This window comes from Ursus arctos, unplaced genomic scaffold (assembly GCF_023065955.2).
Source record: "Ursus arctos isolate Adak ecotype North America unplaced genomic scaffold, UrsArc2.0 scaffold_32, whole genome shotgun sequence".
NCBI lineage: Eukaryota > Metazoa > Chordata > Mammalia > Carnivora > Ursidae > Ursus > Ursus arctos.
The window spans coordinates 23,070,640-23,139,233 of NW_026623008.1; the positions used below are offsets into that span (position 1 = coordinate 23,070,640).

A 68,594-nucleotide genomic window follows, 5' to 3' on the forward strand; every position below is an offset into this window, starting at 1 on the left:
GATCAGCTCTATCTGTACAGATGTGCCTGAAGCCAACAAGTTGGGGTCAGGCGGATGGCCCTGTAGCCCCTACCCCTCGGCGTAGGACAAGGTGTCAGCGGTTCCTGCCCCAGGCTGGCGATGTCACTATACATCAGGCAGGTGACTCACCCGGGCTTGTGGCCCATCTTAATCCAGGTACTGAGCTTGTCCTGGGATTAAGGTTGCAGTCCTTGAGGGATTGCCCGCCTGGCGCAGATTTCTGTTGTCCCATGTCCCACAAGTATATAGCTGGGGAGAAGCCGCCTCGTGAGTTGCTCTGAAGATTCAATGATTCACCCACAGAAAGTGCTTCACATAATGCCTGAGACTTACTTAGGGCTTAGTACTCTTGGCCATTGCTGAGCTGTCCTCAGGATTCCTAGAATGTGCTGGCCCTTGCTGAACTCCTTGCAGTGTCCTCTCATTTCATCTTGCAGGGACGCTGTGATGCAGAGGGGGCTGTCACCCCCATCTTGCAGATGATGACCGGGACGTTCTAGAAAGGAGGCCAGCTGCCCAGAGTCGTAGAGCATGTGAGAAGCTGAGCTGGAAGTGGCTTCTACCCGAATCGGTCTGGGGCGGGAGTGGGCTGGAGTCTCTGTAAAAGCCACGGACTTTACCATCTTGTGTGGAATCACAGATCTCCTGTCCACCATTTTACAGATGGAGTTCATGAGGCCTCTAAAGGTTCCCTTGACCCCTCCCAACCTCCTCAAATCCAGGCTCTTCCTGTTGTCCCTTCCTAGATTTTTAAGCCCCCAGAGCCTGGGGGAGATGGGGTAGGGGTGGGGGCATGGGCTCCTGCTGGGAGGTGTGCAAGGCGGAAGGTCTCAAGCAACAAGAATGTGGGGCAGGGCTGGCAGAGAGGTCGGGCACTAGCGGGCTCCGCACTGGTCTTCCTTCTCGGAGCAGGCAGGGGAGGCTCTGGGTCACAGCATGGAGGTGGGGTGGAAGCAGGAGGTGACAGCTGACATCCCAGAGGTGGGGCCGCTCCAAGGTGGTGGCTTCAGCCTGGGAGGGTCCGCAGGTGACCTGGTGAGACCTCAGAAGGCCACATCAAGAGGGAGTGGGGAGAGGGTAAGGGACAGGATATGCCTGGATACCAAGTGACATAGACGGCTTCACCTTTGAAACTTCCAGTGAGACGTTAAAACCTGTGGTGGAGAGCGGAGACGCAGCGCCAGCGCCGGGGGAGACGAGCTCAGGGTCTGAGGTGGTTGGAACCGGCTCCTGATTGAAGTCTGAGGTCCTGGTTTGCTTCCCCTCCTGGTCTGCTGAGTCATCGGAGGACCTTTGGGCCTCACGGTTTTCCATCCGTGAAGTGGGAACAGTGGATGGCAGGGCTTCCAGGGTCCCTCTACTCTGGGCCTTGCTGGTGTTTGCTTATTAACAGGAGTTAATAACTTAATAACTTGCTTAATAACAGGAGCCCTGCGGGCTGCCACGTGGGTGACCTAGGAAGGCTTGTTCTCCAGGCCTGGGAGGCTGAGGCTGAGAGTGCCGGGGGCGGGGGGCGCTAAGGTTGGGTGGGACAGCCCCTGAGCTCTGGGCTGAGCTGCGCTCTTCCTGCAGGAATTCACCCGAAGCCCAGGACACCATAGATCCCAGTCCCCTGCACTGTGCCTGAAGAAACAGGTCATGACGGACGCCAAGTGAGTCCGGGTGTGGAGTGGGGACCAGGGGTGCTGTCCTAACTGCTGAAACAGACAGACAGACTTCGACTGCGGGCTGCCCTCACTTCCGTCTTGGGGGTGTGTGGCCAACAGTGGCTCCCGTGTCTGCTCTAGGGAGCTCAAGTGCCAGTCCTAGCCCAGCCACTGACCAGCTAGTGACCTTGGGCCAGTCTCCTCCCTTCTCCTCCTGTCCCTGTGTGTAAAGTGGGGGTGTCGGACTGGATCATGTCCTAGGCCCTAACTCTAAATCTCGTAATCTGAAGATCTTGAACTCCTCGCTTACCCTTTCTGTGCCTCTGCTTTCTCACTTGTGGGTGGGGACATGTGTGTGAAGGAGCCTAGAAAAGGACGCCAATCTTCTACTCCATATGCACGGTGTGTCCATCTGCTCCGTCTCCCACCATGTCTCTGAAGCAGGCTGGACCAGGCCAGTGGCCCATCCTACAGATGGGAAAATTCACTAGGGCTCCATGGAGCTCTCTGGGTGAATGGGAGGGCCGAGGACTGACTGGCCCGGGGAACTCTGGCCCCTGGGGCTTGCAGGGAGCTGGGAGAAGGGAGCAGGCTAGATCCTGAGAGCAAAACCTTTCCAGGACACCAGGACCGTGCCTGCTGGAGGGATCTGTTGGAGTGTCGGGGATGAACGTCCCCCTTGGGAACCCGAAGGGGAGTCAAGGACCCCCTGGAAGCACATGGCCAGAGGAGCTCATCGCGCTGGGGCCTGGGGAATCCGCCTGGCAGGTGGTCCTGAAGAAGATCCAGGAGCTCTCTGATTCAGTATGGAGGGAGAAGGAGGGAGGGGTGAGGGTGGAAGGGAGTAGGGAGCAGAGAGGGCGAGTCTCAGTCCCTACTTTGGTGGACGAGAAATAAGACTGTTTCGTGGTTCTATAGCTCCATTTACTAGGTCTTATTCCAAAGCTGGATTCTGCTGGGGGTCATGGAGTAGTTCCTCTGTCCCCTTCTCGTACCTCCCATCCCCACGTGGAATTGTAATTGCCCAGCGCCGGTTTGTGTAGTTGAGGGTTGGAGCTGTCTTGCCCCTGCTTTGATCCACAAAGATCATTGTGGCCCTCACGTCTCGCTGCTCGAAGAGTTAGAAGATCTGGGGTCATAGCCTGTCTTTGCCACGTTCTCACTGTACGTCCTTGAGCCAGTGACTTCCCATGTCTGAGCCCTCGTTGCCCCGTCTGTAAGATGGCAGTAGCTCTAGTACTGAACACATAGAGTCATTGTGAAGGCTAAGTGAGGCACCCACCACGCAGCCTCCCCTCCCTCTTCCCCGGCCCTGGCAGGACCACCGAGACCCCTTCATGGTCGCCGACCTGGGCGTGCTGGCCAGCCGCCATCAGGCCTTCCGCCGCGCCCTGCCACGGGTCTCACCCTTCTACGCGGTGAAGTGCAACAGCAGCAACTGGGTGCTGCGCGTCCTGGCCACCCTGGGCACCGGCTTCGACTGCGCCAGCCAGGTGAGCCCGTGCCCGCTGCCGGGGGCCTCACTCGCGGGCCTGACACGTCCTGGGGGTAGCGGCCAGCCGCCGGGGATCTGGGAGTGGGGCCTGCGGCACCTGGGACAGTGGCCAACACAGGAAATACTCACTTGATTTTGAAGGAAGAAATGAATGAACTATGGGGAGGGGGGTCGACCTGCTGCTGGGCCGCGTGACGGGGGCAGGTGACGGGAGCCAGTGAGCCGAGGGGCACAGGCTTTGAGCACAGGCCCCGTTCCTGTCCCGGCACAGACATTTCACGCACACCCTAGGTTCTTCCTCTTTAGAATGGGGCCAACTCTGCTTTCCTGACGGTCGTCTAGAAGCCTAAGCGGCACAGACATGCCCAACGCCGTGCCAGGTGCAGAGGATGGGTTCGGTCAAGGGCGGCCCCTCACTTGTTTGTTGCTCGTGCCCCGGCTTTCTGGGCCCAGAGGGAGGCAGCCCCTGACTGTCCCCCGTGCCAGGTGGAGCTGGAACAGGTGCTGGGCCTGGGCGTGGCCCCCTCACGCATCATCTACGCCAACCCCTGCAAGCCTGTCTCCCACATCCAGTACGCTGCCCGCCGGGGGGTGCGGCTCCTGACCTTCGACAGCGAGGAGGAGCTGACCAAGGTGGCCAAGCACCACCCCGAGGCCAGGTGAGATCGGCAGGGTGGTGCAGGCAGGTGGGGAGACAGGTGGGGCGAGGGACGGCAAGCCTGGGGCCTCTGCCGGAGGAGTTGGGCCTCTGCAACCATCTGCGCACCAGATGAGGTGACCCGGGAGAGGTTCAAGCACAGGAGGTCTAGGCCGATGCACTCACGCTGGAGTCAGGGAGGCCGATTCATGGGCACATGCTGTGTGGTCTTGGGAAGGTTATTTAACATCTCTGATCCTGTAACACAGAGGCCTACAGAAGGTGTATTTATAATTTTATCACTTTCCTGTTTTTTCTTGCTTGGTCAGAAGTCTCTAAGTGGTGAGTGTTTCCATTCCTTGGGACTCAGTCCAGAGGAACGAGGCAGGGGGCCTCTGGGAAGGTGGGAGAGATTGGGGGGTAGGCGGGGTGAAGTTTCCAGGCCTCGGAGCTCGCACGGCTAAGAACCGCTGGCATCTTTCGCACCCTTTCCCAGGCTGGTCCTCCGGCTGTGGACCCAGGACAGCGAGAGCTCATTCCCCCTGAGCGCCAAGTTCGGGGCCACCCTGGAGGTGTGTGAACACCTGCTCCAGTCTGCCAGGGCCCTGGGGTTGGCGGTGGTCGGAGCCAGGTGAGGGCGCTGGTTTTCCCTGCCCGGGAAGCAGGGGTCCTGGTGTGCACTGCCAATTCCCAGTCTTTGCCCTCTGGTCAGCCGTGGCCCCTCTGGGCCTTAAGATGCTCCGTTTGTCCTCAGCAAAGAAGCTGGGTGTTACCTGGGACTCGGGCAGGGCCAGAAGGCACCCGCCTTGGGTGAAAAATGTAAGGGGGTGCCAAAAAAACCTTAGTACTCTAGATAAATAACATCTTGATGCAATATCTAAAAAATCAACATCAATGTAAAAAATCCATGATGAGGAAAATATAAAAATTTTAAAGAAAAAGGATTGGAATTCCTGACTTTTCCTTTTGCCTTGGGGTCCAATCACTGTTACCAGTTTTGCCTTTATTTAAAATTTCTGTGTTTTACCCGTTGGGGAAAACATGCATCAATTTTGCTTCTTAAAAATATCACACTACTAAATGCTATTTACCTTGATGGCTCAGTATTTTGGCACCCCTTAAACTCTGCACCTGAGCTGAGGGCCTCCCTCGCCTCCCGCTACCTGGCCCTGATTGGTTCCTCAGCCCGCCTGCTTGCGGGGGGTGGGGGAGGGAATTTGGGGTTCTCATCACACGGCCTCTAAGGAGGGGAAGGGGAGCCCTGCAATGGGGGCACTGGGAGGCGGCAGCTGAGAGAAGTGACTGCCCTATGACCGTGAGCACCCCAACTCAAGGCCGGTCACAGGCAGCGTGTGCGTCTCCCAGGACACCCACACATAAATCCAGGGCTGCGTATTTGTGCGGCCGCCTTCCTCACGTGTGTCCCGGTGTGTGTATCCACGCTGGTCCCCGCGTTTTACCCGCGTTGGCATTTCGGAGTGTCCCCCTTACTTTCCCGTGTGTGTTTCTCCACGTTGCACTTGACCTGCGTCCAGCTTCCACGTGGGCTCGAACTGCCAGACGGCGCACTCTTTCACCCAGGCCCTCGCTGACTGCCGGCGCGTGTTCGAGATGGGCCGGGCCTCCGGGCACGACATGAGCCTCCTGGACATCGGAGGGGGCTTCCCGGGAGAGGAGGGCTTAAAGCCTAAGTTTGAGGAGGTCAGAGAGGAGGACGAGAGGGAGCCTGGGCTGGGGTCGGGGACAATGTGTGCGTGCGCTCCTATGTAGGGGGAGCTCTTGTCACCGAGTCGTGTGCATGCGTGTAGCTGGGATTTGTCTTTGTTGAGAGGTCTTTGTCTGACTCTATGCACGTGGCCCGTGTGCCCATGTGAGCCTGTGTGAGCGCAGACATGTTACTTGCTGTCCGTGCGTGACCTGCCGTCAGGTGGAAGTTCACTATGCCCCCGACCCAGGGAACAGCCCATCTTGGCTGACCATGTATTGATTTCCGGGGGTCCGAACTCAGACCCCTCCCGGTCCACAGCCTATACACTTGCTGTGTGTCCTTGGACAAGTGACTTCTCCTCTCTGGGCCGCAGTTTCTGTTTCCTCCCTAGCAAAGTGGGGATGGTAACACCTCCCCACGGTGCTATTATAGGAACGAAGGGGGATGGCGCAGGCAATGCCCCCCACGTAGGTCCTATTAGGGTCTGGGTCTGTCTCTGCAGATGGCGAGAGTGATCAATGCTGTGCTGGCCCAGGACTTCCCCGTGGGAAGCGGTGTGGAGATCATCGCGGAGCCGGGGCGCTTCTACGCCGCGTCCGCCTGCATGGCCGCTGTCAACATCATTGCCAAGAAGGCTGTGCTGCAGCCTGGTGGGTGGGCCAGCACTGGGCGGGGGGGGGGGGGGGGGGGGGCACCCTGCAGCCGTCTTCAGGCCCTGGGGAAGAGGACGGACAGAAGTTCTGGGCTCCACCCCCAGTGCCTAATTAGTGAGAGACAAGCTGTGAATCGGGTATGAGAATGAACCTGTCAGTATCACCATTCAGTCGTTCTCAAGCCGACTGGGAGGCAGAGAACCCAGACCAAGTCCTTACCCTTGCTGAGCAGCCCAGGCATTTATATGGCATTTATGGAGGCAAAGTCACAGAACACCGCTCATGAGGCCACAGACACCACTGTGCTGCCAACGGGCGTTTGAAATTCTTCCAGCAAGTGCTTTCTAGCAGGTGCAGATTATTATAACGAAAAATACACCGAGTCGATACAAATTCTTAGAACAAATACAGGAAGGCAAGAGTGTCATTGCGGGGGCCTGCAGGTTAAGGGTGACATCTAGAGGGTGACAGGAAACCTTCTGACAATTGAGGTCGACCATCATGGGAGAGTTTTTTGATTGCTATTTCTGCATCAGGGATGGGCTGGGGTGGCTGTTCTCACACAGTGAACTAACCAGAAACTCAATTTCATGACGAGATAGAGAGTACGAAAAGATCTCACCACTCTATTCTGTGGCTCCGTGATAACTGACGTATAAATATTTATAAATCCCGTTAATCTCCTCCCTTACCCTTGTGACACATGCTGGCCCACAGCTTTTAATCCCAAAGGCGCTTGTGTCAACGGATTTCATTTCCCCACAAAGTGTGTTGTTAGAGACTATTGTGATATGCAGCACAGGACGGTAGCCAGCGTTAACAGAAGTCCAGGTTAGAAGGATTTGGGGCTTATTATTTTTATTTCCAAATAATAAGAGCTGCTAATAATTAAGTCTCTATTCTGGGTGAAATACCTATTTTTGTCTCACTTCTCCTCAACAATCCTGGGGGGGTAGTTTTGGGTCGCTCCCACGTTACAGGTGGAAATACTGAAGCTCGGGGAGAGGAAGGGCTTTGTCCACACGGCACGGCTGGTTAGGGGTACGGCAGGGCCCCCGTCTGCCTGGCCTGAAATGCTGGTGTGCTCGCTGAGCTCTCAGCCTCTAGGATGTCATGGCGAAGTGGCTTAGGACACCTGGGGCTGGGGTCGCTGGAGACAGGATCAGTAATGGCAGCTGCGGGAGTGGGGAGGAGAAGGGGTGACTGACACCAGGGAGAAGATGGTGGGAAGAAGACCCGGGGCGGGGGGGAATACAATATTCAGAAAGATGCGAGCATCTAAGCAGTAGCTGGAATGCCTGTGTATAATCCCAAGTTTAGATTATGTGGATTAAGTGGTTGTGAAGAAACTGGCTCGGTAGTAGGTCACGTCTGAAGGATCTCGGGATCATAGGTGACCTCAGCTTCATAGGCACCAGGAGTGCGGTGGGGCAATGAGAAGGTCTCCGCACGCTTACTTCAGCAACGCGATTCGAGGCGGAGTATTTCGGTGGAGGGAGGGATTTCCTACTCCACTCCGCGCACGTCAGAGTCTGGCGCTCGTTTTAAATGTGTCGAGGTCCGTTTGCACCAGGTAACATGCGGACATGGAAAGCACTGTCCCAAAGGGAGAAGTTTTTACTCACAATTCCCTAGAAACAGGGGGCCTGGAGTGCCTCGCGGGGCCGGTGGGGAAGCACCCAGCTGGGGCAGGAGCAGAAGGAGCGAGCAAAAAGCCAGGGTGGGAGACTCCAGTGTGGTTTTCGAGGGCAGGAAGGGGTGAGGCAGGTAAGCCTGCTGTCCAGAGGGGACAGCGGGAGCCCAGAGGACAGGCCCCAACCTGGCATGGGGTCAGGAAAGCTCCTGGAGCAGAGAGCAGGAGTTCTCCGGCGCTGGGCTGCGGATCGGGACCCCTCCCGAGGGTTCCACACTTGGGCGTGGAGGGTCAGTGCTGAGACTGGCCACGTGCACCTCACTGCCGCCCTCCCCCCGCTCCCAGGAGGCCACCGCAAGCTGCTGTACTACCTCAATGAGGGTCACTACGGCATCTTCCGCATCTTCTCCAGGGAGCCTGTCCCCAAGATGCCCATTGTGGTGAAGGTAAGGGGGCCCCAGTGTGGCTCAGGGGTTCCTAGTCTCCGGGCCACGGCCTGCAGCCTCCAGTCCCGAGAGGCAGGGATCACCGTGGCAGGTGGGGAGGTGAAGGAGCTCAGACTGTCGATGGCTTTGCAGATTGCCATGCCGCGTGCGTGTTCAGGGACAGGCACACGGGTGTCCGTGTGCACCTGCATAGGCACTTCTGGGGGGGGCTGCCGACGTACACCGGCGCAGGTAGGGGGGCGTGTAGGTACGTGAGTCTGTGCAGGTGTGCATGCACATCTGCTCGGCTCTGTGTGTTTCCACGTGCATCTCTGCACGTACAGGTTGTTTCCAGAATCCGTACATGCTGGCGGTGCAGGGGACTTAGGAAGGAGAGATTCTCAAACTTGGCTCCACAGTGGGTCACCTGGGGAGCTTTAAGAGACCCTAATGCCCAGGCGATGCCCCAGACGGCTGAAACCAGAATCCCAAGTGGGCTGAAAGCCTGGCGTCAGTCCTGTGTGAAAACTCCCCAGGTGACTCCAGCGGCTGCCAACCATGAGGCCAGTATGTTGAGTGGCTATGGAATAAAATCTTCCCATTGTACAGGGACAACTGAGGTCCCATCTGGGCCCGCACTTGTGCATGGGCAGGGCGGGGCTGTGTCACTAGACTATAAACCCCGTGAGGACAGGGTTGAGAACAGTGCCTGGCACAGCGGACCACGCCTTCATGGGTCACGGTGGGTGGCTGATAAGTGTCCGAGTGGGTGCCTTCCCGCTGGGACCCTGTGGGCGTGCCCGGCTGGCCCGGGGAGGGGGCTGGGGGGACCCGCTGGGGCTCTTCCCTTTCTGAGTCTCTGCTCTTTGCTCCCTGTAGGAGCTCGGCTCAGAGCCGCCCCTCTTCCCCTGTACCCTCTATGGTCCCACATGTGATGCCTTTGACAAGCTCTTGCCAGGGGAGGTGACGATGCCCGAGCTGGATGTGGGTGACTGGCTTGTCTTCCCCTCCATGGGCGCTTACACCACCACCATGAGCTCCACCTTCAACGGCTTCCTGCCCGCCTCCGTCTGCTATGCCATGGACCCCAAGCTCAGGTGTCCGGAGGGGGAGAGGAGGGGCAGGGCACTGAGGGGATCTCATCAGGATCTGAGTTTGGCACGGAGAATGTGGCTAAGCTCTGCAGTCCCAGGCCCAAAAAACACCCGGCTTCCCCCACCAGCCCCAGCAAAACCCAAAGTGTCTGACTGACCTTTGACACTGGCTTCTGCCTTTGGTGTTGACCCTGTTATAGCTGCTTCCCGGGTAAGCCCAAGGTAGCCCCTTGGGTGGCTCTGCCAGCTCTGAGGTGTGCACACCTTCGGGGGCAGAATCAGGCAGCCTTGTGGCCCCAGCTGACCCTCAGTCCCTTGGCCAGGCCCCCACTCTGCTCTGTCTGCAACCACTCCCCAGTTTCCTTCTCAGATGTCCCTTCCCTACCAGCTTCAGGGTCCCTCACAGGCTCGGCCCCAGGGTCCCCTCTCTGCTCCACCTAGGGCTCAGCCCCCCCCCGCCCCCGGTGGGGAGGGAGTTCTAGAACCTTCCTTTACTGGCACATCCCTTCCACAGGAGCCTGCTGGGGGCAGCACCTTAGGTTGGGAGGTGGCCGTGGAGGTGCTCCCGACGTCTTGGTATGCCACGTGGGGAAAAGCGGGGTGGGGGGGACAAGGGGGAGGCCAAGGTTTGGGCATTGAGTGTTTGATGAGGCAACTTTCAATGTTCAAAACTGGTTTTCTCCCAGAGCGGGCCTGACTGAAGTCTAGGTTAGCCCCTCAGGCTGCCGCCCCCATCCTCCTTGCTCCTTATGCCCCAGACCCTGGTCGGGGAGGGCTGAGAACCTTGTACCCCGACAGCAAGTGCCCCTCGAAGGCTATGTCCTGGATGTGAGGCGGCCTGCCCTGACCAGTACCTTCCTTCCGTTCAGTTAGTGACCCCTGTGCTGATGCAGGAAAGTCTGTGTGAGCTATGCCCCCCCCCCCCACTCGTGGTGAGAACACTGGCTCAGACCGGCCTGGAGTGACTCCAGGCTTCCCCACACACCGGCAGGGGTGTCAGTGCCTCAGTTTCCCCTCGGATATTAGTATCCCCCTCACAGGGTTGTGGAGAGGAGTAAGTCCAATAATGCAAATCCCTAGGCAGGGATTCCCCCTCAGTTCATGTCCAGGGCCCTGCCTCTGGCTGCTCCCGGTCCCAGGCCTGGCCCACTCAGAGACCCCCCCCCACTGCCCCAGAGTCTGGGGTTTCTCAGGAAGCAGGCGTAGCCTCTGACCACACAGCTAATGGGCCAGCCCTGTGGGTGTGCAGACCTGGCCTCGGTCTTGGAAGCCCCCAGACTGGGAGGTTGGATGGATAGGGTGTGAAAACAGCCAACTCCAAAATAGGGTGGGTGCTACTGTGTGTCTTCTAGACCTGCTGAAACTACAAAACAGTATGTGGGGAGCTCTGAGCTCAAAAAGAAAGCGAGTCCTACAGGGAAGGAGGTCGGCAGAGGCGAGGGCAGGGAGACGTCAGGATGACTACCGCGTTCCTTTGGCATGTGCGGGCCCAGAGGCCGAAGCCGCCCACCTCCTGTGTCCTGTGTCCTTGTTAAGCGTCTTCTGAGGAGACGTTTGCTGACCCCCCACCTCCGTGATTGTCCTGTCTGTCCCCCAGATTCAGCCCCACCCATCTTGCTGCTGTCTCCTCAGCTCCGCTAACACCGGAGGAATCTCCCAGCATCCCCCGACTAAGGCGAATTATCCCCCAGATACGTGAGAAGGGACGGACTCCAGAGGCCACGCCAGGAAGCCAGAGGTCTCAGACAGCCTGCAGCCTGTTCCCAGTTCATCTCCTCCCACTGCCTGAACTCTGCCCTCCGAAGAGTCTGGAAGCACAAACCTAAGTGGGCTTTAGGGAAAGTAGAAAGTTTAATCAGATGCAAGACATGAGGGTGTGTGTTGTGTTTGTGTTTCGTCCTCTGATGCTGTAATTGTGGTTATCCCTCCCTTCTTCGATCCACCCACGGATCCATTGATCCCTCCATCCCTCCATCCATCCACCCATCCCCCCATCCATCCACCCATCCACCATCTATCCGTTCCCTCAGCAGGAATCTGAGGGCTAGTGTGTGTCTGGAATGTTCTAGGCACAGTAACACACAACGAAAACCCAGGCTCTCGGAGCTTACCTTCCAGTTGGGAAAAGAGACAGCGTGAGCAAGCACATAGCACGTATACAACAAAGTACCTGCTATGAGGAATGATAAAGCAGAGGCAGAGGGTAGTGAATAAAGGAAGATACGCTATTTTAGGCAGAAGGAGGCGGTAGCCAGTCCGAGGGGGAGCACGGGAGCAGAGACCTGAGGGCAGAGAGAGGCTGTGTGGTCACTGGGTCAGAGTCCCAGGCATAGCAAACCGCAAGTCCAATGCCAGGGATGGAGACTGTTAACAACAACAACAAAGGCGGCCGGGTGAGCAGAGTGAGTGAGGGGCAGTGTCGGGAGAGGAGGCAGGGGGAGGGCTGGGGGGTGATTTGTCAGGCCTCATGGGAAGGCAGGGCTTCGACTTTCCTGGGCGCTGGAGGGAAAAGCCTGGAGGGTTTGAGCAGGTCCAGGCATTGGGAATCTGAGGGCCTCCTGCCAGTTTGGGGAAACGATGGGCGGTCAGGGTGTTGGTGGTGACAAGTGGCCAGTTCGGGACACGGTGGACAGGTTGTGTCAGGAGGATCGGCTGAGGGGCGCGCTGGGGTACCTGGGGCAAGGAGAGGAGTCAAGGACAACCCCAGGGCTTTTGGCCAGAGCGGCTGGTACATGAACTGGGACGCTGGGGAGGAGAAGCAGGTTAGGAGGGCTGAAAATCCAGAACTCAGTGTTGACAAGTCAGGCTGGAGCGGTCTCTGCCACCGCCAGATGGAGTCACACAGCAGCCCTGGGTTCGGGGCCAGGGCTCAGTATGGGGGAAACGAACATGGTTGGCGTCGGCACCCCGAGGACTTTACATCCCTGGGGCCTCCCAGCCAGAGAAGACACAAGGCACAGAAAACAAGAGAAGAAGCCTTTCAAAGAGGCAACGCCCGACTGTCCAATACGGCCCACAGGTGGGTGAGGTGAGGGCCGAGGGTGGGATTGGGAAGAGGAGGTCACTGGTGATCTGCACCAGAGACCTGGTGCAAGGGAAGGGGGCGGTTGGTGGAAGTGGGGTCCAGAGAGGGTGGCTGTGGGCCCCTCCTCCAGGGAGTTGTGCCCGAACCGGCAGCAGCGAGAAATGGGAAGGTGGCTGGAAGAAGGGCAGGTTGGGTCAGGAGGTTTATTTTTATTTTTATTTTTTTTCAATTTCTATCTCTTTATTAGGAGGTTTATTCTAAGATGAGAGCTATTACAGTTTGTGGGCTCCTGGGCCTGCTCGCTAGCTAGCAGGGAAGATAATTAAGATGCAGAAGAGAGGAGACAGTCGCAAGAGCTGAACCTGGGAGGGGGGAAGCTCAGACTGCACATCCCAGGGGACCGTGGGAGGCTGGGAACACCGCGGGGGTCACAGGTCCTTGGGAGAAAGTGGAGTTCTCTTCTGATTAGTGAAAAAAAGAAATAAGGTCAGGGCTGTGAGGGAGGGGGCAGGAGGGGGTCTTGGTGTTTGGAGGAGAGGGCAGAGGTGGGGAAGTCACAAGAGCGGGAGAGTGAATGGGCCAGTGAAATGGGGTCAGATGGCCAGCACGGGGCCCACCCAAGGTTTGCGGGGGTCGGTCTAGAGCGAGACCGGCCATCTGGTGTGCTGGTCTTCAGCCACGTTCCACTGCGTGGGTGCAGGTGTACCATGGTGGCCATGGCCATAGATGGGCTGGAGAATGGGGTGCTCCTGGGGGTCTCTGCAGGTCCAGGCTCCAGCTGGCTACCCCGAAGTCCCTGCAGTCCTCAAAGCCCTTTCGTGGCCCCACATACTGTCCTTCCAGAGCCGTATCTGCTGGCGACTCAGAACGACCCTGTGAGCTCACGATGACGCCCACATTAGAGAAGCAAACAAAGCTGGGGCACCAGGGGTAAGCTGCAGAGCTGGTATTTGAATTCACACGCCGGTCGGTGTTCTCCCTTCAGGGCAGCAGGGCGTGCACGCTGTGTTTAAGAAGGTCTTGCACCCCAGAGGGTGAAAATAAGCAAGGTTGGCAGTTGGGGGATTAAACCTCAGGTGTTCTGGGTCTTGGGAGCCCCAGGTGTGGTCACGTTCAACTGTAGTGACTTGCTGCCCCCTACTGGCCATTGGCGGTGTTGCACCCAGACGGACTGCGCAGGATTTGCTTAGCCCACCACGGATTCACTGTCTGGGTCCAACTACACCCTGTTGAAAGCATGAGATAGGAGTTCTCACCCCGCGCCTCCCCACCGTCGCCCCCTGCTCCCCACCAACCGGCTTTGACAAATGAGAAAACGGAAGTCAAGAGAGGTGACCTTAAAATTCCTCTGCTCTTGGTGTACCCTATCCGCTCAGGTGTTCACTCAGTAAGTATTCACGGAAGACAGTGTTTAGGCACCGGGATTCGGCAGGAAATAAGGCAGGAGAGAGTATTGCTCTTGCGGAGCTGCCGTTGGGGGGCTGGGGTGGGGGAGGCAGATACTAAACAAGTAAACAAACCAGATGAGGAATGGTGCTGGGTGCTGGGAAGAGATTAAAAGAGAGAGTGGCTGGAGAGGGTGGTTGGGAGATGACATTGGAGGAGAGACCTGATGGCTGAGAGGGTCGGGAAAGATCCTGCAGGAAGAGGGAACAGGACGGCAAAGGCCCTGAGGCTCTGCAAGATTTAGGCAGGTTCCAGATCCCATGGAGCCCTTGACGCCCAGCCCGTGAGAAGTGCAGCGGTCAGAGCCAAACGTTGTCGGGAGGGTCATGCCATTGACCCGCTCTCAGGGAGTCCGCAGCCTCTCTCAGCCCCCACCTGACTCACACAGCTGACCACTCGGTCCTTGGAGCTCCTCCTGTCTTGGCTTGTGTGACACCAACCTCCAGGGGCAGGAAAAGCTAGGATTATTCTCCTGTGACAATTAAAGCTTAACCTTCAACATCGAGAGGTTTCAGATTTGAAGGAACTCACTGACCTGTCCAAAGCGAGAGCAGGAAATACTGGCGCGTGGACTCAAAGGTCAAAATTGGTGTTTCTGGGACCGGGGACAGGAGTATGCGGGAGAGAATTGGTGGAGGTGTATTCAGGCTTGTTTGTAGCTGCTGCCGAGGGATAAGTGTGTTTGTGACCCTGTCTGTGGCTAATGGTGAGTCACTCTTGCGCATGTGTTAAGTGATTAAGTTTTTAAACGTGTTTAAAATGAATATTTACAGGTACCCGGGTGGCTCAGTGGTTTAAACATCTGCCTTCAGCTCAGGTCATGATCTCAGGGTCCTGGGATCGAGCCCCACATCGGGCTCCCTGCTCAGGGGGGAGTCTGCTTCACCCTCTCACTCTCCCTCTCTGCTCTCCCTCGCTCGCTCTCAAATACATAAATAAGTCAATAAAATATTTTAATAGAAAAACAAATAAATAAAATGAATATTTACAAGTTTGTAGACACAGTTACGAGCATGCCTTCTGCAGATCCTATGAGTGGTGTTCCAAAAAATAATACACTTTTGGAAGCAAAAGAAGTCCCTAAAGTGGCAGTTTCAACATGTTACTTAAACACTAACCCAATCGTGTTAGCTGGCGCTCTCCAGGGTTTGATTATTTGCTATAGGCTATAGTTCTTTGTCAAGCAAAATATTCCACCATTGAAAGAAAGGAAAGTTGTAGGAAGCGATGTGTACCCTAATACCCAACTTGAATCTGTGTTTGGACACACACTGAATTCAACCAGCATCAATGCAAAATGAGATACGTGTCTCTACTTCTGAAATATTTATCATAAAAACAAAGCTCAAGGGCAACTAATACTTGATGTGTTTAAATTTTCATTTTAAGAGGCGCTTTTAAAGAGTAAACATTCATGATTTATCATTCCATTTAAAAAATAATTATTATTCGACATTGCTTTGAGCTAACATTCCCCTTTTTAATGTGTTTTGTGGTCAAATGTCTATATAAGGTAGAGATCATTTTTACATGTTATTAAAATATAGTATCTTCTCATTTTGGCTCATTATAATAATAAACACATATTAAAATGTAGTTTAAAAATGTAGTGTTTTTTTTAAAGACTTTATTTATTTATTTATTTATTTATTTATTTGACAGAGAGAGAGAGAGATCCAGCGAGAGAGGGAACACAAGCAGGGGGAGTGGGAGAGGAAGAAGCAGGCTCCCAGCAGAGGAGCCCGATATGGGGCTCGATCCCAGGACTCCGGGATCACGCCCCAAGCCGAAAGCAGACACTTAACGACTGAGCCACCCAGGCACCTCAAAAATGTAGTTTTTAAATAGCAAACCTCTGAAATGTTTGGTATAGCCCTCTTACAGAAAAATGTTCACCAATTATTATTATGGTCAATCATTATTTTTCAAAACACAAAAAGTGTTAGGAAAAATATGACATAATGTATGATATAAGGAACTTCTGAAGTTTTCCTGGGATTCTGGTATCTCATACTGAAATCCCAAAGATTCATATGTGTTGGGCATTTGGAAAGGCTTTGTGAAGTTTGAACATCTCTCATCTCTGCGCCCCACCCCATCCCAAGGCCACTGCCCCGATGGCCAGACCTGAGTCATCTCTCTGCCTTTATGAGTCAGTCCCCAGGCTCCTCTAACTCACCCTCCACGGTCCTCAGAAGGATCTTTCTAGAGTGAAAAAGTCCTGTCATTTCTCTGTAAAATCCTTCCCTGGCTCCCCAGCACCTTCACAGTGTTTCTTAAAATGCATCCGGGGGGATGGCTATATAAAAATATCTGGGAGTTTCTTTAAATGTGGCGGTTTGGGGAGCCTCGTTTAGGCACCTGAATCAGGATCTCTGGGAGTTGAAGCCTAGGGATCTCTGTGCATGTGACACATCAAGTTCAACGCTATTTATAGCCTCTACCCGGTGTGCTATTATTGTGTATTCATTCTACGTATGTTGTTAACCCAATAGGACATTTCTATTATTGTTTGATAACCAATTATTTTAGATTTACCCACCTATTTTTTTTTAAAGATTTTATTTATTTGACAGAGAGAGAGACAGCCAGCGAGAGAGGGAACACAAGCAGGGGGAGTGGGAGAGGGAGAAGCAGGCTCCCAGTGGAGCAGGGAGCCCGATGTGGGACTCGATCCCAGAAAGCAGGGATCACGCCCTGAGCCAAAGGCAGGCGCTCAACAGCTGAGCCACCCAGGCGCCCCTACCCACCTATTTTTAAAAAAAGATTTATTTATTTGACAGGGAGAGAGACAGTCAGCGAGAGAGGGAACACAAGCAGGAGGAGTGGGAGAGGAAGAAGCAGGCTCCCAGTGGAGGAGCCTGATGCGGGGCTTGATCCCAGAACGCCGGGATCACGCCCTGAGCCGAAGGCAGACGCTTAATGACTGAGCCACCCAGGCGCCCCTACGCACCTATTTTTTTCCCAATGCCCTTTATTACTCCTAAAGATCTGTGGTTCCATCTGAGATCAGTCTGAAGAATTTCCTTTAATATTTCTTATAGTACAGGTCTGCCAGCAATGTATTTTCCCAGGCTTTTCTGCGTATAAAAATGTCTTCATTTCATCTTAATTCTTTATTTTTTTAAGTTTGTGTTTTATTTTGTTTTTTTAAGATTTTATTTATTTATTTGACAGAGATAGAGACAGCCAGCGAGAGAGGGAACACAAGCAGGGGGAGTGGGAGAGGAAGAAGCAGGCTCATGCGGAAGAGCCTGATGTGGGGCTCGATCCCGTAACGCCGGAATCACGCCCTGAGCCGAAGGCAGACGCTTAACCGCTGTGCCACCCAGGTGCCCCAATTTCATCTTAATTCTTAAAAGATTTCCCCCTACCCCTGGAATAGAATTGTAGATTAGCAGGGTTGGTTTTTTTTTTCCTCCTGAACTTTAAAAATGTCATGACATTTTCTTCTGGATTCATAGTTTCTGTTGAAATGTGTACCTCAATCTTATTGTTGTGTCTTCTTTCACCTAGCTTTTAAGATTTTCTCTTTGCCTCCGTTTTCAGCTGTTGACAATGGTATGTCTAGGTGTGGTTTTCTTTGTCTTTATCCTGCTCGGGTTTCACTAGGTTTCTTGAATTTGCGGATTGATATCTTCCAACATTTTTGGAAAATTGTAAGTTACATCACTTCATATATTGCTTCTGTCCCAGTTCTCTTTTCTCCCCTTCTAAGATTCCAGTTACACAAATGTTAGACCTTCGGACTATGCATATCTCTTACATTCTGTTCTTGCCCTTTCTCCCCGCTGCGTTTCAGCATGGGTGTTTTCTGTTGAACTGTCTTCAAGTTTGCTAATACCATCTTTTGTCTTGCTGTACTCTGTCTTCTGTTAAGCATATCCAATAAATTCTTAATTTCAGGTGTATTTCTCAGTTTTAGAATATTTGATTATTTTTAAAAATACCTTCCACTTCTTTGTCGACAATCTCTATTTTTTATCCACTTTGTCAGTCTTTCCTTTATGTTCTTTAACATATTATCAAAGATATTTTAAAGCTCTTGTCTACTAACCGCAATTTGTGGATCACTACGGTTCTGACACTATTGTCTATTTTTTCTCTTTATTACCAGTCATGTTTTCTTGCCTGTGCGTATGTCTAGTATAATCTCCAGTACATGACATTGTTCAAACTGGAAGTTATCCCAATATGATGAATGTGTAGTGACATCTTATTGTGGTCTTAATTTGCATTTCTCTGATTACTAGTGAGGTTGAGCACTTTTTCATATGTTTATTGGTCATTTGGTTTTCCTCTTTTGTAAAGTGCCTGTTCCAATATTTTTAACCATCACTTGATTAGATTGTATTTTTCTTATTGATTTGTAGGTGTATATAAGTTGGTGTATGTTCCTGATGACTTGATACATTTATCATTATACAGGTGTCCTCTCTACTCCTGACAGTTCTTGTCTTAAATCCACTTTGTATGCTATCAATAAATATGTGTATTTCATAGTAGACCTCACCCAGAAGAGACTTCTGCTACCCTTACCTAATTTGTGAGGTAACTGTTTTTATTGTTTTACTGGTTATCTTAGAGGTTATAAGCTGCACACTTTGCCTATTCAAGTCTAGAGTTAATCAACACATTTACTCCAAGACAATACAAAAACCTTAAAAAATTTTAATTACATTTACTCACCTCCTGACTTAGTTATCATTTTTGTCATGTATTTTATTTCTTTTTTTTTTTAAGATTTTATTTATTTGAGAGAGAGCGCACGTGTGCGCATGAGCAGGGTGGGGGGGTGGACAGATGGAGAGAATGAGGCAGACTCCTGCTGGGCAGGGAACTGATGGGGGTGGGGCTCAATCCCAGGACCCCGGGATCACGACCTGAGTCAAATGTAGAATGACATGAATACAACATTATAGTATCATACAAAATAATTTCACTGCCCTAAAAATTCCCTGTGCTCCACCTAAACGTCCTCCCTCCCCCCAACCCCCTGGCCACCACTGATCGGTTCACTGTCTTTATGGTTCTGCCTTTGCAGAATGTTCTAGAATTGGAATCATACAATATAGAGCCTTTCTAGGTGTTTTTTTTTTTTTTTCATTTATCCTGCTTGGGATTTGCTGGGCTTTTTTTTTTTTTTTTAAGATTTATTTATTTATTAGACAGAGATAGAGACAGCCAGCGAGAGAGGGAACACAAGCAGGGGGAGTGGGAGAGGAAGAAGCAGGCTCCTAGCGGAGGAGCCTGATGTGGGGCTCGATCCCATAACGCCGGGATCACGCCCTGAGCCGAAGGCAGATGCTTAACCGCTGTGCCACCCAGGCACCCCTTGCTGGGCTTTTTGAATCTTAACCGAGGCTGGTGCTTTCTACTCCCTGGCAGCATCCTTATTGAGACTTGGTTTCTCCATACATAATGAAGAAGTCAGGCCACATGGCCCCTGAGGGCCTGTTGGACTCAGACGTTCTCAGACTAGGATTTCATGGTTTTTCAAAGCTCTGAGATGCCACTCAGCTTCCTCCCCACCTTCAGTTCCCAGATTCCCTCCGCCTCCACCTGGCCCCTGAGGAGAGTCATGGAGAACTCCCAGATCTGCCGCTAGGGGGCAGTGGTGTGCAGAGAGTGACCAGGTTCTGAGCTGAATGAGGGCAGAGCCAAGGGCTTCTTCGAGGTCTTTGCTTCTCACTGTAAAGGAAAAATGATTAAGCCTGGGATTCAAAGACCCGTGTCCCTTCTGTTTCATTTCATTTATCAAACTCTGGCTGATGCATGGAGATAAGTCATACCCTGTCTTTACCCTTGAGGACCTCATGGTTCACTAAATCCTTCTCTCCAGCCTACACTTCAGGCTGATTTTCCCATCTCCCTGTCTTTGCTCCTGCTGGGCCCCTCCCCCCCATCATCACCATTACATTTCCCCTCCTTAAGGCTCGGGTCAGAGGCCAACTCTTCCCTGAAGCTTCCCAAATACCCTCACCAGAATCCCCCTCCCCCTCCCTTGTGCCCTTAGCTTCATTCTGTATCTGGACTCTTCTGGCCATGTGCTTGTCTCACTCCCCAGACCGGAAGATCTTCAGGCGGGGCAGGGACCCCCTTACCTCTGGGTCCCCTGGGCCAACCCTAGGACACAATGAGTGCTGGAGGAAGGGAAGCGGAAGCTCTGCTGGCTGGGATCTCTGGCAGAGCTCACGGAGCCCAGCATTTAGAGAGTTCCACCATGGCAGCTTCTTCCTCTACCCCAATCCGCAAGCCCTTTGGGGTCCAGCTTTGTACTCGCTGCTGAGGAAATGATGAGAGAAGCTGCCGGTTCCAAGAACCAGTGGATCAAAACATGAAACCGTAAAAACATCAGAAGAAAACATGGGAGGGTTTTTGATTGACTTTACAGTTAGAAAGCCCTTTCTAGGACTCAAAACCAGAAGCTCAACTGAAAAAGAACTCTCAATGGCTTTGAGGCTTTTGAAGAAATCCTCAGCCTTATTCATAAGATAACCACAAATTTGAAATACACGTAGGTTCCACTTTTCACCCATCAAATTGGCGGAAAGCCAAAAGTTGAATAGCGTCCTTTAGGTGACGCGGGAAAAGAAGGCAAGCTCATCATCCCTGGGGGAGGGGCGTTCTCTCAGCACAACCCCTGTGGGGACAAAATGGCAATATCTATAAAAATTACAAATACATCTGTGTTAGGCAGAATTCTAAGGCGACTCTCATGGCTTTCACCTTTGTGTGATCTCTTGCAACATGGGCGGAATCTGTGAATATGAGAAAATGTGAACTCAAGAATTATGTTTCATTATATGGCAAAGAGATTTTTGCAGATGTAAGTAAGGTCCTCTATCAGTTGATTTTAAGGTAGAGATTACATTGAGTGGGCTGGACCAGATCAGGGAAGCCCTTTAAAGACAGAATTTTCCCTGGCTGGTCTCAGAAGGAGAAGTCAGAGATTTGAAGCCTGAGAAGAATTCATCGTGCCATTTGGAGGAAGCCACATGGCAAAGAATACAGATGTCATCGAGGAGCCGAGGGAGACCACCAGCTGATGGCCGCCCAGAAACCCAGAGATCTCAGTTCTATGACCACCAGGAACCAAACTCTGCAAATGACAGCAATGAGCTTGGAAACAGGTTTCCCCCAGAGCCTCCAGAGGACGAGAACTAAGCCTTGCCAACCCCTTGATTTGACCTGAGCAGAGCACACACCACCCGGGGCTGGCCTTCTGACCAGCAGACTGTGAGCTAATACAGCCACTATGCCCTGTGAGCTAAGCAGCCATAGAAAATGAATACAGGGGCGTCTGGGTGGCGCAGCGGTTAAGCGTCTGCCTTCGGCTCAGGGCGTGGTCCTGGTGTTGTGGGATCGAGCCCCACATCAGGCTCCTCTGCTATGAGCCTGCTTCTTCCTCTCCCACTCCCCCTGCTTGTGTTCTCTCTCTAGCTGGCTGTCTCTATCTCTGTCGAATAAATAAATAAAATCTTTAAAAAAAAAAAAAAGAAAAGAAAACGAATACAGCATCCACAAGCCAGCAATCCATTTCAGGAAATTTATTCTGCACCTATACATGGGTGCATATGAGACAGTAGCTACGGGATTATCGCAACATTGTTGTTACACCGAAACCAAAGCAAACCAACAAATAAAACACCCAAACCCTAGAAACAGCTCAAACGTCCATCAGTAAGAATCGGTGAAATGAATCATTTCTGTCTCTTCAGCAGCGTCATGGACCGTGTTACAAAAGAACGAAGAGGCTCTGTTTGCTGATAGAATTCTCCAAGATGCCTGACAAGTAAAAAAAAAAAAAAAAAAAAAGTACAGCACAGTGCATGGAGTTTGTTGTCTTTTATGTAAAAAGGGTGTTATGAACATACGCTCATTTTTCGACATGAAGAAGGAAACTCTAAAAGGGTTTCTTGAGGTGCTAATAAAAAGTGGGGACCTATGGAGAGTGGGAGCGAGGAGTCAGAATAGGGCAGAGGAGGCTCAGGGGTGAGGGTGAGACTTTACTCCATGCTTTTTCACTATATTTTTGAACCTTGAAGATGTATTAATGAATGAAAAAAATCAAAAATTGTTTTCAAATGAATCAATGTGGGGGGCGCCTGGGCGCCAAGTGTCCGATTCTTGGTTTCGGCTCAGGTCATAATCACAGGGTCATGAGATGGAGCCCCGTGTCGGGCTCTGCACTCAGTGGGGAGTCTGCTTGAGATTTTCTCTCCCTCTCCTTCTGCCCCTCCCCCCTCTCTAAAATAATAAATAAATAAATACATACCTACGTCTTTTTAAAAAATCTGAAATGAATCAGTGGGGCACTTTCTATTCAGAGCTTCTTTCCGGCCTCAGCCTGCTCCCTCGTCTTGCCCCTACGGGCTGATTCAGGGGCATGTCCTCCGTGGAACCCTTGACCTCTGGTATTTCCTCCTCATTCTCCCTTGTGCCTCTGGAGAATTAGAGACAAGAATTCAAATAGCTGTGTCTGAGCAAGTCATCTCTCTGGAACTCAGTTTTCGCATCTGTGAAATGGGGCTGATCGCTCAGAGCGTTGGTGGGCGGTTCGGTGAGATCATTCCCGTCCAGTGACCCGCCCTTAGAAGGCAGCCAGCCGGTGGCAGGTCCTCAGGGCGTCGCGCTGGCTGGGACGGAGGAAGGAGGTGGTTTATCAAGCGTGCACTGGATGGACAAGAAATGGCAGCGCCCTTCACTTCCCGCCCGCGTGCTGAGTGACTGTGGCCGGATTCCTTCCCTTCGCTATGAGATGCCTCAGGATCCTGGAGCAAGAGATCTCGTTTCTGCAGCTGCAGACGAGAGGAATGCACTGGAAGAGCTCTCTCTTTTGTAGGCACGGAGAGCGCTCAGTGACCACGGCGGGCTCCCTCTCCCTCTCATTTCAGAAATGGGGTCGTGAGGCCCAGATGGATTGGCAGCTTGTTCAAGGTCACAGGGCATGTCAGAGGCAGAGCCAGGTCCTGAAGGCCCCCGACTCCCACCCACCCAGGCCCTTGACCCGCACGCCTCTCTCTGCCCGAGCACATTTGTGTCCAGACAACCATGTGGCGACACGAGGGACACTCTCCCGGGGCCTCCCCCGTCTTCTCTGCTTCTGGTTGGTGTCACTGAAGGGCTGCTGCCCACCCAGCCTTGAGTTCAGAGACCCCAGGTCCCCTGCTGGCCCTGAGCCCCGCCTGGGTGTCCCCCCACCCCCACGCCCTGCATCTTCCCCCACCTGCAGGAGGCACGGGTAACAAGCTTGTATTATTGGTTCCCCCTGGAGAGAGCATCCCTGGGGGTGGGGGAAAGCCAGTGGGGGGCGAGGGACTTCCCATGAGTTGGGGCACCTGCGTGAGCACTGGCATGACCCCTGACTTTGGTGTGTCGGCTGAAACTCCGAACTCCCAAGGGTCTCCCTCGTCTCATCCTGCTGCTCGCTGAGCTACCGGGCTTGAGGACGTGGCTTGCCCTCCCTGCACCAGACACACGGGGCTCCTGGGTTCTGGCAACCTTCCAGATCCCCAGGGGCTTCCGCTGCCCTTCTTGTCCCTGGATTCCAGGAGATTCCTCAGGATCCTGGAGCAAGATCTCCGTCTCCTGTCTAATCAGTGTGAGATAGGGTCCTGATTGTCGAGCCTTGACCTGATGTAAGAAAGGTGTTCCTTTTAGGAGATGTTGACTGTGTTGCTGACTGGAGAGCCTGTCGCGGTCCATCTCAGGTGTGGACTCACTCCCACGGCCCTCTGCCCGTAGTCACTTGCTCCTGGGAGATGCGCGAGGCCGTGTGCTTCTGTCCGAGCTGACGCACACAGACAGCAGAGACCCCCTGTGCGGGGTGCAGACCTGTTCTAGCCCCGTGTGACCGATGTAATCTGGTGCTAGTACAGGTCCACCCAAGACGTCCGAGCAGGTTTACACCAGCATCACCTACTTTCAACGGGTTCGACTCACTTTATGTCAGTTTAAGCACATTTGCATCTACTCAGCTATTCTGAACTCCTGTACGGCCGTTTGGATTTGGGTTCGTTTAATAATAGCAGACCCTGACCTTGCCCTGATGATTCCAAGGGTTTTTCATATATTAAGTCATATAATCCTCACACCTGCCCCACAGGTAGAGACGGTGTCCTCGTTTTACACATGGAGAAACTGAGGCACAGAGAGCTTAAGACACTGGCCCCAGGTTCCCTGGTTACGGAGCGGCAGAGGCAGGATTTGAACTTCTTCCTTCCGGCTCCTGGTCTGCGCTCTGAACCTCGCGTCGGGCTCCAGCGCGCAGATGAGCGTTTGAACCACTTCAAGAGGAGTGGATTTGAGCTGAGCCAGTCTGCTCTGTTTTGGCCAACATAAGCTGCTTTGTCCTGGCTCGATCTGCATCCAGCCCTGGATCTGGCACATTCCAGTGGACACACAGATCTCAGACCCCGTAGAGCCTTGAAATGGAAGACCGCTGTATTCGTTTTCCAGGGCTACAGCAACAAACTGCCACAGCCTTGATAACAAGGGAAACGTATCTTCTCACGGTGCTGGGGGTGCAGCAGGTATATTCCCCCCTCTGGAGGCTGTCGGGGAGAAGCTGCTTCCGGCCTCCTCCAGCTTCCGGTGGCCCCAGGTGTGCCTTGGTCACATCACTCCGATCTCTGCATCTGTGGTCACAAGGCCTCCCTCCTCTTCAGTGTTGCCCCCCATCTATCTCTCGTAGGGACACTGGCCAGTGGATTTAGGGCCCACCCCGATATCAAGGATGATCTCATTTCAAGATAATTGCATCTGCAAGGACTTTTTTTCCAAATAAAGTAACATTCATCGGTCCCAGGGATTAGGACATGGACATATCTTTCTCGGGGCCTCATTCAACCCATCACGACCACTAGGGTCACATAACAGTATTTCCCCTTAGGGACGCAGCTCTTAAAAGTGACTCTTCCCACTGGATTGGAATTCACCCATCTGTTGGGGTTTTATCACTTTCTGCTCAGGATGGAAAGGCCAAGTGTAAAATGTGCTGGCAGCCGTGGGAGAGCCTCTTGAACTTTTCAAGACCCTCTTATTCACATTCCCGGGTGAGAAGATCAGCGGAAACATCAAGTAACGTGTTTCTGTAAACAGGCATTCAAAGCTTGGACCAGCCTTCTGAGATGTTAGCTGGTGGTCTCACCAAGCTTCCTATCCCCGGGGAGCCTTCTTTACTGAAAGTGATGCTGAATTGAAGGAGGGCAGATAATTAAGAGATGAGGGGGAGCTGTTAACCCCGAATATCCCAGTACTCCGGGGGTGAAGACGGCTCAGTGGTGTCATTACTCAGCACATAGACTTTGCAAGGAAGCAGCACCCGGGGGCCTTTTGTACCCAACTGGCCCCAACACCAGTGATGCAGAAATATTACACAAAAGGGAAAGCTGTGTTTCTCTGCTCGGCATTTTCCCACTCGCACTGACCACCGAAAACCACAAACACTACCAGGTATGAGAGTCAACTTAGCCCTTGCACAAATTTGGCCTCGGCAGAAGCGTGTGTCCAGGTGTTCAGGGCTTGGGCTTGGGCTTGAGGTCCTGTTCGGCCCCCAACAGCTGTGTGGGGGAGCCAGAAAGTCTTTCTGAGTCTTGACTTTCTCATCTGTAAATTGAGATAATTGGGTCACCTGGGGGAAAGGCTAATGCTTGGCACCTGCCACGTATGACAGAGAACAGACTGGCGGGCCAAGGTCGTCACAAGTTCACGGGCAGTGACTCTAAATGGTCACTCCGCACGGCTGGCTCTCCTACTCTGTTTCTCCAGTGGCCTTGGTTGTGATAATGATTTCAAACCTAACCCTTGGTCTTCCACCCCGTCCTCTGCGCCTGTCTCACATTGGCAGTGGCTTGCTTCCACTCCACTGGGAAAATGGAAACCATCGGAGGAGCCTCCCTGGTCTTCGTCTGCCGAAATCTACAAACCCATCTCCCCTTCTCTTTGGCCTCCCCGCTCCTCTCAAAGCCAGCTCTATCTTCTGAGCTCTGCCCCCTCCCCCCCCCCCCTTATTTTATCAGGGACTTTGCTCCAGGGTAATCCTTTTCCTCTGTATCACCTGGCCCTCCCCTCCTAGCGGTCAGGACCATTAGCGCAGACTCGGTTTTGTAGCCTCCATAGTTGGAGGAAACGCTCCCGTGACCCTCGTATTCCCTTCCAGCCAACACTCCAGCTTTCCGCTTGCCTTGGCACTAACACGTTCTGAAACGTTGCCTATGATTGTGTTCTCCAGTTCACTGGCTCCCATTTGCTGTTCCACCCCTTCCACTCCAGCTTCCAGCCTCTCTCTTCCACTAAGTCTGCTCTCAGCAAGGTCGCCCGATGTCCCTGTTGCAAATCCAGTGGATGTTTCTCTGTGCTCAGCTCATTCGGCCTTTGGGTCACATTGCACACAGGTCAACTCTCCCTCCGTCTTGAAACACTCTCTCCTATTGGCTGCCTGACCTCTGCTACCTGGCTTCCCTCCTCTCTCCCTGGCCACCTGCTCAGTCTACTGTACCATTCCTCCCTCTCTGCCTAGCTTCTAATACGGGAGCCTACCCAGGCTCAGTCCCTTCCCTCTGTTCCAGTGGGAGCTGGAAACCAGTATAAGTCACACGGTAGCCTAGAGGTCCAAATGTCCCTGAGGCTGCCCAGACTCGGGGGAGGGGAACAGTCTCCAACTCTCAATATAGGAGCAGAGCATTTGTGGCCATCGTCAACCCACCGGGCTAGAAACCCAGAAGTCCTGCTCGGTTTCTCCCGTCTCCCACCCCCCATCTGCTCCCTCAGTAAGTCCTGTCAACACCCCCCACCCCCCACCCCCGACAGACTGGGTCTCAGATAGGTCCACTTCTCTTGTCTCCACGGCCACCAGCCTCGTTCAGGCCCCAGCGCCTCTCGCCTGGTCCCACCGTTGCCTCCTGCCTGGTCTCCCAGGATCCATTTCTGGCACGAGGTCCACTGTTCTCGCCGGAGGGGCGCGAGTGGGGTTTGCTGGTGTGTGTCACATTATTTCAGTCCCCAGTGACATCTCTCCAGTGATCAGAAGTCAATTCAAGCTCCTCGCTCCAGCCTGGGGGCCCTCCCAGGCTCATCTCGCCCCTCTGTCCTGCTCCGTCACTGCCCTGCGGCCACGCCGGGCTTCCTTGGAGCAGACCCACCTGCGCCAGCCCTCAGCGCTCTCGCTCGCGCTCCTCGCCTTCCTGGGACACCCCCCTCCCCAAGGCTCCTTCCTGTCCTTCAGGTCTCAGCTCACATGTCGTCTCCTCCCCTAGACCCCGCTGGCCACCACGTGACTCCAGGGTCCTACACCGTGTACGCATGTAGAGAGTGCGTCACTCTGTGGAATGACTTACGGAAACGTTCGTTTGCTCGTTTACGTGTCCGTGTTCCGGTTAGAGTGAAGACTTCGCCGCAGAAGGACCTGTGTCTGTTCGGGTCCACCCTGAGCTCTCAGCCCCGGCCACAGAGTAAATGACCAGCACATGTAAATGACCAAGAAACAGTCATTGAGTGAAGGAGAAAATCCGACGGGACGGCATGCCACGGCGCGGTACCACGCACTTCCACGTGGCCCGGAATCTTCTCTGCGAAACCTGCAGCCTGCTACGGCAGCACAGCCTGTCACACAGCCCCGAGGGCGGGGCTTTCTGTCACACAGTCCAAGGGGCCCCGGGAAGGCCAACATGTCATGACATGGCCCCACACGCACAGCACGAGGCCTCGCTTGGATCGCCGGGCATCACCACTCTCAGCTCTGGACATGTCCCGGCGGACCACAGCGGGCCACAGAGGACCCCCAGCCTTAGCCGGAGTGTCCTCTGGGACCCAAGCATCGAGCCCCAGGCCCCAAGTGGTGGGCCCTTGGCCGCAGACCTGGGTTCAGCAGAGCACAATGGGCCTTTGTCTTCCCAGAAGGCCCTGCTCAGCCTGCAGAGGAGAATGGCCCATTCTGAGCACCCGGAGCAGCTGTGTAGTGGGGGGTGGGGGTAGCACTGGACTGGGGAGAGGAGAGGAGGCCTGGGCCTCTGCTCTGCTGTGTGACCTTAGGCACGTCACTGTCCCTTTTTGCTTGCACCTCCCTTTGTAGAAAGAGAAGAGCGTGAAAAGGCCTCTAACAGTCATCCGGGTACCGATGGGAAACCAAGGCCCAGAGAGAGACAGTGTCTACCCGGGTCACAAGTTACGGAAGACAGAGTTGCCACCAAGCCCAGGCCACCTGCCTCCCAGGAGGCAGAAGGGCTCAGAGGGTCTTGCTGTGACTCTTCACCTGGCATTCTGCCCCCAGGCCCTGGCAGCAGAATGAGACCGAGAATGAGGCACCAGGAAGGGGGGGCATGGAAAAGGAAAGTGAGGCTATAGCACCCACCCAGCCCTGCCCTTTTTCTCTCCTCTTTGGCCAAGGAACCCAATAAGTCATGAGATTCCACTGGGGTGGGCTGAAGGTCAAAATGAGTGATGACAAGGGACACCCGCCCCCCCCCCCCCAGCCATGCTCTTGGCTCTGCAATCTTCCCTGGCTCTGGGTTCCTGCCTCCTGGGCACAAACAGGCAAGAACGGGCAGAGAGCCCAAGCCCCCAAACAGACACAGACACCTACACAGATACACAGACAGCGAGACAGGCACCTAGCAGATAGGCGGGCACAGACAATGACAGTCACACAGCTATACCCACGGACACACAAGCCAACAAGCACACAAATACTGGCAAAGAACACACTGCCAACAAATAACCAGACGCATGACCGACACGCAGGCAACATCCAGACACACAGACAGCACACACATAACAGAGAGACAAGCGGACGCAGACAGACACGCTCAAGCAGAAACACCGCACAAGCACAACGATTCAGATACACACACACACACACACACACACACACCAAAGATTCACATGGGAGGCCCACAGGGAGCGACTGGGGGCAAAGGACGAGCCAGCTGTCCAGGGCCACAGCCCAGCCCCCAGCCCCAGAACCCAACTGAAACTGGCCCACGGAAGTGGGTGCTGTGAGTATGAGCCCTTCTGAAGGCAGCCTCCATCTCCCACCCCGAGGATGTGCCATTAACAATACCGAGGGGCCCGCCTTGCAGTCGGATGAATGGAGGCTAGACACAACCAGGGACTTCCCAACTAGGAGCGTGTCGAGACCTGTAGTGGGTGACTAAGGATGGCTAGAGGGATAGGAGCCAAGTAATGGCAGGTAGGGAGCCTGCATTCTGGCCGCCAACGGGCAAGTCTGTTCTGAGCCTCGGGTTCCCACTAGGCTTGGTCCTCCCAGGTCCCTGCAGGGAGAAGATGGGCCCGCTCCTGGCGTGTCCCTGCTAGTGCAGGGGGCCCTGGGACATTGCTTTCCCCCACCACCACCCCGTGCCCTACAGCAGGGTGACTCCCTGCCCAGTGCGCCCTGGCAGGGGGTAACCCAGTTACAGATGCCCGTTGTCCTGGTCCTCTCCCCACCCCCAGGAACTGGCCAGCTGAGGATATCCCTGGGCTGGGGGAGGGGTGTGGAGTGGTCAGAGAGAGGGCAAAGGGAATCCCCATGCCTGATGTTCCCCCTCCGTGGGCAGACTGTGAGGCGCGGGTCTGGGGATGGGGGAGTCTGTCCAGGTGTCATCTTTCATCCTCCCTGCCCTTAGAGTCCCAGAGCCAGGGACCCAACCTGCTGGAAGAGGGGATTGCGCAACAGAGAGGTGAAAGGTGATGGCGGGCCTGGCGGGACAGAAGCCCCATTGTTTGGGGCCCAGGCCAGCCCGGGCAAAGGAAGGGTTTATGCCCCAGGCAGGAAGGGGGGCTCTGTGGGGGGCACCAGCTGCCAGAGCTCTTGCCCTTGGGCCCTGGAGGGGGACAGGTGCCAAGCAGGACGCCCTCAGGGTTGGTAGAGGGGGCAGTGCTTGGCAAGGTGCCCGGGCAGCCTGAGCAGGGCAGACCCAAGGAGTTACGGGGCAGGGAGGTGGCCCCCACCCCACACCCACCCCACCCCCTCGAAGGATGAGCCGGCAGGGTCCTCAACCATCTTCCAGATTCCAGTCATTCCTGGGAATGGAGGCGGCTTGGGACGGCCCCAAGCCTGGGGGGTACTATGATGGAGGGTGGGGGGGGTATGACTGTTTTTATTACTGAGGGGTTGGAGAGGTTCTTAGAGATTTTTGCTGCCCACACCCTCCCCATCGTTTCCCAAACTTAGCTCCAAAACTCAAAACTCGGAGTTCCTCCGCCCCCAACCTTCCCTTCTCCCCTGGAGCCCTCAGCCAAGCGGTGAAGCCCACTGGGAAGTCCTTACCGGCGTCAGACCACAATCCTTTCAGCTTCAGTTGGAGTTCCGCCCCCTAAGGGAACCGCTGTCACAGGTCCCAGTTCCAGAGTGACAGGGCTCCTCCAGGTGTGAGCTAGTGGGGCCCCTCCTCCTGCAGCCCGGCCGGCCCAGGGCGGCGCTGCGGGCGGGGCGGTACAAAAGGCGGTCCCGCCCCGCACTCCTCGCTTGACTTTTTGAGTGTCCCGTGGTCGCCGGAGCTGGGAGGCGGAGGCGCGTGGGGCAGTGTGGGCACAGCCTGTCACCAGGTAGGGACGCTCCCCTGAGCAGAGGGGAAGGGGTGTATGCCAAAGGAAGGAACAGAGAGGAGGAGGCAGGCGGAGGGAGCAGGGAGGGCTGGCAGAGAGGGAGAGTGGAGGGGGGAAGAGGGACACAGAGGAACACGAGCCAGGGGGACCCGTGTCGGGACTGGAGGTTGCAAAAGGGTAAGAGGGACCCAGATAGGAGAGAAGAACTCCGTCCAAGCTACGGGTGTGGAGCCAGGGGCACCAAAATCACCACAATCCCCACCTCCTGTCCTTGAAGGTCCCCAGGCAGGTCAGGGAGGAGCTCCGTTTCTGGCTCAATCCCCTTCCTGCCCGGGGGCACAGGAATCAGGGTCTCCGACCCTGCCGAACCCTCGCTGAACCCCCTTGGACTCAGAGCCGCAGGAAGCTGGGAGATCAGTCCCCAGGGTGCCGGGGAGTCTCAGCTGCCCACCACCTCTGACCCCTGACATCTGCGCTCCCTGGGCCCAGGAGGCACCATGTGGCGATGTCCACTGGAGCTGCTGCTGTTGCTGCTGCTGGCTGGCGAGTCGGCCCTGGGTGCCCGGCGGGGTCGTGGGCGCCGCGAGCTAGCGCCAGGCCTGCACCTGCGGGGCATCCGGGATGCGGGCGGCCGGTACTGCCAGGAGCAGGACCTGTGCTGCCGCGGCCGCGCTGACGACTGCGCCCTGCCCTACCTGGGCGCTACCTGTTACTGCGACCTCTTCTGCAACCGCACCGTCTCCGACTGCTGCCCTGACTTCTGGGACTTCTGCCTCGGCGTGCCACCCCCCTTTCCCCCCATCCAAGGTGGGCACCAGACGGCCAGGAGGGTGGGTCGCTTAGTCAGCCCCAGACTCAGCAGGGCTCAGAAGCAAGGCTGATGCATTGACATTTCCAAGGGAGGCTTTGTAGAATCTGGGAGAGACCCCGCCCCACTGTCTGCACCTCTGGGAAGTCCCGCTCTGGTCTAACTTGAATCTCTCCAGCAAGACTGAAAAAGAGAAGATCCTCGGTCAGTGGGATTCCCAGCTGGCCCAGGAGAAAGGCAGCCTCCTGCCCTTTCTCCCAGTCCTGTCTCAATGCCAGACAGGGAAGGTGCTGGCCCCGCCCGCTGACTCACCCGCAGGCTGATAAAGCCCTCAGGGGTTGGTCAGGCTCATCTTAGCCATTCCTCTGCCTTTGCTCAGGATTCTCTTACGGGAGGTGGCTGGTCACGCCTGGGAGGTGGGGCGAATCTGTTCCTGCTTTCAGCCGGTGTCACCATCTTTCCCCTGCCCTTGTCCCTGTCCGACAGAGGAATCATTTGAATCCCTTCCCCCAGTTCTGCAGGCCTGTGGGCCTGGGTTGTCATCCCAAAGTGCTGTGTTATCTTACGGAAGTCACTTGCCTTCTCTGGGCCTCGGCTTCCCCATGCCCCTTCCACTCCCCATCTCCAAGTTTCAAGTCATTTAAATGGCAAAGGATCTAGGGAATGTTGTGGCTGGCGTCCAAGTGAAGCAAGAGGGATCCAAGTTGGGGTCACTGAAGAACTTCCCAGGTAGCAGTTGGTATGTGACCGACCCTGCCGGAGAGGACTTAAGAAGTTATAGTTTGAGTTTAGTTTCAGTGAGGGCTGGGCCATGTGTGTGTGTGTGTGTGTGTGTGTGTGTGTGTGTGTGTGTGTTTGGGAGGATTCGGGACACCTGACTTCTGAGGACCTGGCCCTCTTGTCTTCTCTGGTCTTGGTTCCACTTCTCTTCTCTTCCCTCCCCCCAGGATGTACGCATGGGACTCGCATCTATCCAGTCTTGGGAACCTACTGGGACAACTGTAACCGTTGGTGAGTGTTTGGGGCTTGGAGGGGCCTTGCCTTGTGGACCCCATGGCCTACAGACATGGTTCCAGTTCTGTCCCTGTCACTTACTTGCTGAGCTTCTGTGTCCTCGTCTGTAACACGGGGATTTTTACCCTGACCATGTCAGCTTAGAAAACAACATTCTAACGGCATTCCCCAGGAGCGGTCAGCCACGGATGCCTGGCTCCAGGTGTGGCCCCTGAGCTGGGAGCGGTTCCCTGTCCCTCCTGGCTTGGGCTGGGCTACTGCCCCTCCCAAACTTTCTCGGTGTCACGGGAGAATCCGGAGAAGGGGGCGCCAGGAAGGAAACCTCTGACTGCAGCATCCGCTGCCCTGGACGGGATGAGGGTCAGGGATGGCTGAGCTGGAGGCCAGCCAATCTGTAGCGGGGGGCCTTCCCTGGAATGTGGCCCCCCTCCCCACCATTCCGCAAGGGAGGGAGGATGACGAGGGAGGGAGGGTGGGAGGATGACAGGTCAGGAGTGCCCCCTACTCTAGTCTGAGTCCTGAGTTGGGAAGCCAAGAGGGGTTGGGTAAGGAAGCCTTGAACGCCTGATCAAAATAATGGGGACCCTGTGGCTTTGAGGAGGCGGCCCTGCACCCACTCCACCCCATGCCCTCTTTGCCTGGGACTGAGAGGCCCCAGGGAGGAGGAAACTTTTTGGAATGCATTACACATAAGCTGTTTCCATTGCCTCACCGTGAGGGGTGCTGGGTCACAGTGAGAGCGGGGACTCATGAGATTCGGCGTGCATCTGGCTGAGAGAGAGTGTGTGTGTGTGTATGGTGTGAGTGTGTGTTCATCACGCATGTGTATTCAGAAAGCTCAAGCACGCCTGCATGACCCTCCTGCTCCTGGTAGGATGCCTCTGGGCATGGATGGGTTAACCTCTTTCCCACTCCTATCCCTGGGGCCTGGCTGCCCTGGGCCCCTCTGGAATGCTGGGATCTGCTGCCACCAGCCCAGTCTAGACCTGCTTGGGCAGCCCTGGGGGCAAAGGGGGAGGTGGCAGGAAAGGAGTGACCAGCCCACTGGCCCGCACTGGGTGGCTCGGTTCCCTGTGCTTGACACCTGAGCGAGGGAGGGTGCGGGGCAATGTCTGTGGGCCTTCCAGGCTGTGTGAGACCTCGAGGAATGCTTCGAGAGTCAGAGAGGGAAGGGGAACGTGAGGAGAGCCTCCCCTCCCACGCAGCCTCCGCCAGCCCTCCCCGAAAGTGCCCCCGCCCACTCCGGGGACTGAAGAGCCCGGCCATACTGGGTTTGTTCCCCTTGAGGCTCCTTAAAAGGCAACAGGGGAAGCAGGGAGCTTCGCATCTTGTAATAGCAGAGTTATGAGCTTGTAAAAGCACCGTAGAATTTGCAGAATTCCCTGCTCATCGACACCTACTGATGAAAGACCTACTATGTGCCAGGCACTGTGCTGGGCCAGGTGGACACAGATGGGGCAGAGGGTCCCTGTCCTTGCAGTGAAGCTTCTGGTCCTAACGATGAAGGAGGCCCCACACAAATAAACATCTTCCCACCTGTGACGGGTGTGACGGGGGAAGGAAATAATGGGGGATCCTGGTTTAGGGTGGAGTGGGGGCAAGGGAAGGCCCCCCAGGAAGGGAGATGGTTATGCTGATACCCGGGAGGCGGCCAGACAAGGAGGGAACAGGGGGGACCAGCTCGTGGGAAGGCTGGGAGGTGGGACAGATCTCACCGCAGCTGGAGCTGTGATGTGGGGACAGAAGCCCCGAGGAGGTGCAGGCCACGTCCATGGGTCTCATGAGCGGTGCTGGAGCCACTTAGAGGCACACAGCCTGACAGACGGCGTGGAGAGATCTCTGGGGATGGACCGCGGGGTATGCCGTGGATCGCAGAGAGGGGCAGGGAGCCTGGGTAGGAAGCCGTTGCCATGGTCCAGGTGACAGGTGAGAAGGGACTGGAGGAGGGGGGTGGCAGTGGAGGGGTGAGAGGCAGGTGAATACAGAACCTTGCATGATGTGCCTTCCCAGGATCTGCTGGCGGCGGGCGTGGCAACTGGGGGTACACCACAGACCTCGAGTTCTGGTTTGAACCCCTGGGTGGACAAGGAGGCGTGGCCTGAGTTGCGGATGTTAGGGGAGGAGCAGCCCTGGGGAAAGGCAGTCTGGGCCATTTCAAGCTTGAGATACCCCGGGAGGAGATGTGAGGAGGCCGGGTGGATAGGAGTCTGAAACTCAAGACACCGGGAGGCTGGGGGTTCCCGGAATGGAAACACTAGTCGCAGATAATGATTCTCGAGCACCCAAGGTGGGCCAGGCCCCGTGCTAACGGCTTTACAGGCTTTTGTAAAGCCTAAATCCTGGAATTGGGGGGGGGGGGGAGGGATGATTCACGTCCTCAGGGTCACATGACTCATCAGCGAGGGTCAGAGCCCAGGACTTGAATTTCAGGAGCCGGGCTCTTAGTCACTTCACGACACTGCCTCGGTCACTCATTCACCCAAGAAATATTTCGTGGGGTGCCTACGATGTGTTGGGTTTAGTTTTCTAGGCACCGAAGATACCAAACAAACCCTGCCCACCGGGCCCTTAGTGTCTATGAGGAAGCAGGTATCAAGAGCGCGAATAGCGAACTATACAGTGTGTCGGGTAGCAACGACACGCTAAAGAGAAAATGAAGCAGGAAAGCAGGAGAGGAAGGCGGCCAGGGCAGGCCTCCCCGAGCAGGTGACTTCTGAATAAAGACTTGGAGGAAGTGAGGGGTGAACCTTGGGAATGTGGGAAGAAGAGCAGCTCAAAGGCCCTGGGGCAGGAGTATAGCTGTTGTGAACAGTCAGGGGAGCAGCCTGGCTGGAGCCTCAGGAGCCAGGACTTGGAGGAGGGGGTCACAGAGGGGACAGGAGGACAGATCATGCAGGGACAATCTTGTTAGCACGGCAGGGACTCTGGCTCTTAGCCTGGGGTGAGAAGCCAAGAGAGGGTTTGGGCAGGGGGATGACATGATATGACTTGGGTTGAACAGGGTCATCCGGCAGCTGTGTTAAAAATATACTGAAGTGGGGGTGCAGGGCAGAAGCGGGGAGAACAGTGGGGAAGCCGCAGCAGAATACAGGGAAAAGGTGACTGGCCCATGATGGCTGCAGGAGGAATGAGACGTGGTTTGGATTCTGAATGTGTTTTTAAGGCAAAGCCAACAGGATTTGCCCATGAAGCCGATCAGCACGTGAGGGAAGGAATCAAGGGTGACTCCCAGGCTCTTGGCCTGAGGTTCAGGAAGGATGGACATTTTCCACAGACCATAGGGAGAGCAGGCGTGGGAGTGGGGGATCAGAAATTCAGTCTGGGATGTGCTGTTAGACACCCCAGTGGTGATACTGTGTAGCAGCAAGATTCCTGGATCTGGAGAGATCTGGGCAGCAGATATAAACTTGAGAACTATGAACTTGAAGTTGACATTGAAAGCCACCAGGTTGAACGGGATCACCTAGGGCTTCTCCCATAACCGCTGGCACAGGATCTCAGGCGCATGGTGACTTCTGAGGCTCCCACCCTTCAGAGGATGCCCAGCCCCCCTCACCTCTTCCTTCCCTCCTGCTCTTCTAGCACCTGCCAGGAGCAAGGGCGGTGGGAGTGTGACCAGGAGCCATGCCTGGTGGACCAAGACATGATCAACGCCATCAACCAGGGCAACTACGGGTGAGAGGCCCTGGAAATGACCCCACTGGGCACAGTCACACCCTCACCCAGATCTCATGCACGTGGATGCGAAGCCAGTATGCACATCTCCCACCCACAGGCACCTACCTCCAGGACCCCCAGCCGTGGCCGGTCTGTGACTTGCATCCCTTCTCTTTCAGATGGCGGGCTGGGAACCACAGTGCCTTCTGGGGCATGACCCTGGATGAAGGCATTCGCTACCGCCTGGGTACCTTCCGCCCTTCTTCCTCTGTCAGCAATATGAACGAGATTCACGTAAGTCCATCCTTGCCCACAATCCTGCCGTCTCCCCATTGCTTGGGACCCCAGGAACCCTGGCACGCTCCTTCCTGCTCCTCCAAGGGCCTGGGCCTAACCCCCTCCAACAGGCTGTGTGTTCCCGGACAACTCACTCACCTTCTCTGGGCCTTAGGTTCCTGCCCGTAACTGGATGTGCTAGCAGGAAGGCTCGATGCTCAGATTCTGGGTTTTGTGGTCCCCGCACAAGCCCCTTGGTGGCCTCTCCAGCCTGGGAAAAATGCTATTCCTTCCAGTACAGCTGGGTCAGGCCCCAAGGGGCCAGGAGGTCACCTTGGTATTTTGGGAAGGGAAGGACAGATAGTGCTCTGGCTAGAGAGCCAGAATTCTCGGAAACCAGTACTGACTCCGTAGAACACCGAGGGAGGAGGGGGCTTCTCCCTTCCTACCAGTGGGACCCTCTACGGGGAGAAACGGAAACCAGACCTGAAACAGTCGCAGGGTGAGGAAGGGGAACTCCAGCAGGTCAGGGCTGGGCCACAGGCTGCAGGGTCTGTCCCTCAGTGGTGGGCAGGGAGGAGGTAGTCGTGGGCCAGAGCCACCCTCCCCCTGCAGAGGGACTTGGGCTCAAGGCTAGGGTGACCAGACCCTGCCCCTGCCCTCACTCCCCTGGGCCTCTGCTATTTTCTGCCTCCTGCTATTTGCCTTGGCCGCCTGCCCGGTCACAGGACCTTACTCCTTCTTCCCTCCCCTGCCCTTTAGGGCCTGAAGCCCAAGGTCCTGGTAGGAAGAAGGAAGTGTCAGATCAGAAGGTGCAGAGGAAGGACAAGGCAAGGGTTAAGAATGGAAAGTGGGTGACCCTGGCCTCGCCCCTTCCCTGCTGGCCTCATCCGTACAATGGGACTAGTCACCCCCACCTGACACAGGGGAGGCACTAAATGGTGCTTGGGTCTTCCACGCAAGTCAGTGTGGAGATTGCCAGAATCCCTCAGCAGCAGGAATACTCAAGAACAAACCGCAGAAGGCCCTGGACTCTCGGGGGCCCTTCAAAGCCACAGGCCCCTGAAGGGTCGGCCAGGGCAGAGGCAGGAGGCAGACGGACTGACTCTTGCTTTGCAGACAGTGCTGCGCCCCGGGGAGGTGCTGCCCACAGCCTTCGAGGCCTCTGAGAAGTGGCCCGACCTGATCCATGAGCCTCTGGACCAGGGCAACTGTGCAGGCTCCTGGGCCTTCTCCACAGCAGGTATGTCCAAGGGCGGAGGCTGGCGCAGCGCGAAACGACGGCCAGGCCTGAGCCCCCTGACGGCCCTTCTGCCTCCCCCACCAGCTGTGGCGTCCGATCGCGTCTCAATCCATTCTCTGGGCCATATGACACCTGTCCTGTCGCCCCAGAACCTGCTGTCTTGTGACACCCACAACCAGCGGGGCTGCCGCGGGGGGCGTCTCGACGGGGCCTGGTGGTTCCTGCGACGTCGAGGGTGAGCTGCGGAGGGTGTGCGCAGGGAAAGGGACGTGAGGCCGGGGCCTCGGGAAGGCAACCCGCAGGAAGGGCCCGGGCCATGCTTCTCAGGCTCACCGCCCTTGCTCCCTGCTGCTTCTCCTCCAGGGTCGTGTCTGACCACTGCTACCCGTTCGTGGGCCGTGAGCAGGACGAGGCTGGCCCGGCACCTCGCTGTATGATGCATAGCCGGGCCATGGGTCGGGGCAAGCGCCAGGCCACCGCCCGGTGCCCCAGTAGCCACGCCCATGCCAATGACATCTACCAGGTCACTCCTGCCTACCGCCTCGGCTCCAGCGTAAGTTCGTGCTTGGTCGAGGGGGCAGAGGCAGGGGAGCCGGGAGGCTGGCCAGAGGCTAGAGCCTCAGCCCTGATGGCTACGCTCCTCCCCACTCCCAACCCTCCAGGAGAAGGAGATCATGAAGGAGCTGATGGAGAACGGCCCTGTCCAAGGTAAATGCCCCTCGTCCTGCCTCCTGGTTCCAGAAGCTTGTGTCTGCTGGAGACTGGGCGCAGCACAGCAGCACGAGTGGTCTGTGTAGCACCGAGCAGCAGACCCGCTGGGGCTGGGAGTCAGGGGCACCTGTGGGGGGCACTTACAGTCCTGGTATGGGTCTGGGCGTGCAGCTCCAGACCTGTGCTGACGGGCTGAGCCGGCCCTACTCTGACCTTGGCCCACAGCTCTCATGGAGGTCCACGAGGACTTCTTCCTGTACCAGGGCGGTGTCTACAGTCACACACCAGTGAGCCTCGGCAGGCCAGAGCGGCACCGCCGGCATGGGACGCACTCGGTCAAGATCACAGGGTGAGGGGCTTGGGGGGCGGTGGAGGGGATGGGGCAGCAGGGCTTTCACCAGGGGCTCTGAGCCGCCCTTGAATCCCTGCCACCGGGCTGCAAAGCCCCCTGTCGAGGAGGAGGAAAAGGAGGAGGTTCTCGTCCGGGGTCGCAGAGAGAGGTGGGGGCCTTTTAAGGTTTTCTAGGCGCTGTTCCTTCCTTTCACACTGGGATGAAATAACTCCCTTGAAAGACAGACACGGATCCCAGGGGTGGCTCAGCCTCTCTCCATCTCAGCACCTACCCCAAGTCCACCTGCCTCACAGACTCCCCCCCGCCCCCAGTCCTCAGTTCCCCGCCGGCTATACCCAGAGATGTTCCAGTCAGTGATTCCAGTTGTCCAACCATCAAATGTGGGAGCGTGGCGCCTCCAAAGTACCCCTGTTCTGGGAGTCTCTTCCTTGTGGCTCCTGGCACCCACCCCTCCCTGGCTCCCCAAGCAAGGAGGGAGGGAAGGCAGATGTGTGAGGTCCCAGAGAACTGGTCCCCAGGATGCAGAGCCCTGCAGGGAGGCCCAAGTTCTCCCCCTTTTTGCTCACCCCCTTCGGTTACCCCTTTGGTGCCCTCCCCCGACAAGGGTGCTAGAACATAGACTTCCAGAGGTGGAGGCTGAGGGAGGGAGACAGTGGTCTGGAAGCGGAAGGCCCCTGGGGTTCCAGCCTCTGAAAGCAGGTGGAATCAGCTCCCTTCTCCCTCCGTGGCTCTGCCCCCACCAGGTGGGGTGAGGAGACGCTGCCCGATGGAAGGACGCTCAAATACTGGGTGAGTCCCTGAGCGGGGTGCCCTGCGGCTGCTGCCTCCTCCCCTCCCCCCATCCCAGGGCCCCCCTCACCGCCCCTCCTCATTCCCAGACGGCGGCCAACTCGTGGGGCCCAGCCTGGGGCGAGAGGGGCCACTTTCGCATCTTGCGCGGCGCCAACGAGTGCGACATCGAGAGCTTCGTGTTGGGTGTCTGGGGCCGCGTGGGCATGGAGGACATGGGGCACCGCTGAGGCCCTGGCACCTCGCCGGGCCAGCCGGCGGAAGAACCCCTGGGGCGGCGACACCGCCCGGCCCCTCCCGACGCAGCTCCGGGCGCAGGCGGGCGCCTGGGGTCTAATCCCCGCGCGGGTTCCGCTGACGCAGCGCCCGGCCTGGGAGCCGCGGGCAGGCAAGGCTGGCGGAGCCCCCAGACCTCCCAGCGGGGACTGGGCAGGGCCTGGCCCGGGAGGAGCGGGCCTGCAGATCCCAGGCCCCGGCACCCCCGCTCAAGACCACTGAAGCCAGGACACCCCCAAGTCTCCAGCCCCACCACCCTATCCCACCCCACCCTTGTACTTTTATTCTCCAAAGATATTTATTTTTCTTTTCACTGTTTTTAAAAATAAAAAGAGTATTGATAACTGTGGTACCTTGGAACTTTGGGGAGTGGAAAGCCAGGCCAGAGATGGTGTGGCATATGGCTAGACAGCAGAAAGGACCGCCTGAGGCCTTGCTGGTTGGCACGTGTGGGTAGACTAGAAATCTTAGCCTCCATTCAGCCCTAATTGCCAGGGACCCTGGGCGCTGACCCACTTGGAGGTGGGGCATGGATGGCATGTCCTTTGGCCCCTAGAGAGACATGGGCCCGTGGGAACCGCCTTTCAGACGCTGAGTCAGCACTGCCTGGTGGGGGGAAGCCGTACCCACCCATCAGCAGAACTGGCGCCGGTGCCCAGCAGGCAAGGGGGGCACAGCCCCATAGTGGCTGGAGCTTCTGTCTCTGCAGATCAGCCTCTCCAAGCCACCCAGGCGAAGCCCGCCTCCACACCCCCACCGGTGCCTGGGCTGTACTGGGCCGGCCTCTCTGAGCCCTCTGCCTACCCCACCTCCCCAGGCTCCCAGTGCCAGCAAAGTAAGCCTAGTCCTCAGCCTACCTTTCAAGGCCATCAGGACCCACCACACCAGCCTCCTGGCCAGAGCTCTTTGCCCAGTGTGCAGACAACTCCAGAGTTTTCACTGCTACCCGAATGTCCAGTGCACTTGCAGACGGACAGGAGTTTGCACATGCTCTTCCCCAGTCCAGATGCCCTTCCATCCCACCCACCCCTTGTCCCACTGCTCTTTCAAAGCCAACTCCAGGATTCCTTCATTCGGATAGTAGCCCAGGGGACTGCTGATGTGCCAGGTGTTGTGCAAGGGACCCATGCTTTCCCAAACCACCCGCCCCGCCCCTCCCCTCCCCAGCATGGCCTCGGCACCTCCTCCCTGGACTCATCTGGCCCTGCCCTTTCACCCAGTATTTCACTTATCTGAGAGCCTGCCTTCCTCCTCTGGGCTGGAAGTTCCTTGAGGGCAGGGACTGGGGTTCCGGGACCTGGTGTAAGGGGGCGTTACCGTTCGTGGAATGGTTGAGTGAATCTGCCCTGATCTTCCCCCTCCCCTCGGCTCCCAGGACCCCAGCCCAGCCCAGTCCTCCGGGAGCTGACGTCCCTTCCTCTCCAGGAGCCCGGGGAGGCTGTGCCTGGCGGCGGGGGCTTCCCGGGGCCGCAGTTGTCCTCGCCCCCAGTCCCAGGGGACCGGAAGCCTAGGGGCGCCCGCAGGGGGAGCAGCGGGAGGTCCTCCTCCGGGCAGGCAGCCCCTCAGGGCCGGCCGCGTCCCGGCTTCACGTGAAAGGAATGCGGGGCTCCCGATAAGCGGACGCCTTTGTCTCATTTCCTGTTTGCCAGGACGTCCCGAGCCGGCTCCCCTGGCCGGCCCGCCCGTCCCCAAGGAGCCAAGGCCGGCGGAGGCCCCCGGGACGAGGGCGCGCCGGGGGTCCCCCAGCAGGGGCGGCAGGGGCGCCCGCCCACCTGCCCCCTGCGCGGCTTCGGCCGCGGGGACGCGCCCGGCTGCTCCCACCCTGCTAGAAAAACCCCGTCCAGCCTGGAATTTTCTACAAGGACCTTTGGCGGAAGCAATGCGGGGTGGGGAAGGGAGGGGAACAGGGGCGCGGCTGCGTCCCGAGGCTCCGGTTCTGCCAACCCTGCCAGGAGGCGGGGCCCGAGAAGGGGGGTCGGCCCAGGCCTTCCTCAGTTCTGCCCGAGGCCGAGGAGACTCAGGCCCGCCAGAATCCCCCTGGAGCGTGAGAGGGTGCCTCAGTAACCTCCATCAGCCACCCCTGCATCTCTGGTGTTGGGAATTGGCCAAGCGAAGCAAACTTCTAGGGCTCCCAACCCATACCTGCCCTTGGGTGGCTCATGAAGAAATCCTGGCATCCCGGTCCCTTGTGCTGTGTCCTGAGGCTACCCCTTCTTCTCTCTGGGCCGAGGGCTTGGGTCTTTAGACAGACCTGGGTTTGAACCCCTGCGCTGTTGGTTACACTGGCCATGGCTCATCTTGCCATCCCAGAGCCTCTGCTTCTCTCTTCAATGGGGATGAAAGTACTCATCTCTTGGTGGTGTCAGGAGGGTTACAGGAGACAGAGGGTGCCAAGCATCCAGCACAATGCTTGGAACTTATTAAGGGCTCAATAAATGGCAACAGCTATAATCATTTTAAGGGCATTGGGCTTGGTAATGCAAAGGCTTTTCATAATGAGCTGAACATTTATTGGGTGCTTACCCACAGCCTTCCATGTATGATCTCCCTTCATCCTAGAAACAGACAAACTCCTATTTCCTTATTTTGCAGGTAAGGAACAGAAGCATAGGAGAATCTGAAGGTTGGTCGCCGCAGGATTCAAACCCAGGCGGTCTGAATCCTTGCGCTAATCGGCCTTGTGTTAGTAGTGTGGACGATTGGGAATGATAGTCCCACGTCCTTTCCCAAGTCCTTCCCCTGTTTGGAAAACTCTCTTTCATCCTTAAAACTCAGCTCAAATATGCCTCCTCTGAAAAGGTGCTCCGGGGCCCCATCTTCTGGCCCACCAGGGACTCCAGCCTACGTCCTTGGAGAGACAGAGTACCTGTTGACAACCTTTGCTCCCACAAAGGGATGAGACAGGACGTTTGTTTCTCAGCCCCATCCTTTCCCATCCACCAGACGTCCTGCTTGGGTATCATTCTGGTCTCCTGTGGGGCTCTGTGGGGTCCCAAGGCACCTGACTGTCGTCTCCCCGGGGCCTTTGACTTACATCGCCTCTCGAGTACCGATGCCTCACATCTTCCTGGTATCTTGCCAAAGCCCCGTCCTTGCCTGGTGCCCATTAAGGGAAAGGAATTCATGCTTACTGAGCCTGCAGTGGGTCAGGCCTTGGGCTGGGTGCTTCACACGCTTTAGCTCATCGGATGCTGTGCACATCGCTGTGAGAAAGCATATCTTTGGAAACCAATCCCAGCCCGAGAGGTGACTCTCAGAATCTAAGGGAGAGGCGAACTTCTAGATTGGGAGCAGAGCTAGTGGGCCCTAGCCAGCCAGAACCAGGGACCCACACACTGCTGGGACTACTAGACTGTCCTTCTGTCTCCTCTGCCTTTCTCTCCACAGACTTAATTGCCAAGAGGAAGGATATGGGGCCCGTGACAACTCCTGAACCTTTCGGCCCAGAAGCATTTTCTCAGCTCTGATTCAAAACAAATCAGAACAGACCAGGGAAGGCTTCTGATTGGCCTGGCTGGAGTCAGGTGTCCGCCTGTGGGCCAATCGCCTGTGGCGGGGGGACAGGCTCCTAGGAGCCGGGTCTATCCTTGCTGAAACAGAGTTTGGAGGACGAGGAGAGCCCCCCAAAAGGAGAGGGCTGCTGTTCCGATGGAAGGGAGCAAAGCTGAGCCGATGGCAGAACAACGTCCCCCACAGCTAAGGACTACTGTTATTGCCCTTCGACTGACGAAGAAGTTGAGGCTCAGGGAGTGGGGGGGGGTGACTTGTCAGGTCACGCAGCAGAGAAGTGGTTGAGCTGGATACAGACCACACTGCCTTCCAAAGGATTTGTAGATCAAGCTAGAGAGATACGCTTTGTAGGTCAAAGAGCAAGGGTTTCCTACCACCCCCTTCTCCCTTGCTGCTGAGCCCTAGGGGGTAACTTCTAGAATTCCACCCACTTCATGAAAATTCTGTGGCTCTGACAGTAACCCGGGAGGAAGTCTCTTCCCAAAGTGAAGCAAGGCTGATTTCGAGCAGCGGGGTCCTGCTCCCTGTTCCAACAGAATATGTCACTTTTTAGATCAGAGAGGTGGGTGCCAAGTGAGCCATACTGGACATATGCACTCTACGTAAGGACTGTTATGACCCCTGTTTACAGGGAGGAAACCAAGGCTGGGGGTGGAGGCAGAGGGAAAGTGAAGTGTCTTGCCCAAGGACACATTGCTAGGAAATGGTGGAGAACTTCAGTTGTCAGGCCCCCAAAGCCTGGGCTTCCCCTACGCTCTGTCCTGTGCACACGCAGCCCCTCTTCATCTCGTAACCCAAGCAGGCTCTGTGGCCGCCAGCTGTGCACACGTGACCTGGTCCAGAAGTTTGGGGCTCACAGAAGCTGCTGGCCAGGGGGCACCTGGAGGGAGGAGGAGTAAAGTGGGTCATGAACACTCCAGGTCTGCTTGGCCTGGGGCTGCAGGGAGGTGTCAGAGTCTGCGGAGTGGGAGCCAAATCACTGCTCATCCTGGAAAGTCAAGTTCAAAAGCGTCCCCCTCTGAGGAGCCTTCCTGACTCAGTGTAGTCATTGTCGTGGTCGCTGCTCTGAACTCCCACCCCCACCCCACTTTCTCCAGCGCAGTACCCTTCCTGACTGTAGGCTTCTCCAGAACAGGGCTGTGCCTTGCCCTCTGTGCTCTCGGAATTGCCCCAAACACTACTGGGCACGGAAGAGACACAGGAGCTGTTTGTCGGGCGAGTGGAGGAGTCAGTGAATGAATGGATGGACGCTGGCAGGGCCGGGAGGCCTGGTCACCCTTGGCAGCAGCGCCCCCTAGTGGCTGGATCCACACATCACCCTGCCACAGCCCAGAGAGAGAGTGTAGAGAAGGGAGCCAAGCAGACTCCCTGAACTGAGCAGCTGCTGGGTACTGCGTGTTTTATATACTTTCCCTCATAACCGCTCTGTGAGGCATGGAGACTGGCCCAAGGGGACAGAGAAGGAAGGGGCAGAACTGGGCATGGATCTCAGTTTTCTTGGCCTCCTGATCTCTCCCCCAGATGTGCCCCTGCCTGGCCAGGAGAGGCTTTGAACTACCAGGCCCCCCCGCCCTGCCAGTGTCCCTGCAGCCTAAGGTTTCCCTCACCTGTGGCACCATCCTCCCCTCCTGCCTCCACTCAGGGCATCCTGTCTCCCCCCAGCAACACACACTTCCCTTGAAAGCCTCTAACTCAGAGCCAGACAGACCCAGGCTCAAATTCCAGCTCCCCTGGACTCCCTGAAGTTCACTTTCCACTCTGAACCTCAGGTTCCCAGTCTGTAAAATGGGAACAGTGATCTGTGCTGTCCCTGTACGTACGCCCTACATTGAGACTTTCCCTAAGAATGAGGAAATGAGGGAAACAAGCTGGGCCCACTGAGAGTCGGACAGAAGAAATTGGTATGTCATGAATCAGAGCAGAGATGTCCAAAGTCACCTGAAAGGGCCGGGCTGACGCGGTCCTGCCAACAGGCATTAGGTGAAAGTATTGACCCATCTAAAGTAGTAAAGCATCCTCAGACAAAAGTGAGTCCCCCGTGACCCCAGGATACGGAGTATGTCTGGGGAGAGGCAGCTCCGGCCATTGGACCAGTAGCCCTGCTGAGCATGTGTTGAAATGGACAAGGTGGGCGTTACCGATGGGCTTTGAATAGCTCCTTCCCCCACGGCAGCACGATGCTCTGGACATCTGGATGTGCTGGCTCTCACATCTCTGGATGTGGTAGCCATTAACCCAGGGTCGCGGCCTCAGTCGTCTTTGAGAGTAGGCAGATCTAAGAGTGAGCCAAGAGTGGGAGAATAGGGAGAGGCAGGGCTTATGGCCAGCACATGTCAGCGAGTGCACACCTGCCTAAAGGTATGCCCAGTCCATGACTTAAAAACACGATGCCAGCCTGCACCACGCAGGGCCCCAACAGGAAACAGGTGGCATACTCTAATTAGGGGAATCAAGGCAGAGCTGATTTCCAAAAGGACTAATGGCAAAGCAGGGTGTAGGGGAGTCACAGGAGAGGGTGCAAGATCCTGGGGGAGCAGCAGCAAAATTTTACCCCGTAAGCCTGTAGGGTCAGAGGTGACCAGTCCTCAGATGAAAAGAGCTGCGAGAGCAGAGGCAACCTCAGGGAGAAGGAGCTGGGGAATAAATACCTTAACCCCCCCTTCCCTCTGTCTTGCCCCCTGCTGGAGCCCCCATTTATCAAAACCCCCCAGCACCCCCAGCTGTGGACTTTTAAATGAACAAAAATATACTTCTCTCTTTTTTAAAGCACCGTCTTTAGAGTCTTTATAAGATCAGCTCAACCCTACCATACAATCATAAAAGAAAATATCTGCCAAGAAGATATAATAATCATGAATTTATGTGTATTATGAGCTTCTATTTATTTTGGTGAGACATATAGAGCAAATCTGGCAGAACTGTCAGGAGAAAGTCCTGAATCTATAAACAAAGTAGGAAGTGTTAATTAAACTTTCGTAAAACCAATGGCTCAAGTAACAAAACATTAGTAAGGATACGGAAGTTTGAACAATATAATTAAGGATTTTCCTCTACCAGGTAAACATAAACTTCACAGCCCCACACACAGAATACCCATTGTTTTCAGGCTCAAATGGAACACTTAAAAAAAAATACCACATAGGTGGCATAAAGAAAGTTGACAATTTGTTTCGAAGAATGCATATCACTGCCATGTTCTCTAATCCCAATATCATAAAATCAGAAACCAACAGTAAAAAGTTGGCCAAGGCAATCCAATACATTCTGTGACTTAAATGCTCATTTCTAAATAATTCATGGGATAAGGACAACCTCATAATGGAAATTACCAGATATTTAAAAAATGAATAACAATAGGGGCGCCTGGGTGGCACAGCGGTTAAGCGTCTGCCTTTGGCTCAGGGCGTGATCCCGGCGTTATGGGATCGAGCCCCACGTCAGGCTCCTCCACTGGGAGCCTGCTTCTTCCTCTCCCACTCCCCCTGCTTGTGTTCCCTCTCTCGCTGGCTGTCTCTATCTCTGTTAAATAAATAAATAAAATCTTTAAAATAAAATAAAATAAAATAAAATAAAATAAAATAAAATAAAAATGAATAACAATAAAGCTAAAGTGGAACTTGGAGGGAAAATTCTAGCCTGAAATGCATTTATTAAAAACAGGAAGGATTGGCAACAATGAAATAAGTGTCTGACTCGAGACTTTAGGAAAAGACCATCAGAAAACTTGAAGAGAGCAGAAAAAAGGAAATAATAAAGATAAAGCAGGAAGGACCGCTATGGAAACCAACAAAAAGTTGAAGTCTTTTCAAAAAGGCTTAGTAAATTCTTTTCAAAGCCTCAATAAAATAAACGATTATTAGCACACACTATACAACATCGGGAACAAAAGGAAGGATGGGACTGGAGATGCAACAAGGTTTTTAAAAAATCACTTAAAAACACTTTGGGGATATTCGGTTCCAGCAAGATGGCAAATGAAGATAATAGGAAAAATCCAGGAAATGAACCCAGAAGGAAGAAGTAGCTTGCAAGAAGTGGAGGCCAAACATAAATAAATAAAATTAATGATTAAGCACGGGAAATTCAAATGAGCATGGGCTTTATAAGAACAGTTTTACAGACTGATTTGGGGAATAAAATAAGGTAAGACTAAAAACTAGGGAACAATCAAATTACAGGCAGGAAGCTATGATCAAAGTTCAAAAGTATTCTAAGGTCCTTGATTCTTCTAGAAGAGGATATTGATTAACTTTAGACTTTGTTAGGTTGAAGTGTGCATGTTAAAAATCTGAGCATGACTAATGGAAGAACAGAAATAGAATGTATTCTAAACCTGCAGAGAGGAAACAAAGGGGATGAAGACAGTCCAATCCGTCCACCTCCAGGCAGGAAATGACACATAAAAGAAGCAAAGGAAAAGCTTGGTGGGGCTGCCAGTTTCCAGGATGGTCCCAGGGATCCCTGGCTCCTGGGACCTATGCCCATGTGAAGTCCCCTCCCATAATGTGTGGGTGGGAACTTAGTGACTTGTTCCTGTGCCATAGAATATGGTAGGAATGATGGTATGTCACTTCCAAGCAGGACTGACTTTCTGGGAGTGCAATCCATGCTTTCACAAAGGGCACTCTCCCCAGAAGGGCTCCATGCTTGGTTTAGTGCTCTGCTCTCGCTGACTTGAAATCCTAATAATTTTTTAATAAGGAACCCCAAGAATTACATAGCCAGTTTTGCTTCCAAGATCAGGTTATAAATAGGGCTGCCAGATAACATTCAGGAAGACCAGTCAAATTTAAATTTCGAATAAGCAGTGAATAATTTTTTAGTATAAATATATCCTGTGCAAATATTGAAATATTATCTGAAATTTAAATTTAGCTGGGCATCCTGTATTTTTATTGGCTAACTCTGGCAACCCTAATAGAAAAGAGCCATGGCTTTCATTTTGGTTGCTCTGTGTATGTGTGTGTGTGTGTGTGTGTGTGTGTGTGTGTGTGCTATCTCGAATTGCTCCTTCAAGGGAAGCATGTCACAAGCCATGTCACAAGCATGGAGAAGTTCATGGGGCCAGGAACTGAAGCCTCCTGCCCCTAGCCACGGGAATGAACTTGGAAGCAGATCTTCAACAGACACTTCAGATGTCTGTAGCCTGGCCAACAGCCCTACTGAACTGTCCCAGACACCCTGAGCCAGAATCACCTGGCTATGTGGTTCCCAGATTCCTGACCTGAAGAAATGAGGTGAGATAATAAATTTTTGTTGTTTTGAAATGCTCAGTTTGGGGGTACTAATATATGTGGTAAATGAAAACACAAAAGAGGATTTAGAAATAAAAATTTAAATACTGGTAATCACAACAAATGTAAATGGACTGAAATCACAACAAATGTAAATGGACTGGTTTCACCAGTTGCTAGATTATCAGGGGGAAAGAAAACACATAATCCAGCTGTACGCTCGCTGTTCATGAGAGTCATATCTAAAACAACAGACCTATGGAAATACCGAAGGCAAAGATATGAAAAAAAGACCATCCATTGTCTGACCAACAGTGTGTCCGAGACCTTTTGCACTTTGCTACTGAAGCCCAATTTTTTTTCAGGGACTAGACAGGAATCTATTGGTCCAGGAGGAGCATCTGTCCCCCAGCCCCAGTTTATTTCTTTGTGATGTCAAAGTACCAGCCGCAAAAGATGAATCACAATTCGGTCTAAGCCAATCGTAGAGCCTCTTTTCTCTCCATCGGTGATTAGGGAAAAGATGCTCATGTGTCCCAGTTCTGGAAACTGGAATGTAAAGGGAAATCTGGGAAGTGCTTTTTTCCTTTCTCCTTCTGCCTGGGGCATGGAACACAAGGCCTCAAGTGCAGCAGCCTTTTTGCAATCTTGGCATAACCATGAGCACAAAGGCCCTCAGGCTAATGTTGATGGAGAGGAGATTCCTAGCAAGCCTGGGTAACTGACGCATCATGGAGCTGCTAAGATAATGCCGACAATGGCCTGACTTTGGAATTTTTGTTATTTAAAGAAAACATACCCCAATTTGTTTCAGCCACTGTAGTTGGGTTTTGTTACTTGCATTTCCAATAGGCACAGCAGACAAATACTAAGCCAAAGGGAGCTGGTGTAGCTTTATAAATATCAGATGAAATGGACTTTAAGTCAAAAGGCATCATTATGGGGGCGCCTGGGTGGCTCAGTCATTAAGCACCTGCCGTTAGCTCAGGTCATGATCCCAGGGTCCTGGGATTGATTCCCTCATTGGGCTCCCTGCTTAGCGGGGAGCCTGCTTCTCCCTCTGCCTGCTGCTCCCCCTGTTTGTGCTCTCTCTCTCTGTCAAATAAATAAATAAAATCTAAAAAAAAAAAGAGGCATCATTATGGATAAGAAGGTCATTACATAACGATTAACAAGAAAAATGTTACCAGGGAGATATAATTCTGAACTTCTTTGAACCTAACAGCCTAGCCCTCAGATTATATAAAGCAGAGTCTAGGCGACTGGGTGGCTCAGTCGGTTAAGCATCTGCCTTTGGCTCAAGTCATGATCTCAGGGTCCTGGGATCAAGCCCTGCATCAGGCTCTCTGCTCAGCAAGGGGTCTTCTTCTCCCTCTCCTCTGTGATCTGTCTCTCAAATAAATAAATAAAATCTTAAAAAAATAAAAATATATAAAGAAGAGTCAGCAAACTTCTCCTATAAAAGGACAGATAGTAAATATTTTAGACATTGTAAACCATCCAGCCTCTGTCTCAACTACTCAACTTTGCCATTGTAGTAAGAAAAAAGTCACAGAGAATACATAAACAAACAGACATGGCTGCGTTCCAATAAAACTTTATTTACAAAAACAAGGAGTGGGCCAAATTTGGTTCACAGACCACATCGTTTGATGACCCCTGATAGAAAGTGAAACTTGAGACAATTTCAAAGAGACATGGATGGATCCATAATCCTCCTGAGGATCTTATCTTTCCTTTCTCCATAGTTACTAAATCAAGTGGCCATAAGGTTAGTCAATATGTAGAATATTTGTATAACACAATTAAGAAGCTTGATCAAACAGAAAAATTGGCATTCTTTTCATCCAGTGTGAGAACATTTACAGAAATTGTTCCCACACTAGGTCATGAGGCAAGTCTGCCAAGGAGTGAACTGATATCACGTAGACCATTTTCTACGACCACAATCCCCTGAAATGAGAAAACGACAACAAAAAGGTAAACTTATGCCTGAAAATTAAAATCAAACCTCCAAATATTTAATGGGACAAAGAAAAAATACAAAATATAAGAACTGGCTGACAATGAAAGCATTACATTTTGAAATTTCAGTGCAGCTAAGACAATCCTTGAGGGGATGTGTGTCCTCTTAAACGCCTGTATTAAAGATTGCACCTTAATAAAGATAGCACATTAGTGACTTGAACATTCAATTTAGGATGCCAGAGAAAGACCACATAATGCCTCCTCCAATAGCAGGAAATAATAAAGATAAGAGAAAAAAAATCAATAAAACAGAAAACAAAGAACCAACACAGATGATCGATAAAGCAACTGACTAATAAAACAGATACATTTGTAGCAGGACTGATGAAGAAGAGAAAAGGCCCGAATAAATAATGAAAAGAGGGAGTTAACTAGAGAAAGACTTTTTTTCACTATAAGAAACAATTTTGTACAAATAAATTGGAAAATGAAGTTGCAGTGGATAAGTATCTATAGAATATAACCGATCGAAACTGACAAGGAATGGAAATGAGAAATAAAACATAACGTTAAAGAAATAGTTGTTCAGATTGTTCTTTTAAATCTCTCCTGGATCTGTAGTGATCATATCCCTTTCATTCTTAGTATTTAATTACTTGAGCCTTTCTATATATATATACATATATATACATATATATATATATATATATATATATATATATATATATATGTATATATATGCCTCAGAGGTTTAACTATTTTATTAATCTTTTCAAAGAACTCACTTTTGGCTTCGTTAATTCTCTCAGTTGTATATTTTTTCTGTTTTTTTAAGTTTTGCTCTCATCTTCATCATTTCTTTTTTTTTTTTTTTAAGATTTTATTTATTTATTTGACAGAGATAGAGACAGCCAGCGAGAGAGGGAACGCAAGCAGGGGGAGTGGGAGAGGAAGAAGCAGGCTCCCAGCGGAGAAGAGCCTGACATGGGGCTCGATCCCAGAACACCGGGATCACGCCCTGAGCCAAAGGCAGACGCTTAACGACTGAGCCACCCAGGCGCCCCCATGCACGCTTTTATAACTTTGCTCCTTCTGCGCATACCCTTGAGCGGTCGATAGTACTGTTTCGCCTGCTTCAAAGCTTCATATCATGCCTCGTATACTGCATGTCTCTGCCTTTTTTGTACCAGATCACGTGAGAGGCTCGTCTGTGTTAACCCGCAGCACCTCTCTTAGACTCGGGCAGCTGGGACCCCTTGAATCTTGGAATTCCTCTGCCCCCAGGGCCGAGAGCCTCTTTCCAAGGCCAGAGCAGTGATTTCCCTAGAGTTTTCTTCCTGCGGTGACCACACAGCCGTACCTACCCTAATCCCAAGGGCCGGCCCGGTGGCAGTTGTGGGAGGGACAAACAGGCTGACGTGTCCACAAGTGTGTGTGCATGAGTTCCTGACGGCGTAGGCCAGACCCAGAGCAGGAAGAGAGCAGAAGAGTGTCCTCAGCCCCCAGATTACCCCTGCCCTGGGCCTCATGAATGTTAGGGGCAGCCTGTCAATCAATATATATCTCTCCAGTGCATTCTTCTTAACTGCCTACTTTGTAGCTCTAACGAGATTGACTTGTACATTATTCTGTTGTTTCCAATTTTCCACTCTACATGGTGTTGTAATGAACATTCTTGTACTTGTCAAGAGGTGGGATTTATTTCTGGAATTGAATTCTAGGTTGGAGAGTATGTGCATGCTGGACTTTACTAGATTTTGCCAGATTGCTTTTCCAAAGTGGTTATAACTGAAACTCTCTTTAGCATTAACAAGAGGGCCCATTGTTCTACAATAGTCCTCAGCACTTAATATAGTCGGGCTGGAAATGTTGTTTGTGTTACCAACTTGAAGTCTAAAGTTCCATCTTGTTTTAATTTGCATTCCAAAAATTACAAGTAGGGTTAAACTTCATTTCACATATATTTGTATTGTTTACCTGTTTATATCTTATGCTTGTTTTCCTGTTGAGTCGTTTGTAATCTTTTTATTGATCTGTAGAACTTCGTGATGCAGCCTGGATACCAATCCTTCGTCTGTTGTGTTCATTATACGTGTATCTTCTCCCAGCCTTGTGCATTGGGTTTTGTTTATCTTATTTTTGCCATGCAATACTTTGGAACTTCAATGTAGTCAAATTCTATCAGTATTTTCTTTACGGTTTATGCTTCTTAAACTTGGTTAAGAAATCTTCATATCATGAGGTCGAGAAAAGATTTTTATTTAAAAATTTTCTTTTTCGGGGCACCTGGGTGGCACAGCGGTTAAACGTCTGCCTTCCACTCAGGGCGTGATCCCGGCGTGATAGGATCGAGCCCCACATCAGGCTCCTCCGCTATGAGCCTGCTTCTCCCTCTCCCACTCCCCCTGCTTGTGTTCCCTCTCTCGCTGGCTGTCTCTCTCTGTCAAATAAATAAAATCTTTAAAAAAAAAAAAGCTTTCTTTTTCATATTTAGTATCCCTCTGCACTGACTTTGGTGATCAGAGTGATACAGGAGTGCAATTCTCCTTTTTTCCACACGGAAAACCAATTTTCGCACCACCATTTATTGGAAGGAACTGGTTTAAGTATTTTTTTTTAAGTAATCTCTACACCCAACGTGGGACTTGAACTCATGACCCTCAGGTCAAGAGTTGTATGCTTTATCGACTGAGCTGGCCAGGTGCCCCATAAAAGGAACTGGTTTAGGGGCGCCTGGGTGACTCAGTTGGTTAAACATCTGACTCTTGATTTCAGCTCAGGTCTTGATCTCAGGGTCGTGAGTTCAAGCCGCGTGTTGGGCTCCACAATGGATGTGGAGCCTACTTACAAAAAATAAAGATAAAAAAAAAAAAAGAGAACTGGTTAAAATGCCACCTCTGATTTATGTCGAACCTTCAGTTTGCACACCTCTCCTCTGTGCTCTCAATTCGGCCCCATTTGTTTATTTGTACATCCCTCTGCCAGTACCTCCCTGTCTCATTACGTTAGTTGTGTAAGTCCTGACATCTGAAGGGTGATTCTCCTCACTGTGTTCATTTTCTTCAAAGTTGCTTGGCTACCCTTGGCTGTTCTTTCATATGACTTTAAGATAATGTTTCCAAAAATACTAATTTAAAAAACACTTTGTTTAACCCTTTGACATTGAAATAACTTTATAGATTACTTTGGGGGAATTCACGTCTTTACAGTCGAGCCCCTCTTTCTACAAGCAAGTTATACCTCTCCATTTCTCCATGTCCTGAACGACCATCCATCGAGCCTTCTAATTGTCTCTATAAACATCTTGCACATCTCTTAGATTTATTCATAGGCACTTGAGGGTTTTTTGTGCCTTTATTAGTGGTACCATTTATAAATAGCACTTTTGGTCTGTCGTGGGTGTTTATTTATTTATTTAAAGATTTTATTTATTTATTTATTTATTTATTTATTTATTTATTTATTTCACAGAGATAGAGACAGCCAGCGAGAGAGGGAACACAAACAGGGGGAGTGGGAGAGGAAGAAGCAGGCTCCTAGCGGAGAAGCCTGATGTGGGGCTCGATCCCATAATGCCGGGATCACGCCCTGAGCCGAAGGCAAATGCTTAACCGCTGTGCCACCCAGGTGCCCCTGTCATGGGTGTTTAGACGTGAGATGGCTGAACCATTGAGAATGTAAAGGGCCTGGGGTTTTACCCCAATCAGACTCTTAGCTACCACAGTATCTAGGATGCCGCAGAAGACACGAGACTTCTGGGTCAGAGACAAAGGACTTCATGGCTCAGCGAGAAGCACGTGTCTCACGTTTGGGCCAGCGGCTCCTCTGGCTCCCCCAAGTCCCACGGCGGTGCTGCACATGTGATCAGCAGGTTTGCACATTCACTGAAGAACCCTGAGCTCTTTGCGGCAGCAGGAGACATCGTCTTCAATACACTGGACAATAAGCAAGTCTGCCTTCTGCTCCGGAGGGAGATATTTACTCTATGTTCCAAAGACGGTTGATATAAACATCCTTGAAGAGATGGTCCCCAGCCCCCCTCGCCCCCAAAACAAGAGAGTCCCAAACAAAAGGGCAGTTAGTGTCTCTGTTTGCAAAGCATCCAGAAAGGCATCTGACCCGTGGAAAATTGTCTTTCAACATGAAAGGGTTCAATCATTTTAATAGCTTGCCCGTAGAATCTCTTTGATTTTCTAGGTGGACAATCACATGCTCTACAAATATATAATGACCATTTTGTTTCTTCCTTTCCAACAGTTTGTACCCTTTACTCCCCTTTGTTTCCCTTATTGCACAGGCCAAGGAGTCCAGGGTGGCTTTGAACAGAAACCGAGGTAGTGAATAGCCTTTTTAGGTTTTTCACTTTAAAGGAAATTCTTTAAGTTTTATCATTAAGTGGTACATTGACTGCAAGTTCTAGAAAGATACCCTTTACCAACGTATCACATTAAGGAAGTTCCCTCCTCGTCCTAGTTTGCCAAGAACTTTTATAAACTGCTTAATTTTATCAAATGTACTTTCTCCATCTGTTGTGGGATTGTAGGATTTTTCTGTGTTTTAATCTGTTAATGTTGAGACTTAAAATAATAAGGGCACCTGGGTGGCTCAGTCCGTTAAGCGTCCAACTGTTGGTTTCTGCTGGGGTCATGATCTCAGGGTGGGGGGATCAGCCCTGCATTGAGCCCCACGTCAGGCTCCGTGCTCAAGCAGAGTCTGCTTAAGATTCTCTCTCTCCTTCTTCCTCTGCCCCCGTTCACTTTCTCTCTCTAAAGTAAACAAATCTTAAAAAACAATAATTTTCTTTTTTTAAAAAAGATTTTATTTATTTATTTATTTATTTATTTAAGAGAGAGAGAGAGAACAAGAGTGAGCAGAGGGGAGGAACAGAGGGGCAGGCAGAGGGAGGAAGGGAAAGAATCTCGAGCGGATTCCATGCTGAGAGCCCCACACTGGGCTTGATATCATGACCCTGAGATCATGATCTGAGCCGAAACCAAGAGTCTGATGCTTAACTGACTGAACCATCAAGGCCCCTGAGGCTTGAAATAATAATTTTCTAATAGTAATTTTCTAATGTTGAAATATTCTTGCATTTCTGGCACAAAGCCAACTTGGTCATTATGCATTGTTAAGTATGTTGCTGTATCTGGTTTGACAGCTTTCTGTTTAGGATATTTGGATCTGTGTCCATAATTGAGATTGACCTGAGCTCTTCTTGTCTCAAGCTTCCTTGTCTAAGTTGAATATTAAGGTGCTACTAGCCGCATAAAATGCAATGGGTAGTGGCCTCTCTTTTTCTACTTTTTGGAGCCATTTGGAAATATATGGACTGTCTGTTCTCTGAATACGTACCTGAGCCCAAGATACTGGATTATTACTGCCACATGCCACCCCGAGTGGACGCGGCAGCCAGGACTGAGACTGTGAGCCACTCCCTGTGGGAGGAGGGCCCGGCCACCTGCTCCCATAGGTGGTGACAGAGGCTCAATGAGCAGGTCCTGCAGCTCCCGCCCTAAGCAGTCATCACTTTACATCATCAATAATAATTACTCTTTTATTTTATTCCCAGCATGTCAGAATAAGACCAAGGAGGAGAGCGACTATTGAAAGGAGACCCCCTTGGAGGCCCAAACTGGCAGGAAGCTCAGGCAATTGATTGGCCGGTAAACAACACAGTAATTTATGAGAGAAACATTTTGCAAAGCATGGCGCATGCACCATTGCTGCGGACGCTATTTGGTGACAAATAAATCTCTGTTATCTTAAGAATGATGTATAGAGATTAGAAAATATAACTGTGTAATTACAAACAGCAAGAGGTACAGCCAGAACATCAAACGTGCCATTTGCCAGCCATAGCGTAGGTCTAATATAGGTTATTTAAATAAAAATAATACCGTAAGTAAATATTCTTTCTGCCGTACACTTGAGATGGGCAAGTTCATGAAACCGGGGGAGGTGATGCTGGTCCTGGCCAGACACTTCTTCGGTCATTGTGAAGAACATTGCAGATGGCACCTCAGACCATCCCTACAGCCATGCTCTGGTGGCTGGAATGGACCGCTAACCCCGCAAAGTGACAGCTGCCATGGGCAAGAAGAAAAACGTCAAGAGGTCAGAGATCAAGGCTTTTGTGAAGGTTTATAACCACAGCGACTTCGTGCCCACAAAGTACTCTGTGGATATCTCCCTGGACAAAACTGTCATCAATAAAGATGTTTTCAGAGACCGTGCTCTTAAATGCAAGGCCTGACAAGAGGCCAAGGTCAAGTTCGAGGAGAGGTACAAGACTGGCAAGAATAAATGATTCTTCCAGAAGCTGCAGTGTTAGATCTGTTTTGTTTCAGTCATTAAAAATACCAAAAAAAAAAAAAAAAACAGAGTAAATATTAATACAGGTACTAAGATATGGCAGAAAATTGAGATGGTGTGTGAGAATAACCAAAGTTAGGAAATAATTCAAGGAAAGGTTTGTTTAATGAATAACAAGCCAGCATCGGCCACTAGCAATCCCTTGCAAAAACATACACGTCGGGAACATACAAAGAAGGGAGAGATTAAAAAGTGAGAGGGGCGCCTGGGTGGCTCAGACGGTTGTCTGACTCTTGATTTCGGCTCAGGTCATGATCTCAGGGTCCATGATCCCAGGGTTGTGAGATCGAGGCCCACATCAGGCTCTGTGCTGGGCGTGGAGCCTGCTTGGGATTCTCTCTCTCCCTTTCCCTCTGCCCCTCCCCTTCTCTAATAAAAAAAAAAAAAGTAAGAGACAACCACTTTCTAAAGCAATTGAGTGATCTTTTTTAAAAGGACTGGAATCCTACTCAGAGCGTTGGTGTCTGGAGTAAACCCCTCCTTGTGTTGGCCCAGGGTGGGAACCTGGGGGCCTGCTTGCCTGCCTGCCCCCTTTCCGCATGCCCTCAAATGAACCCTGCCGATTGATCTCCCCACTCAGGAAGAGTAAGACAAATGGAAAACATTTTCAGACATGCAAAGATTCGGAAGGCTTTCCGTCCATGCACCCCCTTTAAAAACGTTATTTGAAGATATACTCCAGCAAAACAGAGACAAAACCCAAGAGAGACCAGATTCACCCAACAGGAGAACTGCCCCACAAGTGTAATGAATAGAAATACCAGAGGTCCATAAAGCCATCAGTCAAAATTAGAACAGGAAGTCAGAGGGTTTGGAGAAAAGTGTCTTCGAGAAGAAAATGGGCTTCATTCAACAAATAATGTAATTGAGAAGCCGGGAGATTTTAATGACCTGACTAAAAAGGCATGTGTTTCTTTCCTCAAGAAGAAAAGAGAAAAGCAATTAGAAACTCCAGGAGAACCAAAACTCGTATAAGTCCAAATAGGAAGCGAATTAAAATATAACATGACTTGGAATATTGAGGGAGTGTAGGAAAATACTTTTGAACTTGAAGCCTGGAGCATTTCCCTTCAGGCAGCATTTAAATCATAAGATTATAGTTCTTTCTCTCTGGGCCCCCGGTGCTAGTCAGCGCTGCCGAGAATAATGTTTAAATAATCATAATATTTTTAAAAAATATATTATTGATTTTTGGGGCGCCTGGGTGGCACAGTCGTTAAGCGTCTGCCTTCGGCTCAGGGCGTGATCCCGGCGTTCTGGGATTGAGCCCCACATCAGGCTCCTCCACTGGGAACCTTCTTCCTCTCCCACTCCCCCTGCTTGTGTTCCCTCTCTCGCTGGCTGTCTCTCTCTCTGTCGAATGAATAAATAAAATCTTTAAAAAATATATTTTATTGATTTTCAATTTATGAAATTCAGAGAGGGACAACACACACAAAAACACGTTCACTGTGGATACAGAACGAGATTCAAGTGTAGCGGTTTAGCAAGAAGATTTAGGAGGAGGGAGGGCAAGTGTGATAAAGGATGTCCCATCTTGTGCAGCGGGAGTCAGGAGATATCTCATAAAATTAATGGCAGAAGAAAGAAGAGCTGAAAATGGGTATCTAACCAGACTCTGGAGGGGAGGTACCTCGGCTAAACGTCTCATCTTTCAGAGTCGGGCACAGTGCCAGACGTTGTTCGTTCGGTATCCACCCGCCCTCCTGCCCTTGCTTCTAGAACCCTTGCGTTTCACTGGGCACATGGCAACCCAGAGAAACAATCTATTCCCCAGGCTCCCTTGCAGCCACGTGGGATCGGGTGACCAAATTCAGGCCAAGTGGATGCGAAAAGAAAAAGCGTGCCTCTCCACCAGCTGGAACACGGGTGTGCCTTCTCTGAGCCAGGCCAAGACTTTTGCCATAAACAGTAATACCTAATACACACACACACACACACACACACACACACACACACACACACTCTAACTCTGTGTCGGGCAGTTCTCTAAGTGCTTTGCATATATGAACTGTCACCTAACAAGGATGTGTATTCGTTTCCTCTGCGGCAGTAGCAGAAGACGAGAAACTCAGTGTCTCGGAAGGACACAAACGTATCTGCTTACAGTTCTGGGGTTCAGAAGTTTAAAATCAATGTGTTGGCTTGACTACTTCTTTCTGGAGACTCAGGGGAGGATTTATTTCCTTGTATTTTCAGCTTCCAGTAGCACCTGCATTCCTTGGCTCTTGGTCCCTTTTTCATGTCACTACAGTCTCTCATTCCATCATCCCATCTCTAATTACTCTTTCGATTTCCTGCCTTTATTTATTTATTTATTTATTTATTTATTTATTTATTTAGAGAGTGTGTGAGCAGGGGGAGGGGGAGAGGGAGAGACAGAGAATCTCAAGCAGATTCCGCACTGAGTGAGGAGCCCGATGCCAGGTTCGATCTCACAAGCCTGAGATCCTGACCTGAGCCGAAACCAAGAAGTCGAATGCTTAACCGACTGAGCCACCCAGGAGCCCCTCCTGCCTCCTTCTTCTAAGGACCCTTGTGCTTACATCGGGCCCACCAGAGCAGTCCAGGATAATATCCCCATCTCAAGAATCTTCACTGAATCACTTCTGCGAAGTCTTTTTTGCCGTATAAGTTAACATGCACAATTTCTAGGGATTAGGACACACACATCTTTGGGGGAACATTACGCCCCCTCCCTCAGATGGGTGCTGTATTATCCCCCATTTTACAGGTGGCGAAACTCAAGCACAACGAAATGAAGCAGCAGGCCCGGGGCACACAGCAGCTCATAAGTGGCAGCCCCCTAATTTAAACCTGGCACTAGGACCTGTGCTCACAACCGCGATATTCTTCTACCCCCGGCAGAACTCTGGCTTCCCAATGATTGCAGAGCCACCTGACCAGCCCTGGATGGCCTGCAGAGAAAATGAAACTTCCATCTTTCTAAAGCATTGTCATTTGGGAGTCTTTGTTACAGTGGCTCTACTCTAATACTGAAGTCAATAGCTACTCTACCGAATTTAAAATAATGATTTTACTCTATTTTATTCTGGGTGGTTTGAATCTATTACCAAAAAAATTACAAGTACTTTTTATTCATTTCAAATGTATTTAAGTTGGAGGGCGGGGATGCCATCAGTCCATATCACAACCTTGCTTAAACCCTTCAGGGACCCCACTGCCTTTGGGATGGAGTCCAAGCTCCTCAGCCTAGATTCAGGCCAGCCCTTCGCCCACCTTTCTATTTCTGAACAGACTTTTGGCCATGTCTACCCCTCACCTTTGCTCATGTTATCCCCTCTCCCTGGAATCTCAACCCTTCTCTCTCTCCCACTCCTGCCCAGCATGTCCCACTCAAGCCCATCTGTGAACTCCTATTCAACCCTCAACGCCCAGCCTAAGTTGCCTATGGAAGGTTTTTCTGTTTATCTTGGTCTTTCTCAATCCTGGTAAAGATTTTCCTCCAATGTCTGGTGATTCAGATTGTAATTAAACAAAACAAAACTATCCAGTCTACACACACACACACACACACACACACCTCCTAGAAAGATCAGGTTTCTCCTTCTTTTCCTTCCCTTTGTGTGTTCCTCTGTCAAAATAACCACAGCAGCACATTTATCATGATCATTGCTTATAACTAATATAATTTATAATTTTAGGATTTCAGTTCATTAGCAGCCTCCTGCACTAATACGTGACTCCAAAGAAAAATACCAATTGACAAGATAAGCATAAGGACGTCTGACAAAGATTTCCATGATGACCGCTCTGGTTTTTTGAAATATCAAATTAGTTCTAAGGATGGGTGTGTATGAATGTGTGAGTCTCTGTTTTGCTGGTGCCCAGCAACGGCTGCTCTGCACCCCTGCCCGCCCGCAGCACATCCTTACACAACTCTGCAGGGCAAAGTTCCTGTTGGTCTCATCTTACAACCAGTGCAGCGAGGCCCAGAGAGGTTGTGTTAGTTTCTCGCGGCTGCTATACAGATCACTGAGAATCTAAGGTCTGAAAACAACGCGGTTTTTTTTTCTTGCCCCATTTCTAGAGGTTAGAAGTCCAAAATGAGTCCAACGGGGCAACAAAAGGAATTGGTAAGGTGAATCCCTTCTGGAGGCTCTAGGGGAGAATCTGTTCTTTGCCGGTTTCCAGAGCCCACCCATCTTCCTGAGCTGTGGCCTCTTGCAGCCCTGGCATCACCTCCCACCTCTGCTCTGTCATCGCACCTGCTCTTTCTGTCCCTCCTGTCTCCTTATTACAAGGCCCCTTGTGATTATATCGGGCCCACCTGCATAACCCAGGATAATTTCCCCATCTCAAGAGCCCGAATTTAGTCCCATCTGCAAAGTCCCTTTCGCCGGGTAGCCTGTCACCAGTTCCCAGGATGAGAATGTGGACTTTCTTGGGGGCCACCATCCAGCCTATCACAGAAGTGAAGTGACTAGTCCCAGATCACACAGCAGGACGCAGCAGAGCTGGGAGTCTGAGCCAGGTCCTTCTGGCCCCAAAGCCTGTGCTTCTGACCACAGTTCAATACAACACTCCACAGACTGGGAGGGGGGCAGTGATCTCCGGGCTCACATGCGCTATCACTGTCAGTCCCGGTCCTATCCTGTCCCCCGACGCCACGAGCTCCCGCTCTAATGCATATGATGGCCCCTGCCTGTCTGTTCACGTGGGGGTCTCCCCAGACTAAGCATCAGGGCCCCTCTCTTGCAGCTTACTCTCGGTCAGTGTTTGTTGAGTGAATATATGAGTGAGTGAGCAGAGGCTGCTGTCTCCAGCCCCTTCCCTCTGGCCCCTGCCCCAGCTTGAAGATACTCAGCAGCTCGTGAAGCCACCAAGGATGCCTGGCTCTGGGACCTGGTCCCCTGCTCTCTCAGGGACGTCCATCCCCTCCAAGCCGCCCACACCCTGAAGGAGGGCCTGCCCTTCCTGAGGAGAAGAGACACGAAGACTGAGCACCTGGCCTGGAAACAGAGGACATGAGCTTCCCGGGTCCCTCCCTTTGCTAGGAACTTCCAGAGGCCAGTGCTGTTGGGCCCGAGGACCTTAGTGCCAGACTCAGCCCTCAGAGGCCCCCACTCTGGAGCCACAACCCAGCCCCTGCTGGCCTGCCCCTCACCCCTCTGCACCCCTCTGCTTGCTTTCTGGTTTCTGTTCTTCTAAAAGTCACCTCTGCCCCGCTCAGAGCGTTCCCATGCACAGCCTAGGACTGTGGCAGCATTAGCAAGTTGAAAACCCAATTATATTTTGATTATTCTAGTCCTAGCCTGACAGAGGTTACTGTAAGTCACACTGGAATTGGGAGGGAGGGGGAGGCAGCACCTGGGGCCAGTGCCCGGGGATCGCACTTAAAAGATGGATGTGACAGGGACCTGGGGCTCGGAGGTTCGGGATTAGATCAACATGGCCGGGGCTGACTGGTTCCAGGAAAGAGGTCATGTGGTCAGCAGTTGACGGACAGCTCAGGCAAAGCAAAGACTTCAGGCTGGGCCTTCCTGGCCCGAGGAGATGCCAGGGCTGAGTGCCCAGCCTGGAGATGGACGACATGAGGTCCCTGGATGTCTCCCCTGGGCACTGGTGCTTTGCCAGGAGCTCCCAGAGACCAGTGCTGTTGGGCTCAAGGACCAAACCACCGCAGCCCATTGTGCTCTTCCAGAACATCACCGGCCCCTCCTGGGATCCCAGGGTTTTCTCTGAGCATCTACCCAGACCCAACAACTGGCCTCTTACCCTCAGGCCGTGAATGAGGAAGCCAGGCTCAGGACCAGAGGGTCCTGGGGGCCCAGAGCCTCCTCCCTGGCCAGGTCTGATAGAAAGAAATATCAGTTGCCTAGGATCGAAGGAACCCCTCCTGATTCTTTGTCTTGGAGAGCAGCCATCTCTGGGGCACCGAAGGACTAAGGGGGAGTTGGTCACTGGGACCCCTCTTACGGGGAGATGGGACTGGCTCCGTGAAACTGAATTCTCAGCCATGACTCCTCCCCCATACAGACACGGGCACCCCATGTATAATGGTTTGGGGGGCCTGGGGGGCCCCTTGCTCCCTCCAACCCAGGGCATCTGGGAGGCCCTGGACTATGGCATCCTGAGCTCTGGGCTGGGCTCCGCTGGCGCCCACTGTCTACGCAGACACACGTGGGGCTGCCCCTGTCGCATTAGCAGCCTCACCTCATTTGCTGTGGCTGTCCCTCGAGTGTCCCCACACGGTCTGCCCGCCATCCCACCCTGTGCTGCGGCCCCCTCCCCAGCCCTGACATAGCAGACAGTCGCAGCTCCAGCTGGGGGGGCGAGTGTGGGGGATTAGATGAGTCATCGCTGTGGGGGCAGACATACCAAGTCCCACATACGCACAGAAACCGCACATTCACACACAGAGAGACAGACACCCTCTACACACACACACACACACACACACACACACTCCTTGTGTGCACAAACAGCAGTGTACACAAAGTAAGCCCCATACAGACACAGCCCACTCAGGGTGAGCCTCAGTCATCAACCCAGAGCCTGTGCTCTGCTCGCATGCACACTCAGAGACACACACACACACACCGTCACACATCAGATTCTCCAGACACACACTCAGAGCCCTTACTTCTAAATAGAGAAAAACATATACACACATGCGCCTGTGCCGTCACACACACGCACACACGCGCACACACGTGTGCACGCACGCCAGGCACTCTCTCTCGAGTCCCCTCATTCGCTCGCCTCCCTCCGCCGGTGCCCCAGGCAGGCAGGGTAGAGCCCCAGAAGCACAGGGAGGCTGTGACCCATCACCCATCCTGCCCGGGGGCAGAGCTGTGCCTCAGGATCAGCTTCGGTTCCCTCTCCGGAAGAAGGGCACTGCCCTGTCCGCCGTGTTACCCCAGCTCCGCTCCCACAACTCTGTGCTTAATGGCCCATCTCCAGCTCCTCTGAGAAAGGGCTTCGGCCGCCACAGAGAAGACAGAAGTTACATCTCAGGAATCACCTCCCAGGAGGGAAGGACTGTGAGTCTCTGAGGGTGAGCGAGGATGGTGGGATCTGAGGAGCTAGGAAGGTCCTGTCCTGAGGCGGGCACAGCCACGGTAGCTGCCTGATGCCCAGGGGGTCGCTTGTCACCTCCCTGTGGTTTCTGGAGAGCCCAACGTCCCTACCTTCACACCTGCTGTTTCCTCGACCCGGAACCTTCTCTGCGGCTATCTCAATCCCCCTTGCAAGGCTACCTCCTCATTTTTCAGGTCCCCGTGTTCCTGCTCTAGGAAGTCTGTCCTGATGCCCTGGCTGAATCAATCTGTCCTTCTGGGCCATTTCCCAGCTCTCCTCGTGCCATAGTGCGCTTGCTGGGCTGTGAGCCTCCTGCCTCCGGCCAGCCTGGGCGTGTCTGGAAGACCAAGTGCCTCTCTCTGGCAAGGATGTGGGTATACCTGGAGAGGGTCACAGACCCGAATCCCTGCTCTGCATCTGCTATGTGGCCTTGGGCAAGTTCCTGAACCATGCGAGCCCAGTGTCCTCTTCTGGAAAATGGGGGCAATAGCGACTGCCTCCCTGGCCTGGCCGGAAGATTAAGTGGGATCACGCACGGGGGCCTATACGAGCAACAGCCCTCTTATTCTAGCTCTTTGCCTGGCACACAGCTTAGTCAATGTTTGTTGAATTAGCCAGCCCCTCTGGCTCCCCACTTCCTGCCCCCATTTACCATCCATCTTGGGAGGGGGGAAAGCAGGTATGAAGGGAAAGGATTGGGGGCAGAGAGAACGGGGGCTGGGAGATGGGCCAGCCGGGCGGTGCAAGCACCCCTGTGACCCGTACCTGTGCCATCATCCTCGTCAGCTGGTGAGGCCGCGAGGAGAGGTGGAGCTGGGATTCCCCTCTGCGCTGCGGCCCTCCGGAGCTGCCCAGGGCCCGCCAGCACACAGTAGGTGCGCTCTGAACGCCGAGCGAGCGGAGGCATGAATGCCGAGTGAACGCGAACATATGAATGAACGGATGGACGCATGAATGGAGGTGGGATGGAAGCCTGAACTGGCAAGCGAGGAGGAATGAGCGTTTCCCCCGCCCTCCCGGTCTCGGGCTGGGCGACACGAAGCGGAGACCGGCTGGGGGCTCGCCTCCCCGCCGGCCCCTCCCGCTCGGCTCCCCCCCTCCCCGCGGCGCGCAGCCCGGCGGAGCCAGCGCACAGCCACAGCCCGCGTTGGAGCCGCGGCTCGCGCCCAGCCGAGCGAGCCCAGGCAGCGCAGCCTTGGGAGGGGGCTGCCCCGGACCCCTCCCCCGGCCCGGGCCCCTGGAGCCCGGCCTTCGGGGCTGGGAGGCGGAGTCCCCGGTGCAAGGTCCGGGGAACAGCAGCCGAGGACGCCGGGGTCCCGGAGCCAACAGGTGCGGGGCTTGGGGGACCCCTCCCAGGCCCGGGGTGGGGGTTCCAAAGGACCCTCGGCGGGAGCCAAGAGTCTCGGGGCATAACCTGGGTGCTGGAAGGCAGGGTCTCCAGGAGGCTCTGCCCTCCTCCCGGCAGGCTTCTGCAGAACCCCCAGCGCCCTCGTTCCTCCACCTTTTTCCCGCAGCCCCCCACAAATCCCCGAGGTGCAGGGAGGTCCCGCTGAGGGATCGGGTCCGTCGGCACTTGGAGGGGGTATGAAGGAGACCCCTCGCCCTCCCTCAGTGGTCTCCAGGGACAGGCAACCCTCCTACACACGTCCGGGGTCGTCCCTGCCCAGCCGCGGGAAGGAGGGGTCTGAGCGAGCGAGGAGGGGCGGGGAGCGAGGCCGATTTATGAATGGAGAAAGCGGCCTGCGCGCCGGCCCAGCGACTCCTGGCGGCCGTCGGGGCGCATCGCGGCCGCGGGATCCAAGTGGGGATGATCCGGGGGTCCGAGGGGCCTGGCCGCTGGGCCTGGGCTCTCCTCTCTTGCAGGGAGGTCGTCAGTTCCTTCCGTCACCCTTGCCGCACTGTGTGTCCTACTGGGGAGGGTCCAGGTCTGGCGGGCGGGACCTGGGTCTCTAATGCCTCCCTTGACCGTTTTTTTTCAACCAAAAATTCAGGCCTGTGAACTGACTCAGGAGAGAACATTTGCAATCGGTCTGGCTTCCCCTGGCAAACCTGTGGTGTTTCCTGGTTTCAGACAGACCCGGCAGAGTAGCTTTGTGACCTTAAGCAAGGGGCTCAACGTCTCTGAGCTTCCGCAGAACAGGGTTCTTTAATGGTAACCAGAGTCGGCCCTGAAGCCGGCTCCCCTTGCCAGTGTCTGGGTAAAGCACTTGGCACACAATAGAGCTCATCATGCCTCACCGCGGCCCTGTGAGGTAGGCACAGTTATTACCCCTTTGGATGTGGGAAGATGGGGAAACCGAGGCTGAAAGGGGAGACGTGAGGTAGCCAAGAGCAACCTGCATGGAATTGAGATGCAAGCCACATCTGTCTTTCTCCACCGATTTCGGGCTCACCGTCACCGTCACCAAAAGCACTATGAGAACTGAGGGAGTTTATATGCAAATTGCCTGGCACGCTCCTAATGTTCTTTCTTCCTTCCTCCCCTCCTTCCTTCAGGAGGTTTGGGGCTGGGACCCCAGAGACCTGCGTGCGAGGGAAGTGGGCTGAGGCCTGGTCTGGGCTCCCCTCCCCCTGCCGGGCCCAGGAGGCCCCGTGGCATCAGCAGCGCCTGAGCTCATGGAGCCCTCGGCCACCCCAGGGGCCCAGACTGGGACCCCCAGTAGCGGTGGGGAACTGTCACCATCACTGGTGCCTCCCGACTACGAGGACGAGTTCTTGCGTTATCTGTGGCGCGATTATCTGTACCCGAAGCAGTATGAGTGGGTCCTCATCGCTGCCTACGTGGCTGTGTTCCTTGTGGCCCTGGTGGGCAACACGCTGGGTAGGTGTTTAGGTCTCTGTGGTGCTGCGGACCTCCCCTGGGGACTGGAAGGTGTCCTGGGCCTGGCTCCTCTCTATCCCCCTCCCCGACCTCCCCTTGGCTGGGTGGCACGCGGGGTGGGGGAGCATGGCGGAAGAGACTCACTTGTGAGGGCGGGCATGGCTCTGCCCATGGCTTCACCTCCTTCTCATCTTCCCACCTCCGCCCTGCCCTGCAGTCTGCCTGGCCGTGTGGAGGAACCACCACATGAGGACGGTCACCAACTACTTCATCGTCAACCTGTCCCTGGCTGACGTGTTGGTGACGGCCATCTGCCTCCCGGCCAGCCTGCTGGTGGACATCACTGAGTCCTGGCTCTTCGGTCATGCCCTCTGCAAGGTCATCCCCTATCTACAGGTGAGCTGCACCCAGACGCCGTCCATCTGTCACCCCAAGTACAAAAACCACGGCCTTGCACAGACCTCGGGACACGGTGGCTCGGTTCCTCTGCCGTGTCATGCTCTACTGTCAGCAAGGCCAGGCCGTGAGGCCTGACCCTAGAGGACACAGACACAGCTCCACACACTCAAACAGAGATCCCCTCCTGGTCACACCCACAGGCCCACGTGCACACAGCCCTTGGACACACGTACAGTCACCTCCAGGTGCCTGGGCACATGGCGAGGAGAGAGACGCAGCCCACAGTGACGGACACAAATGCACGCTGAGCCTGCTCCCTGGTTCCGCCCCCGGCCGGGCCCTTCCCTCCCCCAGCGGTGGGAATCAGGATGTCCAGATGGGGTTGGGAGGGTGGAAAGAGGGCTGGCCACGGGCCAGAATGGCCCCCCAGCTGCAGCCCTTGACCCTCTCCCTGGACCCCAGAGGGCAGGGGGCGCTCCCAGGGGGCAGCATGCACTTCCGCCTCTGTTCCTAGGCTCAGGTCTCTCCCGGAGGGAGGCTCTTTCCTCACAGCCCCAGGAAGGGATGGCATCCCTGGGCGGAAAGAAATGCTTCTTGGATTTCCATTGTTTTAAGATTTTCCATTCAAAGGATTAACCCTGGAGATGTGATAATAAAGACAGGGTGGGGAGCAAATGCACTTTAGGCAAGTTATTTAACCTTTCTGTGCCTCCTCATTTGTAATGTGGGGTTGTCTGGAGGATAATGAGGACAGTGCCTGGCACGTAGTAGGTCCCATAGGCGTAAGTTATTACTCTTAGTAGGGAAGCACCCACTATGTGCCAGGTCTTGACCTGGACATTTTCCATCCATGATCTCATTGATTCTCACAAGAATCCCGCCAGGCGGAGGACATAATCCCATTCCGCAGATGAGGCTCAGAGAGGTTGAGTGATTTGCCCAAACCCACACAGCCCGTAAGCGGTGCGGGCAGGATTTGCACCGTACCTGGCAGCCTGGCATTTCGGGACTCTGAGCCGCATCACTCACCGCATGTCTGTGGGCGGCCCCGAAGAGGACTGACGCTGTGTCCCCACGGGGCAGGCCGTGTCCGTGTCAGTAGCAGTGCTGACTCTCAGCTTCATCGCCCTGGACCGCTGGTACGCCATCTGCCACCCGCTGTTATTCAAGAGCACCGCCCGGCGTGCCCGCGGCTCCATCCTGGGGATCTGGGCTGTGTCGTTGGCTGTCATGGTGCCCCAGGCTGCCGTCATGGAGTGCAGCAGCGTGCTGCCGGAGCTAGCCAACCGCACCCGGCTCTTCTCCGTCTGTGATGAACACTGGGCAGGTAATAGGGGGAGCCTCGAGCAGGCATCCCTTGCGGGCACTTCTGGGACCCGTACCCCTAGGACAGACATCTGTCAGTGCGCTTCTGGGGTGGGCACTCCTGGGGTGGCCATCTCCCAAAAGGACACCCTTGGAGCAGACTTCTATGGGGTACCCTCCCAGGGTGGGTAACCCCTTGATGGATGCCATAGAGCAAGCATCTAGCAAAGATACCTCCAGGGTGGGTATGTCCTCTAGTCTAGACATCTGCTAGGGCTCCCCCAGGATGGACCCCCCCCCAGGATGGGCGACTCCAGGGTCTCTCTGCCACGGTGTCTGTAAGAGGCCCAGTCTATGGCTCTAGGTGGGGCAGGGTGGCCTTGCTAAGCAGAACAGGCTGGAGGCTCCCAGAAGGGGAGTACCTCTTGACCTCGTATCTCTTGACCACTGCAGATGACCTCTATCCCAAGATCTACCACAGTTG

The 68,594-nt window shown here is 53.5% G+C and overlaps 3 protein-coding genes, 1 long non-coding RNA gene and 1 pseudogene across 9 annotated transcripts in view; 4 read left to right on the top strand and 1 right to left on the bottom strand.

Moving 5' to 3' along the window:
• The first annotated feature begins 1,490 nt into the window (after positions 1 to 1,490).
• Positions 1,491 to 11,199, top strand: LOC113268382 (antizyme inhibitor 2-like). Of its 5 annotated transcripts, none has more exons than XM_057305307.1 (11): positions 1,491 to 1,673; positions 2,288 to 2,471; positions 2,987 to 3,160; positions 3,616 to 3,821; positions 4,296 to 4,430; positions 5,335 to 5,500; positions 6,010 to 6,157; positions 8,139 to 8,239; positions 9,098 to 9,315; positions 9,827 to 9,888; positions 10,910 to 11,199. In XM_057305307.1, exons 1-10 carry the CDS (start codon positions 1,660 to 1,662, stop codon positions 9,849 to 9,851), a joined length of 1,371 nt encoding a protein of 456 aa, XP_057161290.1. In that variant the 5' UTR covers positions 1,491 to 1,659; the 3' UTR covers positions 9,852 to 9,888; positions 10,910 to 11,199. The 5 variants fall into 5 exon arrangements, with proteins under 5 accessions (XP_057161290.1, XP_057161289.1, XP_057161291.1 ...); XM_057305306.1 differs by having other exon boundaries at positions 10,945 to 11,199; XM_057305308.1 differs by having other exon boundaries at positions 11,004 to 11,199.
• Positions 11,200 to 21,318: 10,119 nt separating this feature from the next.
• Positions 21,319 to 30,937, bottom strand: LOC113268380 (uncharacterized). Of its 2 annotated transcripts, XR_008956770.1 has the most exons (4): positions 30,054 to 30,937; positions 27,124 to 27,212; positions 22,062 to 25,393; positions 21,319 to 21,571 (listed from the first exon to the last, which is right to left on the bottom strand). It is a non-coding gene; the product is annotated as an uncharacterized LOC113268380 (long non-coding RNA). The 2 variants fall into 2 exon arrangements; XR_006411437.3 differs by lacking the exon at positions 27,124 to 27,212 and having other exon boundaries at positions 22,062 to 22,229.
• On the top strand, positions 30,228 to 39,801 carry TINAGL1 (tubulointerstitial nephritis antigen like 1). Its single transcript, XM_026516823.4, has 12 exons — positions 30,228 to 30,331; positions 30,821 to 31,138; positions 32,087 to 32,150; positions 35,736 to 35,828; positions 35,990 to 36,104; positions 37,206 to 37,329; positions 37,414 to 37,564; positions 37,693 to 37,882; positions 37,992 to 38,037; positions 38,266 to 38,389; positions 39,136 to 39,181; positions 39,271 to 39,801. Exons 2-12 carry the CDS (start codon positions 30,829 to 30,831, stop codon positions 39,409 to 39,411), a joined length of 1,404 nt encoding a protein of 467 aa, XP_026372608.1. The 5' UTR covers positions 30,228 to 30,331; positions 30,821 to 30,828; the 3' UTR covers positions 39,412 to 39,801.
• Positions 39,802 to 56,100: 16,299 nt separating this feature from the next.
• Positions 56,101 to 56,500, top strand: LOC113268212 (60S ribosomal protein L27-like; annotated as a pseudogene).
• A 9,624-nt stretch (positions 56,501 to 66,124) lies between these two features.
• The window catches only part of HCRTR1 (hypocretin receptor 1), an 8,007-nt gene continuing 5,537 nt past the window's right edge, over positions 66,125 to 68,594 (top strand). Inside the window, exons 1-4 of the mRNA XM_026516821.4 lie at positions 66,125 to 66,406; positions 66,624 to 66,802; positions 67,889 to 68,132; positions 68,564 to 68,594. The exon at positions 68,564 to 68,594 is cut by the window's right edge and continues 85 nt beyond it. Of these exons, the coding sequence (XP_026372606.2) occupies positions 66,202 to 66,406; positions 66,624 to 66,802; positions 67,889 to 68,132; positions 68,564 to 68,594 (659 nt within the window). The 5' untranslated portion in view covers positions 66,125 to 66,201. The remainder of the gene's footprint in view (positions 66,407 to 66,623; positions 66,803 to 67,888; positions 68,133 to 68,563) is intronic.

Excerpts from the sequence above, each read along its gene's own strand:
- LOC113268382 (XM_057305307.1), top strand. Across the intron at positions 6,158-8,138 it reads GAAGGCTGTGCTGCAGCCTG|GAGGCCACCGCAAGCTGCTG; the intron begins GTGGGTGGGCCA and ends CCCCGCTCCCAG. Across the intron at positions 8,240-9,097 it reads AGATGCCCATTGTGGTGAAG|GAGCTCGGCTCAGAGCCGCC; the intron begins GTAAGGGGGCCC and ends TGCTCCCTGTAG.
- TINAGL1 (XM_026516823.4), top strand. The coding sequence starts at position 30,829 with ATGTGGCGATGTCCACTGGAGCTGCTGCTGTTGCTGCTGCTGGCTGGC. Across the intron at positions 37,330-37,413 it reads CTGGGCCTTCTCCACAGCAG|CTGTGGCGTCCGATCGCGTC; the intron begins GTATGTCCAAGG and ends CTCCCCCACCAG. Across the intron at positions 37,883-37,991 it reads CCTACCGCCTCGGCTCCAGC|GAGAAGGAGATCATGAAGGA; the intron begins GTAAGTTCGTGC and ends CCAACCCTCCAG.